At 30.4% G+C, this 70,133-nt stretch overlaps 7 protein-coding genes and 1 pseudogene across 10 annotated transcripts; 3 read left to right on the top strand and 5 right to left on the bottom strand.

Annotated features, from left to right (window-relative positions):
• Positions 1-1,001, top strand: part of LOC129288441 (metal tolerance protein 1-like) — a 4,837-nt pseudogene extending 3,836 nt beyond the window's left edge.
• Positions 1,002-4,519: 3,518 nt separating this feature from the next.
• LOC129288034 (transcription factor bHLH70-like) lies at positions 4,520-7,881 on the top strand. Its single transcript, XM_054924353.1, has 4 exons — positions 4,520-5,174; positions 5,515-6,090; positions 6,200-6,577; positions 7,493-7,881. The coding sequence occupies exons 1-4, from the start codon at positions 5,139-5,141 to the stop codon at positions 7,574-7,576; spliced, it is 1,074 nt and encodes a 357-aa protein (XP_054780328.1). The 5' UTR covers positions 4,520-5,138; the 3' UTR covers positions 7,577-7,881.
• An 8,413-nt stretch (positions 7,882-16,294) lies between these two features.
• On the bottom strand, positions 16,295-17,146 carry LOC129289368 (uncharacterized). Its single transcript, XM_054926127.1, has 2 exons — positions 16,930-17,146; positions 16,295-16,849 (listed from the first exon to the last, which is right to left on the bottom strand). Exons 1-2 carry the CDS (start codon positions 17,113-17,115, stop codon positions 16,295-16,297), a joined length of 741 nt encoding a protein of 246 aa, XP_054782102.1. The 5' UTR covers positions 17,116-17,146.
• Positions 17,147-31,201: 14,055 nt separating this feature from the next.
• LOC129288418 (protein CURVATURE THYLAKOID 1B, chloroplastic-like) lies at positions 31,202-34,484 on the top strand. Its single transcript, XM_054924971.1, has 6 exons — positions 31,202-31,621; positions 32,988-33,130; positions 33,419-33,505; positions 33,623-33,685; positions 34,048-34,085; positions 34,221-34,484. Exons 1-6 carry the CDS (start codon positions 31,453-31,455, stop codon positions 34,282-34,284), a joined length of 564 nt encoding a protein of 187 aa, XP_054780946.1. The 5' UTR covers positions 31,202-31,452; the 3' UTR covers positions 34,285-34,484.
• A 1,067-nt stretch (positions 34,485-35,551) lies between these two features.
• On the bottom strand, positions 35,552-38,374 carry LOC129288417 (cathecol O-methyltransferase 1-like). 4 transcript variants are annotated; one of them, XM_054924969.1, is made up of 4 exons: positions 37,820-38,374; positions 36,317-36,574; positions 36,085-36,166; positions 35,552-35,999 (listed from the first exon to the last, which is right to left on the bottom strand). In XM_054924969.1, exons 1-4 carry the CDS (start codon positions 38,299-38,301, stop codon positions 35,703-35,705), a joined length of 1,119 nt encoding a protein of 372 aa, XP_054780944.1. In that variant the 5' UTR covers positions 38,302-38,374; the 3' UTR covers positions 35,552-35,702. The 4 variants fall into 4 exon arrangements, with proteins under 4 accessions (XP_054780944.1, XP_054780942.1, XP_054780945.1 ...); XM_054924967.1 differs by having other exon boundaries at positions 36,085-36,164; positions 36,264-36,574; positions 37,820-38,372; XM_054924970.1 differs by having other exon boundaries at positions 36,100-36,166; positions 37,820-38,369.
• Positions 38,375-40,844: 2,470 nt separating this feature from the next.
• On the bottom strand, positions 40,845-44,351 carry LOC129289435 (inositol 4-methyltransferase-like). Its single transcript, XM_054926210.1, has 2 exons — positions 43,585-44,351; positions 40,845-42,659 (listed from the first exon to the last, which is right to left on the bottom strand). The coding sequence occupies exons 1-2, from the start codon at positions 43,782-43,784 to the stop codon at positions 42,602-42,604; spliced, it is 258 nt and encodes an 85-aa protein (XP_054782185.1). The 5' UTR covers positions 43,785-44,351; the 3' UTR covers positions 40,845-42,601.
• On the bottom strand, positions 41,125-42,356 carry LOC129289367 (cathecol O-methyltransferase 1-like). The gene is made up of 4 exons (XM_054926125.1): positions 42,235-42,356; positions 41,574-41,690; positions 41,465-41,528; positions 41,125-41,361 (listed from the first exon to the last, which is right to left on the bottom strand). The coding sequence occupies exons 1-4, from the start codon at positions 42,354-42,356 to the stop codon at positions 41,125-41,127; spliced, it is 540 nt and encodes a 179-aa protein (XP_054782100.1).
• A 5,496-nt stretch (positions 44,352-49,847) lies between the features above and the next one.
• On the bottom strand, positions 49,848-54,424 carry LOC129289470 (protein DMR6-LIKE OXYGENASE 2-like). The gene is made up of 4 exons (XM_054926239.1): positions 54,088-54,424; positions 53,754-54,001; positions 51,746-52,067; positions 49,848-50,226 (listed from the first exon to the last, which is right to left on the bottom strand). The coding sequence occupies exons 1-4, from the start codon at positions 54,334-54,336 to the stop codon at positions 49,963-49,965; spliced, it is 1,083 nt and encodes a 360-aa protein (XP_054782214.1). The 5' UTR covers positions 54,337-54,424; the 3' UTR covers positions 49,848-49,962.
• Between the last annotated feature and the right edge of the window lie 15,709 nt (positions 54,425-70,133).

The following is a 70,133-nucleotide window of genomic DNA, read 5'->3' as shown; positions in this document are numbered from 1 at the left end:
ATACGAAGCCATTATAAGAATCATTGATGGTTCTCACGAGGTGAATGGCTTCTTAATGTTTTTAGTTGCAGCATTTGGTCTAGTGGTTAACATCATCATGGCTTTGTTATTGGGCCACGATCATAGCCATGGACATGATGATCATCATCATGGTCTAGGCCATGGCCATGGGTTTACAGTGTCTACCCACCATGATCATGACCATCATCATCATACTGGTGAGGATCACAAGCGCCATCATCATGGTGAAGCAGGTCTGCAAGATGAGCATCATTATCATTCTCATGATGAAGATGAGCACCATCACACTCATGACAGTGCTGCTGAGCCACTTCTCGGTGGATCAAAAGGCAAACCACAAAAGAAGAAGCGATGGAACATAAATGTACAAGGGGCGTATCTCCATGTTCTAGGAGACTCGATCCAGAGCGTTGGAGTGATGATTGGGGGAGCTATCATTTGGTACAAGCCTGAGTGGCAAATAGTTGATCTAATTTGCACTCTTATCTTTTCAATAATTGTTTTGTTAACAACAATCAATATGCTGCGAAACATTCTTGAAGTTCTGATGGAGAGCACACCACGTGAGATTGATGCGACTAAGCTGGAAAGGGGTCTGTTAGACATGGATGAAGTGGTGGCTGTTCATGAGCTACATATATGGGCAATTACAGTGGGGAAGATTTTGTTGGCTTGTCATGTTAAAATCAGACCTGAAGCAGATGCAGATATGGTGCTGGACAAGGTTGTAGACTATATTAGAAGGGTTTATAACATCAGCCATGTAACTATCCAGATAGAGCGCTAGATTATTTGTTTGGGTTGGGTTAGTGATGAATTTCAAAGGTAAAGATCTAGTTAGACTTTCACATTGGGTCTTTGGAATTGAACTCAAATTTCTCTCTTGTGATGGTGAAAGATTTAAGCAGTATCTTGTATTGTTTCTCTTATCATGCAGTTCTAAAATTAATATTAAAAATTCATATATTTGTGACGTTTTAGTTGGAGAATTTGATATGAAAGGTCTAAAGAACTGCACTGAACTCTAGTACGTTAATTCTTCATATACGATTCTAGTGATACGGTAACTGCATGTGCTGGTGGTTGAAGTTTCTTCGGGTTGTGGAAAGTTTCTTCTCAAATCCTACAAATTGAATAAATGTAAAAATTCAAGGGAGCGGGACTCTAAGATTTTGGAGGGTGTCAACTTTTTTTTCTCTGTGGCGGTTTTTTTTTTTTTTTTTTTGGCAATCACTCCCAAACGATGGAAAGCAAACAATGAAATTCTCTTTCAAGAAGGTTTCCTTTCATTTTCTATTTTTCCTTCTTTTCTGTGTCGATCATTTAATTCTCATGCACATCCAAGCCCAAAACTCCTCTCACATATCCTTCAAAAAGTTACTTGAAATCTCAATCAAGACTTTTAAGTCTTAACCATGCCAGGAGCAGAGGGTCCTACCATGCAGTACAGTATGTTTTAGAAAAGAAATAGTGACAAAGTTGAAGGCATCACCACCACATGAGAATGTCTAGCTTCTGAGTTGTTCTCCTGATAGCTACCTTACCAATTCAAAGCGTTTGGTGCAGAATTACAGAACTGGCTTACCTCTTTCAACATTACATGTTCAGCGCATACAAATTTTCTGGCATCAATTAGTTAATCTTCATACTTCGTGGATAAGGTTTCCTGTCGTTTGGTCTTTTATGTGAAGATTCCCCAGTCTATGCTCATAGACATTTATGCACTTCGTGGTATAGATTTGTTTTAAATTGATTGAATATCTTATGAACCATGTAAATTTTATTATTTTACTTTTTTATTTTGAAACAGTTACGTTATTTTCTCCTAACCTGCAGAGGATCTGCATTCTGCACTAGATAAGTATTTATGGGTTAAACAAATTTATAAAGAAATGTATGAATATATCAAATATATTTTTGGTGGGGTTCATCGCTGTCATGGTTGTAATAAAACACAGTGAAGTTACTTCATTATCTTCGGTGAAAAATTTACCTTGGATCGTGTATGCAAAATTTGACCATCTTGTGAACGCTAGAGGACAAACATCATGTTTCGGAGAGAAGAATTTATCTGATTGTGTGGCTGAAGCCACAGCCCCAAGCCCAAAAGATAAGATTCCCAGGAATTCAAATGATTTTGGAGTTTCCAAATGAGGGCCTATCTATTCGGTGGAATCTATCTTCATCTCTATTAAATAAAATAGGGACCTAATCTCAGCTTGCTAGTTTATTTCCACAAACCTAGAAGTGATTCCCAAAAAGAGAGAGACTTTCACAGGCATAATGGATAGGGAATATACTCTATATTCAATTACTTCCTAGTTCCTACGACGTAGAAAGGTGATGGGTTTGGACACTGTCAAGATGATTACCGAAAGAAAAGGAAACTTGAGACGATATGAATCGCCTTATACGACAGAACAACCATGCTTGTGTGGCAGTGAACAGAGCGATAACATAAAATAGATTGGACCTTCAGTAGGTCGTCTTTATTAGGCTTTTTTTATGCAAAATTAGAATGTGAGGAAGATTTTAATGATTTTGTGTCATGTATTGTTTCTGGCTTTGACAAAAGAGATGAATGGATAGACAAGGCAGGTCTTTTGAGAGGCCAGAGATTAGGTTTCCATTTTCTTTGGTTCATCATACGAAGACGTGGCTCATTCTATACTAGATTATCCAAATCTGCTAAGTTTGCTAAGTCAACTAGGGTCCACCCTGTATTCACCTTATCAAGAGTGTCAAGTCTCATGTATATTGTTTAACCCAAAATATGACAAAATGCTTTCTACATTTTTGTCACCCCCTTTAAGGGTCCTGATCTGCAGCTTTATGCCTTCCATTTGTCCAAATTCCAAGTTTTATTCTTTTTCATTTCAGTCATGATGAAATCACAGCTTTAGATTAATAACAGTACTGTATAGTTCTCGTTAGCTCGCTGATTTTCCAATTATGAATGCTGTCTAGTTCTCATTAGCTTGCTTAAAACACTCATCTCTAACGTCACTTCACTAGGGAGAATCTGATCACTAACATAATCCTCCAAGAATCAAAGATCAACTAAGAATAAGGCATTACATTTGGGAAACGAAACCATCAGCAAAAGAGACCTAAAAGATAGAATAGAAGAGTTTTAAACTCAGGAGGAGTATGATATCCCGACACAATCAATACTCGAGTGGTAATGTAGCTGATGGCATCAGGCATCCCTCCAAAAACAATCAATTATTAGCAACAAGGCACACAGAAGCAGGCAATGCCTGACATGTCCATGCAACAACGATGACGCTCCTCTGTAGGCACCAACATTTGTGCTAATTCTGAAATCAATTTTTTTTTCCACTCAGCACTGGTTTGTGCAGTTTCTGTTTATTGTAATCATAATGATGGATTCTTCAAGCTTGAACAGATAGAAATTGAAGTCGTGGGTTTTTGTTTTTCTGTGTTAGTAATAGTATGCAACATCTCAGAGTATCCAAAGAGGTGAGCACGTACCTACTCAGTGAGGCTGAACATCAAGAATTTTATTCACAGAACACATTGACTACAGTGGTAGAGAAGATGCATTGAAAAAGAGCCATGGATGGGACCCACAAAGTGTTTTTTCTTGACATCAAATTCATCTGCAGCCGTGCATGCAAAGAAATACACATCTTAGTGTTTTGAGAGCAAGATGACAGTGAGGATTATCTTTCATATGGTCCATGTGGAAACAGAGTTTCAGAGAGGGAGAAGAATTAGATGTCAAAAACTGCTGATAATATAAAAAGGATTGAAACTGCGGGGCCTGATGATGACTATTGACTGGCCTAAGTTAACCAAACTGGGGTTGGCACTTGGCAAATGGTAATCACGTACTTTTAGCTGAATGAGGATAGTAAAAGCAGAGGGTAGATTATGACACATCGTGAAGCTCTAGGGAAGGTCCCTGATAATCTACTTGTTCTTCTTCAAAAAAAATTTTTTTTTTAAAAGATCAACAGATTCTATCTTCCTCCTACTCATGCTATACAAAGGAGGCTTAGCTAGTTTGCCCTGTACTTCCACACCCCATGTGCTGCGTAAATTGACGGGTGGGGTCTCAAGGCAGGGTTGAAAAAAAATGAGCCATCAAGAGAGAGGGAGAGAGGGAGGGAGAGTATGGGGAAACTGGGAAGTGACTCTTCATTAGACGAGCCAGTGACACAATCCATGGAAGCCCTTTCCAATGCTTTTTCCCCGCTTTGCTTCGCTATGCCCTGCCCCACTCTTACACGAGAGAGAGAGAGAGAGAGAGATCAATTAATTTGTCACGCCGAATTTATAGAGATTAGAGTCGCATTAAAAAAGAAAGAAAGAAAAGAACAGATGTGGATAAGAGACTGAGGCGAGAGTTAATACAATGCGCTCCCCTCCTTCATCTACGTCTACATATTTTTAAATCGACTATCTTATCCAACAAGACCCTGTTACCATTTTATCAATGTTTTGTATAATATACGCACAACTTACCTAGAAAAAATATCGTTGTGGGTATGATATGTGCGTGAGAGAGAGAGAGAGAGGAGATTTGTGTGTGTGTGTGTGTGTCCCACAACTGTTCGTGCCCTCTGCTGGGCAAAACTGCCACCCCCAATAATGCTTGGGACCTTGCAAACCAGACAACTCTCTCTCTCTCTCTCTCTCTCTCTCTCTCTCTCTCTCAAGTTCCCACCATCTCTTCACCGTTCTCAGATACATCATCAGCTACCGCTATGTCTCTTGTGAAGCAGTAACCCAGTTTGAGAGTTGAATATCCCACCTTTCATTTTTCACCAAAAAGCTCTCCATTTTCCCCCCTTTAATCACCAAAGATTTGACACAAATTACCAATTTTCTAATTATACCTGCCTGTGCCGTGAGTGGTGGCTGTTTCACTTCACGCATCGGCATTTATTATATTCTATATACGAGAGTCTCGTTAGCATCAGAAAACAAAAGAATATATTTGCGGTGCGGAAGAATAAAGCGTTTCCTTCTTCTGCCTCTTTAGGGATATCATTTATTACTATTGTTTCGTGAGTATCACTATACGGAATGTTGGTCACCAGCTACAGTGAGACCGAAATAAATTAAGATCTCTCTCACACTCAGTTCTGATGATGGAGAGGATTCAAGGACCCATCAATTCCTATGTATGTTACTTTCCTAGTTTCTTCTCTCTTCTTCACCTTTCATTTGCCTCCAACCCCATTTCTAGAATCACCCAAGTACTGCATTTACTCCCCTCAAAATGCTTGCATTAAATACTTTGTTATTTTCCAGCAAATACATGCATCTGCACTGGTTTATTGGTTTCCCTGTTGTGGCATTCTATTTCTGTTCAGATTTTCATTGCCCCACCTCTCTTTGGAGATCCTCAACCCCGAGCCTATTATTGGAAGCATTTACTACATTCTTTGCTTTTTTTGGGCCGGTCTGAAAATGAAATAAACAACTCTTATCTTTGCTTGTTCTCTATAACTTCTCTTGCAGTTCTTTGGTGAGCATTTGGAAGTAAATTGTTTCCAGCAAGGTTTCATCAGCACAGAGGATGAGGAACAACTTTATATATCGAGCTTAGAGGATGAAAAGATGCCATTCTTGCAGATGTTGCAGAGTGTGGGATCTTCACAACAGTTTTTCCCATTCGCAGAGGCAAATTTTCAAACCTTCCTAAGGCTACAGAACCTGAAGAAACAACAACAACCATGGGAAGACAAAGTTCACTTGCCCGGATTGGAGACCCCAATCCAAGCTAAGGAACTTGAAAGCTGCGTCACACACGACGTTGTCGAGATACACTCGCCAATGAAATCCCAAACCAACGAAGAATCTCATCTTCCTCCTCGTTCAGCCACAACGGTTCAGAAACAACAGACCAATCAAGCTGAAAATTCCAGCAGAGGCCCCAAACGGAGAAAGCGAAAGAGAACGAGGCCAGTCAAGAACAAGGAAGAAGTGGAGAACCAGAGGATGACCCACATTGCCGTCGAACGAAACCGGCGACGCCAGATGAACGACCATCTCAGTGTTCTTAGGACCCTCATGCCCCCTTCCTATATTCAGAGGGTAAATAACGACAAAATATTTAACCAAACCCAATTCTTCAAATTATCGTTTTCTTTCGCCTAATTCATATTAAAAATCCAATCTTTGGTCCTGACTCGAAATTTCTCAGGGTGACCAAGCGTCTATCATCGGAGGTGCAATTGATTTCGTGAAGGAATTGGAACAACTACTTCAAACCCTCGAGGCACAGAAGAGGATTAGAAAGAACGAAGAAGCTAGGTCTCCTTACGGAGAGACTGTGAAATCATCATCACTGAACAACGAAGAAAGAGAAGTAGAGCATGGTGGGGAAGAAGAAGAACTGAAGGAAGCAGAGATCATAGAGGTGACGGTGATTCAGACGCATGTGAACTTGAAGATTCGATGCAGCAAAAGACAGGGACAACTGGTGAGAGCCATTGTTGGGTTGGAAGATCTTCGGCTTAGCGTTCTTCATCTTAACATCACCTCCTCGCCGGGATCGGTGCTATTCTGTTTCAATCTCAAGGTATTAGTATTACGTCTCTCGCTCTCCCTCTCACTCCCTTCTTTTCCTTTCATATGCCTTTGCATTTTGTTGTTTTTTGAAAAGGAAAAAAATTGGTCAACTCATCAAAAGGGAATCGAGTCAGTGTACCGTTCTTCTTCGCTGTTCTGACTTGCAGCCTAAGCAAAACCTGGCTTCCCCATTTCCAACGATGTCAAAGATTTAAAAAATCAATTTTTTATTTATTCTTTTAATCTTTTCATCTCCTTGTCGGCTAGGTTGTACTTTTGAGGAGGTTAAGATTCTTTTATTTTTTAATATTTTAAATGTGCAAAGTAATAATAATAATAATAATAATAAAATTATATCATTTACAACTCATTTTCAAATTCCATTCCGTGCATAGGAGCTGTGTCCAATTTATCCAAGTTTAGCCTGCATAAATAAATATGATCTTAGATATCATGAAATTTTTATTAAAAAGAAAACAACTTAATACTTAATGTAAAATATAAAATTTCTAAGATATTGTCATGAATTCCGTATTCAAAGACTCAGAGTAAAATTTATAAATTTAAAAGATTTTTTATTTAATAGGTTAGTTTTTTAGAATTAAAATCTTTCTTTAGACTTGTAAAGGTTAAAGTCAAAAGGGTTACCAGGTACTAACCAATAAGAAGCCAAGTGAAATGTTATAAAAAGGAGGGAAGCAGTTGGAGATGTGGTTTTTTAATAGGGTGGTATTGTCATTATTGAATTGGAGGATCCCTCATTCACTAGCAGGGTTTTTAAATTTAAGGGCTCTTCAATGATTATTTTTTTAGAAAACATGCCACTGAATGAGAAGAGTTTTTTCAGAAAAATAGTTGGAGAAATAAAACATGCATGTAGTTGGTATAAAAGCATTGTGATGAAGGATCATTATTGATGGTGCAGATTGAAGATGAGTGTAAGCTAGGATCGGCAAACGAGATAGCAGAAGCAGTTCGTGATATATTCGGTACGATATATAACTATTAGGAGGATATATATATATATATATATATATATATATAAAAGCCGTGAGGTTGAAGAATAAAAGGACGAGGAGGAGGAAGAAGCAAATGGCATGCTTTGGAAGAGAAACGGGGAACACAGGGCACTCAAAATCTTGTCTGCTTTATCCACGTGAGTTGTATCTGTATGTACTCTCTTCAGTACAACAACAAGGATGGCGCAATCATATATATGTAATGCCCTTTCTTTCTGTTAATTTCATTGTTGTTATCAGAATTAACCATGCGTAATGTTAAGTTTCATATAAATATCATGTTTAGTTATTGTTTTGTTTGGTTGTGTCCTTTTTGGGGGACGGATAAGATCGATTAACTAGTGTGGTTAAGAAGGCTGCTCTGTCTGTTTTAGGATTGCAATATATTTTCAACTACATTATCTTATCTGCCAAATCTTTTAATCATACGTTTGAGCTTATTACTTCTTATCTCTTTCGAGTTTTACATCTTCCTTTGCGAAATTAACTAAGACTCGCAAAAAGAAACGTGTTAACTTTAATTAGGAGCATGTAGGATAGTTTTTCATGAGATAGATCTTCAGATTTAGTGGGAATATATACTCCAAGAATCACTTTTTTTTTAAGGCAACTTTCCCTTGAATATTTTGAAAGGCTTTGATTTCCGTTAAAATGCTTATTTCACTGAAATTACTTTGTTGCTCATTCAACATATTTTTTTGCAAAAACCATCTCCATAAAAAATTGCCAAGAAAATCAGGAAATTTGTTATGAATTTTTGTAGAGAAACAAATAAATGTATTATCTCAAAAATTGTGACGTGGCGGAATTGATTATGGGGATTGGGAAGAGGGCCCAGAGTGAAGGAAGACCCACCCTGAAAAAAGTAATGATTGGTTTCATAAACAGAGAGATGAGGAAGAGAAGGAATGATGCTCCCTTTTCAATTTGACTTTGGGAGATCTCCGTATTCTCTAAAAAGATTGTTTCATCATTCTCTTTAACATTATGCATACATTTTCTGCTTCTGTCCCCAGCTGCCCCCACAAATTACTATGCTTTCCTTTCAATTTTGTGCTCTTAATTTAATAATTCTATAATAATTAGTTTCAATCACTAAATCCCCAAACTTCAAATTAATGGAAGGATCACTACATCAAGAAGAAGCAGAGAAAACACACACCCCCACACACAGAGATGAGAGAGAGGGGAGGGTAAAAAAGTCAAAAAAAGGAATGATGGAGGGAGGGGAAGGCAACAAACGCCACAAGACATGGGCATCATCTGAAGGACGCAATTTAATATTAATTATTAAATGTAAACTTTTATTATTATTATTAATATTAATATAATGTTATGAGGTCGCTCTCGCTCTCCCGCATCGGTCAGAAGCCACGCCCTCCTTCATTACTCTGAGAGCGACCACACGCTAAACCCTCGCCCCACCTCCAAAACATGATCAAACAAAGACCCAAGTTTTTTTATCAATCTACTACTCAGTAATTCCTAATTTTTTTTTCACTACCAAATCCTTTAATTTTGAGATGATGATACTAAAGTTTTAAAGAGATCAATAATTAATAATAATTACATTTTCGATAAAATTTTTAAAATGAGTTGTAAACATTAATTCAAATAGTTATGAACAAAAATCCCAATTTTAAATTGAAAGTTATGTGTTATTCATAATTAAAATTCTTTACTTTATAATTATTTAAATCAATATTTGAAATATTTTTTAAAAAAATTGTGTTCTTAATTTCTTATTTAGGATTTAACTGTCCTTTTCTTTTAATTTTTACAACTCCTCACAACTGAAAATCGCAATTTATTTTTTACAAGAAAATAATTTATTTATAGTTTTTCAATAATTTTCTTGCGGTACGATTGCGGGATGGAAACGGAGCGATCATGAGCAGAGTCCTGTGATGTCATTGCTCAAAGTCTTCCGTCCCATTGTTAATTGGATTCCTATGCTTCTCTTTTTTTCTTATTTCATACTCCTTCCATTAAAAAATTAAATATTAAAAAATATATAATATTTTTAATTTTTTAAAATATAATTATTGTCTCTTTTTAAAAAAATATCCCTATTAATAATAATTTTATATTTATTGTGGGATATTTAATAAAAGTAAATATAAAAATATAGAATTAGTTTAAAAGTAGGTAACAATTTTATTAGCGAGTGAGATTTGATTAAAAATGCCTTATATTTTTTAACAGGAGAAGTACTATTTTATGATCAATCACCTTTATTCTTGTCTCTTGTAATTTACTCCCTTCATTTATATATATAAGAGAAAAAATTACTTTTTTTGTTCAAAAATATAAAATATTTTTTGAGGAGTTGAATGTTAAAAAATGTAAGGTATTTTTAATTTTTTGAGGTGTAATCATTGCCATTTTTTTAAAAGTCTCTCTATTGATAATGACTTTATATTTATTGTATGATGTTTAATAGGGATAAATATAAAAAAATAAAATTAGTTTGAAAGTAGATAATTACTTTATTAGGGGTGAGTTTTAGTTAAAAAAGCTTTATATTTTTGAACGGAGAGAGTATATTACATAGTTTAAAAAATTTAATTAACTATAATAATTATATCTAAAAATAAAAAAAATCAAACTAAAATTTTTTATGTTAGTTAATATAAGCTTGCATTAATTATTTTTTGTTAATGTAAACAATAAGAGGTAATTTAAAAAATATGTAATAAATGCTTATTAAAGTAAGTGATTTTGGGTTTAAAAAATCAAAACTATTTGCAATAAAAAATAGACTGGGTAAGCACTTTTTTTTTTATTGTTCACAATATCTTCTGAATAGAGAAAATTTAATGCACTGATAGTTACTAAATGTAAATAAGGAATTTAAATATTAGTTGATTATGAGGTATTAGTCTTTTCCCATTGACGGCGCTTGCTTTTTCGCCTTCATTTTGGATATTTTTTCCAATTTTTTAATGAAATTATTTGGAGAAGTTGGAACAGAAAATACATTAGCAAATTAAAATATAACTTATAGTCATGTTCCACGCAACTTATAAATTGTTTAAAATTTGTTATAAATAAATGGGACCCACGGCCAATGTAAAAATAAAATAGTGGTAATTAAATCCCAACTGTGCTTTGATATTCACATATCAGTGTTAAGGAAAATTAGTGTGAGATGATCGAAGTTAATCACCGGTTTACATAAAAAGATGAGCCAAGTTTCAGCTTTCCCCCATTAGTCTGCCGTAATTATCATGATTGATCTGTGAGACTGTGACTTACGAGTAATTAATTAAATAAGCTAACCCATCCATTCAGAGCTTTGACCCAGTTTCATAAATTTGACTATTTTCTTTCTTTAGCCAATTCTAAATCCGCTATTCAATAATGTGACAAGGTTTCATCAATATTTAATTTAACAAGAAAAAGAAGAGCACCTCGATAAATTTACGACCATCCTTACATTGGCATACTTAGAGGAATTTAGTTGACTTCATTAATGAAGTGTTTGGCACAATATATACATCAATCTGAAGAAAAAATAAAGAATGCTACAGGGTTTGGCATAATTATAGCATTTACGAGGAAGAGAAGATGATCGAGGTGGACCAGAGAACATAATGATTTAGGTGGTGATACTTCTGTAGCTCATGTCTGGTGTTTTTTAAACCCATATCTGTGTGTGGGTGCGTATCCACGTTTGTGTAACTTTTGAATTCCAAAGTTGACGTGACCATGCCATGCAATCTCTGATCCATACAACTGCGTTAATGCTTTGATGGAGACGCCACATCGCATTTTCTTGCAGTCTTCACTGGACTATTCATTTCTCTGTTTTCCCGCTTCCCTGCAACTACTTTTTCTCTGGACCAGCTAATCTAAGTCTCAGTTAAGGCTAAAAAAGCTCGCTGGTTTCAATTATTCGTTCGCACCTCCCACCTCAATTCTGACTCTCGAACCTCTAGCTTTGGTGACCCTCTATTTTAATCTTAATTAGGCTCCATGTTCATTTAAATTAACTTTTAAATATTTTTAATATTATATTTATTAATATAAAAAATAAAAAAATTTAAAATTTTAATAAATCTATTCATTATCCATTTAGCCCATATAAATTTATTAGAATTCTTATGCTTCTCTTATTTCTTTATTTGGCACTTCAAATATAATTCAAGATGACATAATTTAATATTAAAAAATTTATAAATTTTATAAATTAATCATTTAAATTATAGTTAATAATTTGGGCTAAACTTGACGGTTCGATTCAAACCCATTAGAAAAATTAAGGGCCAAGTTCTAAAAAAATAAAAAAAATTTAATGTTTGGGCCTATTTGGCCCAAGCTTGATTAGATTTAGGATTCGCTCGAACACCTGAATGAAAATATCACACTTTAAAATATATGTATATATATAATATAATAAATATTAATTAATTATTTAAATTTTATATCATTTTATATTAAAATACCATATGTTTGAGTGTATTATTAAATTTATTTTTTAAAAAATAAAAAATATTTATACTTTCATATTTTTATTATTTTTAATCAATAAAATATCTCAAAATAATAATTAAAATATAATTTAATATTTATTTTTATAGTTTAAGACCCACGTATTCTTAAAAAAAAGTTGAGTCCTCTACATTATTTAAGTTTTCAAAAAATATTTTATATTTTTTATGAAATAAAATAATTACTTTTAAAGTAAAAAATAAAAATAATTTTAAAAATAAAATTCAGGCATATATGAATTCTTGACTTTACTATTAGATAAATAAAATAATATCATTAGATAATTATTTAGTGATCACCCACGCTAGACTTGATTAAAAATTAAAAATAAACTATATTAAATATCCCTTGTATATAGTGGTTAAATAATATAAAAAGTTAAAAGAAAAATTAATTTCAAAAAAGGATTATTTTGCTCATGATTAAATGGATTTTATTTTGTATATATAATGATGACTATTTTACTCATATTTTTAAAAATAAAAAATATAGTTTACTCAAAAGTCATCGAACACTCTGAGCCAATTGAGGCAATGATTTTAAGTTAATAGTTTAGCCGTCATTGAATTGAGATCAACTTGATCATGATTAAAATATACAAAATTCTTATATATAGCCATGATAAGAGCAATATTTAAACAATTAAGACATTAATTTATAAGTAAAAAAAATATTCATAAATAAATTATATGTAACACAATAAAATAATAACAGAGTTATTTAAATATAAAGTTGGTAAATTATTATTTTTTATTTTATTCTTTAAAGTCAAAATAATTTTTTATGTTCAACAGAGTTACTTAAAAATTAAAATTAATTCAAAAAATAAAAAAAATATTTTTAAAAAATTTTAGGTATTCAAATTGGTCTAAATAAACCCAAAGATGTTAGGACTGGGCTTAACTATATGAACTTTTAATATAAAATATGATACTTTAAGCTCAATTTGAATAAGCTCGGCTCACCTAAATTATCGGCTCTAATTTAAATGTACTCTAAATAATTCAGATTGAATATTAAAATTTTTTATATTTTTTATATTAATAATTATAATATTCAAAATATTTAAAAACTAATTTAAATGAATGAAAAAGATCAATTTAAATTAAAATAGAGGGCCAGGATTCATGTGCTCATCACCATATGCATAGGCCCCACCTCTATTTTGGATCTCTCCAAGCTCTAAGGCTAATCTATTAGAGTTTTTCTTTTCATAACCACCCCTCATTGAAATTATTAAAAAATTAAATCAAAAATTTTGTTATGAAAACTTGTTGTTATGAAAATCTGAATTATCACTTTTGGTCACATGTTTAAATAAGAAAATAAATGCATTGATTGGCTTCAAATAATAATTTAGATGTTAAGATTTTTAATGGGTGCAAGAAATTCTTTGTATTCTAATATAGCTTGATTTATATCGTTTTGCATTTTTTTTTGGTGACCTTGTATTAAAAAATTATTCTTTTTCTGTTTGGATTTGAGCTTTGTGGGCAACTGTCATTCAAGGCCTAATCTAGATTAGAATGATAATTAAAACAATTTATGGCTAATAATAATTTGAGACTTTTATATCCAAACATATAAATTATATAACAGTAACTAATTTTTAGTTTAATTTAAGTTTGTAAACTGTAGTTCGTGAAAAAAAAAATAATTTTACAAATGCCAATCCAAATACGCATAAAAACCAACTTGACCTACTTATCGATATCCTTACCTGTGCACATATCTCCTAAATCAATCAAATAAGTCTTGCATAATGTTTAAAGAACGAGGAATGATAGGTGCAACCACTGCTTCAATATCAAGCAGTCCCATTCTAAGCATTTGCGGAAAATTTTCCTAAACTAATTATTTTGGGTTTTTTAACAAAAAATTTTAGGTTAGTTGAGTCACGAGGGCTCGCTAAAGTCAGTGCATACCTTTAAACTCAAAAAACACTTACAGATTACTCACTAACAAGGTCTTCACATTGACAATGTAATTTCTTCACATGACCTTGCAGGTTAGGGGATTAAATTCTTATCAATTAGATCAATTTAGATTTTCTACTTATTTTGGTTATGTTTGTAGTACTAGAAATATAAATTTTGAAACTCAAATCCAACCCAAAATAAAAAAGTCTTAAAATAATTAAAAAGATAAAAATTAAAAAGATTTTAGAAGTCATAGCCACCTCGTCAAAGACTAATCAAGGCAACTACATTCATATATTAATGTTCTCTTTTTTTATCACTCACAGAGTTATAGTTATGCTACTATTAAAAGCAATTCTGTTAAAGGTATAATTGAATACTAAGTGTGTGTTTGGTTTTCAGTTTGTCAAAAGTCAGTTTGATGAAAGTTCATTTGATAAAAGTCAGTTTAGCAAAAGTCAGTTGTTGTAATGAAATTTGTGTTTGAATATATTTTTCCAAAAGTCAGTTTGACAAACAGAAAGTTGTTTGGATTAATAAAAGTTTATTCTTTTGAAATATACTTTTTAATGTGTAATGACCAAAAAGGACATTAATAAATGATAATTTATAATTTTAATTATACAAATATAATATATTAGTAATGTTTGAAAAATGTGAAAGAAATTTTAAAATAACATAAAATTTAAAATGTTGAATAATAAGAAAAAATATAAAAATTTAATTTTGGACAAATTTATGTAATAAATAGTTAAACATTGGCTAATATTGAATAGTTACATGATTAATGGTTCGATCTATAATATACAATATGATCTCTAATAGAATCTCGAACCATATTCATCTCTCTATCAGAAGTCACGCTTGAAATTGCACTTGGAATTATTGATAAAAATACATGCTCATCATTATCATCGTTAGTATTAACCATATTTTCATCCTCAAAACACCTAAAGTCAGAATCAGTTGCAGATTTTTTCTAATAAAATTATGTATAGCCATTATTGCACCAACGATACGAACTTGCGTCACAAATGGATAGCTAGGCATGTGTCATAAGATTGCGAATCTGTTCTTCCAAACCTCAAAAGTCCTTTCAATCGTGGTCCTTAAACTTGAATGATAATAATTAAAAACTTCATTATTGTTTGCAAATCCAGATGAATGCCTGAAATCTGGGAGGTGGTACCTATGAGATCTATAAGGACCTAAATATCCACGTGGCGTTGGATAGCCGGCATCTAATAAATAATATTTACCTACCAATAAAAAAAATTATAAGATCCCAAAGAATATTGAGTAAATTATTTTAAATTAAATAAATATAAAATATACCTTGGGGTAGATGTGGAAATTTCATGTTCGGCCTTGTGAGTGCATAGTCAAACAAACAAGCATCGTGGGCAATCCCTTCCCATCCAGCCATGACATAAGTGAAGCACATATCCCAATCACATACGGCCATTATATTTTGTGTTGGAATACCTTTTCTTCCAATATATTTCCCTTGCTCTTCAACACTAACCACGCATGGGATATGTGTTCCATCGATTGCTCCTATGGCATCTTTAAAGAATGGCCAATATCGCGGATCACCTAAAATTTTTGGATGAATATCTTGAAAAGTGCGATCTTTTGGTTAGATATATTTCTTTACTAGCTTCTCACAAGCATGCAATACATTTTTGAAATGTCGGTGAATAGTCTTTGCTGAATGTTGAAATCGTTCTTGTGCCATCCTATTCCCCACCCCATGTCCAACAATATTTAAGAACATACCGACCATTTCATGAATCCCTGTTCTTCTAGTTAGAGACAAACCATGTTGCACCAGTTCATCACAAAGTTGGAAAAAACATCTTTTTCCATGCAAAACATGTCATAACAACGCTGAGGATGCCCTTGCAAAATTTCTTGCACCCATGCATGACCTGATTGTGAACTGGTTCTACAAGGCTCTTTCAATAAAGTTGTTAAGTAATTAGATATTATTGCAGTAATAGCCTCAATCTCATCATCTTCCGCATGTACAAGTAATTGTAATAAGCGAGATTGCGTATTGTCATCCATAAAAACTGCATAGCATAAGTAAACAACCATTACACTATTGTTCATGACTTAACATAAGAAACACATAATACAAAAGTCAAATAACATAGTCAGTTTCAAAACAAAGTTAACAACATAAACGGCACTAGCTAAATTTAAAACATTGAGAAGGCAAGCTAAGATTGATCTAATCTACTTTTTTTCCCCAAGCACCTCAAATAGGCCACTAATGCTCTTCTGTTGTCCCTAAGCCCAATATACATGTCCACTTGCAGTCTTATCTAACAAAGCCATAGCACACTGTCCAAGAAGCGACTCATCATAAGCAATCTCCTCGATTCTATAAAGTTCTTTTGCAACATCCACCACATTTTGATCAACTGGTTTTGTGCCACCCCCTATGGAATTAAGAATTGACTTCAATGTTGAAACCCTATCCTCTTGTGTGGACACCAAGCGACTCACTGAATCAACCATCACAGTTGCAAGACGTTTTCCCTTTTTGTTTTGACCACTTTCACTTATCTTTCTCTTGCTCCTCAAATTAGAACCACCACTGTATGCATTGTTCAAGTTGACCTGCCCAATTTCTGGAAGAGCTCCTCCACTAATATTTCTCACATCATCACTGTCTCCTGATCCTTCAATTAAATCCAGTTGAGGCCTATACACATCTTGTGCATCATTAGCCGCAGGTGTCCACAGGTAAGTACCTCGAGCTGCAACTAGCTGGAACAACTGTGTCAATTCTTGTACATATGGAAGTGGTCTATATCTGAATTTTCTATACTCAGGATTCTCCTACACATTACAAGAATTGAGTTCAATATATTTACAAAATAAAGCATCAAATATATAGCATGCCGTATATAACTATATACCTTAATCTTTTGACTCCACCACTCATCCGGTGCTGAAATAGTATTCTTTTCGCCATCCCATCCCAAGCCGGTCTCTTTGTTCAGCAATTTGTCCCATATATTCCAGTCTTTTCTCAAATTATCCCATTTATTTTTTAACTGCTTCTTATCATAGCTTCTAGAGTTCAAAGCATTGAATTGTTGCATTAACGCTTCCCAACCTTCCTTTGATAAGGTATAGCCCTTTACGCTCATTTTTTTAACTTGTTGAAGAGCTAATTTGAGGAACAGTTCGGTCTCTTCGGTAGTCTACAATGCCTTCTCCTTACTCATATTTACTATCGAAATATTACATTCTCAATAATTAATTAACATAAATTAGACCTATTTGTCAATCCACATTTAACAAGAAACAAAGCAACTAATAATTAATTAAGTAAAATCATCCAATATTCATTTATGAAACCATACCAAAACCCATAATTTAGCATTAGTTTGAACAAAAAAATAACTTGAAAATACACACATAAACATACATAAATTCAGAATAATTCATCAGCAATTGAGTACAAAAAAATTTTAAAACACACACATTCTCAAGAAAAGAAATCAAAACCCAGGAACCAATTATTGATTATAAAAAAATTTACACATTTATACAAAGAGCAAAACTAATTTTGAACTTAAATAATTCAAGATCTAAAAACAAAACCAAGCATTTCCACCATTTCAGTTCCTATTCATTTAGCATAACAAAACTTTGACCCATACACACAGAGCACAACTACGTTCAGATTCACAACATTCCTATTCAATAAGTATGAGAAAAGTTTGAACCTGTCCTTCTTCCTCAAGGTTCAGATTCCCAACATCCAGAAGCTTTCAAGTTTTGGAATGCAAGTAGAAGAAACGATTAAACAGATCAAAAGAACCTTCAACTGGAAAAAAAACAGAGCATAAGCAACTGGAAAATGGTGACTGAAATGGAAGAAACGTCCAGTGTAACATCCTATTTTTTAGATAAAAAAATATGAAATTTAAGTTAATAATATGAATTTATATTATTTGAGATTATTTAGAAATAATAATATGGTTAGAAATTTAATTGTGAATTTAAAACTTAGGTTTAAAAATTATATAAGAAATATTTTATTAAGATATAATTTTAAGATTTAGAAATAAAAAAAATATATGTGTGTGTGTGAGTTAAAAAAAAGAAAAGAAAGTAAAAAAGGGGGGGACTGTAGAAGTCCCACATCGATTAGATGTGGGAAGAGAGAAACGCTCCTCGTGTATAAACGAGCAATGCAGAGGTGCAGGCAGAAGCAAAAGAAAAAAAGAAACTTTTGCAATTTGTAAAAATTGCAACTAATGGCCCAAGATGCAATTTGTGAAAATTGCAAGTAATGGATCAAAGGTTTGAATAATTAAATTCAGACCTATAGTTTTTTTAATATAACTTTGGGACCCACAATCTCATTTTTATATTATTTTTCTCTCTTCCTCTCACATTGCTCAGCGTTTTCTCGCAAGGGGGGATTATTTTCTTTTTCTTCAGGTATGTTCTAACTTTCCTGTTTAGATTGGCATTTAAAAATTTATTTAATTACAAAATTAATTTTATAGTTATTTTCTAAATAATATTAGCTTTCTAGTGATATGATTATTTTGTAGGATAGAGTAAATATTCTAATTAGGATTTTTTTATAGGATAGTTAATCTGATGATATGATGGATTAAAAATATAGGTTAAAGCTCTTAGGGATATAATAAATATTATAGAATATTTTTTTAAGATTGAAACTCATGTTTAAGAATTTTTGAGTTAAACTCTAGATCTATATGGTTGAATTTATGTTGAATCTGAGATGTAGGGATGAACCTCTAATTATTAAATATTTATTTAAGTATGAATAGGTATTTTTGAGGTTATAGAAAAGTGATTTGAGGCTTCAGGATAATTCTAAAATTTTTAATTTATTTTTGGACGAATTTTTAGAATATAGAAGGATGAAATTGTGATACTAGAAGTGATTTGAGACTTAAAAATAGTTTATTAGGGTACGAGAATTTTAGAAAAAAATTTAAAAAGTTAAATGATACATAAATCTTAAATTAGTGTTAATATGGATTATAAATCTAAGACTTTCTAACTCTTTAAATTAGAGTTATTTATTAATTTTAATGTAAAATTAATATATAGTATTGTGAAATAATTATGTAGATTATATTGATAAAGATAGTGGTGAAAAAGGAATTGTGAAAGGGAACTTGTTATTCAAGACACAAGGTAACCATTATTAATGTGTTGTGATGAGTGTGTTTGTGAATGGTTATGTGTTGTTTTATTGTTTGAAAAAATTATGAATTATTAAAAATAAATACTGTATATACTTGTTTGAAATTATTGCCAAGTGGGTTAAAAATTTATTTTTGTTTATCATGATGAAATATTATTGTTCAGATATATTTCTGTTTGGATATTTGAATGATGCATGACTTGTTAGGGTATTTTAATGTATGGTATTAATGAAAATTTTTGTTCAGTTAATTATTACCACGTGGTAAGCCCTCATTAGACCCAATGAGTGGCGTGTCGCTTGGTCCAACTCACCTTTGGCCGAGTGATTTGGCGTCCGAGCATGGTGAAAGGAGGATATAAGGTGCAGTCATGCAAATTAAATACTTGTTCGGTTTGTTTGAAAGTATTGTTCGGTTAAATGTTTTGTGTGCCCACTTAGCAATCGCATGATTAGTTACAACCGCATGCATCATTACATATTAATTTTTAGTTACTGGGACTTTTAAGTCTCATTCCCCGTGGTTAATATTTTTACAGGAGCGAGTCCGGCTGAGAAAGCACCAAAGATGTAACTATGGTGTATGAGACACCATCTTTTACGTTACCTCTTATTTTAGATTATACAATGTATCTTGTGCCAACTTAGGACATATCTTCTTTGTGAAGCATATAAACTCTAATCTTTTTTATTAAAAGTATTTATATGACCAAGAGGATTATGTCTGTCCCTCTTGATTTATGATCTGATTTGAATATCATGCCATGAGGATTATGTCTGTCCCTCATGGTTTTAATTGCCTTTTTGGATATTTTAAGACTTGTGTTATGTCTTGGATGTATCATGGTAAGAAAATTTTCTACCATGATAATGGTTTTAATAATTTGCGAAAAATCGGTTTGTATTTTTGAGGGTGTTACATCCAGAAGCTCTCAAGTTTTGGAATGCAAGTGGAAGAAACGGTTAACAGATCAGAAGAACCTTCAACCGAAAAAAAAACAGAGTATAAGCAACCTTCAACCGGAAAGAAACTCTAACCGTCCGAGTTCAGTTCAAGCCTCAAGTGTTTTTACTTCTATCAGCTTCACAATGCTGTCCCAGACCCAAAAGAAGCTCGATCCGTGAGCTACCACCAAAAAATGGTGACTGAAATGGCGAGGAAGGATGACAGAACCAGACCACAAACTCAGCGAAGGAAGAAAAGTTAGATCTGTGACTAGAGATGGCGGGGGAGAGACGGAGGAGAGAAGGATGAAAGTCACCGGAGATCTGACAGCGAACGAAGAGGACGAACACAGCACAGAGAAGAGAGAATGAAGTTAAATTTGTGACCTGGTGTGGTGGGGGAAGACGAATGTGAGAATGATGAGAAGACTCACGGAATGATGAGACGAACGCAAGAACACGAGAAGACTCACCAGAATATGACAGAGGTGCACTGACGGTGGACGACACGAAGAGGCAGAGGAGAGCAGACCACAGACATGATAGAACTGGAGGAAGCAGGCGAGATCTGAAACATGGAAGAAGACAAGCTCGGTAGGAAAAAAAGGCAGATATGAGCAGGGGTATCATGGTCATTTTAAATAATAAGTATTTTATCTCTCCTCAACTGACTTTTTAAAAGCTCCAAATACCAGCTTTCAGTTTTTTACGTTGCAACCAGGTCTGAAAGTACTTTCAAAAAGTTAATTTTAAACCTTAAATGATCCCCAAACACCATTTAACTTTTCCAAAGTAAAAACCAACTTTTTGGATGTAAAAAGCTGGATTCCCAAACGCACCCTAAACGTGAATATATCTCTCAACAAGAATTTAAATTTTAATTCACCATAACTCTAGAAATTAGCTCCTTTTTACCTTCATGTTCCACCCATAATGTTCAAAATGAGAGAGTGGGAAAAGTGGCTTCAGTAGAGAAGTTGATTTCTAAAATCAAAAGAAGTAGAGAGGTAAAGCAGCAAGTCAAGGATTCATCTTTGATACTCATTAGGAGCTGGTACTCATCACCCTTGATAAGCTCTAGACCATCTAGATTTAAACATTATTATTTTATTTATTTATATTCACTAAAACAAAAATTTATATAAAAAATAATAAATGCTTATTACTAATCTAAATAGTCTATATTTAATTTAGATGGTGAAACTTAATTTTAATTTTTTTATAATTTTTTAAAATTAATTCTTCATATTTATTATGAATAGTCCGTGTTTAAAATCTTTAACTTTTATTTTAAGAAAATATTTTTTTGAAAAGTACCAAGAGATTATCTTTGTTATAAAAAATTATAACAAAAATTTAATATTAAATATGGACTATCTAGATTCTATAATAAGTCTAAATAATTAATCTCTTCATTAAAAATATTAGGCATTTTAACTGAATTTCACCTTCAATAAAGTGGTTACATACTTTTAAACTAATTATATCTTTCCATATTTATTCTTATTAAACACTCTACAATAAATATAAAGTCATTTATTAATAGGGACACTTTTTTAAAAAAAGGCATTGGTTATATCTCAAAAGATTAAAAATGTCTTATATTTTTTAACAATCCAACTCTTAAAAAAATACCTTACATTTTTTTAACTGATGGAGTAGTTTATAAAATTGTAAAAAAATTAATATTAATTGAACAATCCATATTAAATTCTGTCCAAATAAATAACAAACGAGTATATTTAAATTTTTATAATTTTTTACTTTAAAAAAATATAAAAATATAAATATAAATTAAATTTTAAAATCTAGTCTATTTATTTTTAATTTGGACAGTCTATATCTGTTATTTGGAATGAAACGGTGTACATGAGCAATTGAGAACCAGCTATGCATCCAAGAGGACCCGCAAGTCAAGCTTGTCTAGAAATAGAGGAGGCCCCCTCTCTTTAAGATCATCATCATTCATCAATAATGATCATTCATAAAATCATGGGCATTAATTAGCTCGTGCACTCTTTCTATTCAGTGCAAACTCTTATTAACTCATCTTACCATTAGGGGAAATTGCGATAAGAGACCTAGGAGCCCTTTTATTTATGAAAGTTGGGTCAACAACTTTGAGATTGTGCGCCTTTGCATGCTCAGTACCTAGAGCTGATAATTCAAGCTGAGTTTGATGGGCTAATCCAAATCCGTCCAAAAAAAAGTTATGGTCGGGCATTAAAAAAATATAGTTTTTTTAATGTTTGAGCTAACCTAAATAGGTTCGAGAAAATTTGTAACATCCTGATTTTTATATAATAAAGAAATTGTGGAATTTAGGTTTTGAAGAAAAAAAATGATAATAATAGGAATTTATATTATTTGAGGTTATTTAAAATAATATTATGATTAGGTATTTAATTATGAATTTAAAAATTTAAATTTAAAACCACATAAGCAATATTTAGTTAAGATATAATACATAAATAATTTTTTTTATGTGTGTGTTAAAAAAAAGAGAAGGTAGAAGGAACAAAAAAAAGGGGGGTGGAAGGTTGTTGTTTCTAAGTCCCACATTGGTTAGATGAGGGAAGAGAAGAGGTGCCTTCATGTATAAAAAGGAGGGGGTGTGTGCATTAGGAAGCATGAGAGGCTAAGATGCAATTTAGAGGAAATTGCAACTTTCGGCCCAAAGGTTTGAATAATTAAATTCAAACCTATAGTTTTTTTTAATATAATTTTGGGACTCACAATCCCATTTTTATATTATTTTTCTCTCTTCCTCTCACGTTGCTCGGCGTTTTCTCGCAAGGGGGATTATTTTCTTTTCTTCAGGTATGTTCTAACTTTCCTGTTTAGATTAGCATTTAAAAATTTATTTAATTACAAAATTAATTTTATAGTTATTTTCTAAATAATATTAGCTTTCTAGTGATATGATTATTTTGTAGGATAGAGTAAATATTCTGATTAGGATTTTTCTATAGGATAGTTAATCTGATGATATGATGGAGTAAAAATATAGGTTAAAACTCTTAGGGATATAATAAATATTATAGAATATTTTCTTGAGGTTAAAACTCATGTTTAAGAATTTTTGTGTTAAAATCTAGATCTATATGGTTGAATTTATGTGGAATCTGAGATGTAAGGATAAATTTATGATTATTAAATATTTATTTAAGTATGAATAGGTATTTTTGAGGTTATAGAAAGGTGATTTGAGGCTTCAGGATAATTCTAAAATTTTTAATTTATTTTGGATGAATTTTTAGAATATAGAAGGATGAAATTGTGATACTAGAAGTGAATTGAGGATAAAAAAATAGTTTATTAGGGTACGAGAATTTTAGAAAAGAATTTGGGAAGTTAAATGAAGCATAAATCTTAAATTAGTGTTAATATGGATTATAGATCTAAGACTTTCTAACTCTTTAAATTAGAGTTATTTATTTTAATGTAAAATTAATATATAGTATTGTGAAATAATTATGTAGATTATATTGACAAAGATAGTGGTGAAAAAGGAGTTGTGAAGGGAAACTTGTTATTCAAGACTCAAGGTAACCATTATTAATGTGTTGTGATGGGTGTGTTTGTGAATGGTTATGTGTTGTTTTGTTGTTTGGAAAAATTATGAATTATTGAAAATAAATACTGTTATATACTTTCGTGAAATCATTGCCAAGTGGGTTAAAAATTTATTTTTTGTTTATTATGATGAGATATTATTGTTCGGATATATTTCTGTTTGGATATTTGAATGATGCATGACTTGTCAGGGTATTTTAATGTATGGTGTTAATGGAATTTCTGTTCGGTTAATTATTACCACGTGGTAAGCCCTCATTGGACCCAATGAGTGGCATGTCGCTTGGTCCAACTCACCTTTGGCCGGGTGATTTGGCGTCCGAGCATGGCGAAAGGAGGATATAAGGTGCAGTCATGCAAATTAAATACTTGTTCGGTTTGTTTGAAAGTATTGTTCGGTTAAATGTTTTGTGTGCCCACTTAGCAATCGCATGATTAGTTACATCCGCATGCATCATTACATATTAATTTTTGGTTACTGGGACTTTTAAGTCTCATTCCCGTGGTTAATATTTTTACAGGAGCGAGTCCGGCCGAGAAAGCACCAGAGGTGTAATTATGGTGTATGAGACACCATCTTTTACGTTGCCTCTTATTTTAGATTATACAATGTATCTTGTGCCAACTTAGGACATATCTTCTTTGTGGAGCATGTAAACTCTAATCCTTTTTATTAAATGCATTTATATGTCCAAGAGGATTATGTTTGTCCCTTTTGATTCATGATCAGATTTGAATAACATGCTATGAGGATCATATCTGTCCCTCATGGTTCTAATTACTTTTTGAGATATTTTAAGACCTGTGGTATATTGTCTTGGATGTATCATGGTAGAAATTTTTCTACCATGATAAGGGTTCAATGAAAAAAAAAGGAGAAAAAAAAGGATTTGTTGAATTAATAATTTGCGAAAAATCGGTCTGTAGAATTGAGGGTGTTACAAAATTCGGAAAGCCCGATCGGGTTTGGGCTTGGCCCGAATACCCAAATAAAAAAATTGATTTTTACAAAATATATTAAATATGATAAATATTAATTAATTAAACAAGTTTTTAAGTTACTTTATACTAAAATATCATATATTTGAGTCCTATATATCATTTAAGTATCAAAAAAATATAAAATATTTTTTATAAAATAAAATAATTAATTTTAAAGTGAAAAAATTAATTAAAAATGATTTTAAAAATAAACATTTAGGTATTCGGGCGGTCTGAAACCTGGAGGAATTCGGGCCGAGCTTGGCTATTCGACTTCTCAGGAAGTCATGCTTGTTCGGGTCAGACTTATTCAGGCTGAGCCCGAAAAGGCCTGGCCTGTCTAAATTTTCAACTTTACTAGTATCTACTAAATTTTTTTTTTATCAATAGGTTCCAAATGCACGAGCTAACTCGTGAAGTTCATTTAAATATAATATCTTAACCTTTCTTGTCTCCCATATTTTTAAATCTATTCAGACTAGCCCTATTGATTGCATACACATAAAGATAATTTTGAATGTAAATGATTAAAATAAAAGATTAAGTGTAGTTTATGTGATTTTGTTTTAGTCTCAAAAAATTCCTTTTCTTGATATATAACTGACTTGAAAAGTTACTGCTGTAATCATTCCATGGATTTCTTGCTAGCATAATGTAGAAGTGGAAATAGGATAGGTTGAATTAGGCTTTGATCAAATAGGCATGAGCTTGCGTGATAAATTCGAAGCTTGAGCTTGTATAAGATTTTTTTTACGACTCAAGCCTGAGCCTATTTAAAGCCTAACCTAGTCTAAAAATCTATTTAAAAACATGTTTAAAAATAAATCTTTTAAATAAGATCACATTTTATTTTTAAATTTTTCAAATAAACTTTAGGACTATTAATATAAATATATAACATAATTTATCAATTACAATATATAATAATTAAAATACAATACAATAATAAAGTAATAATATTAACATTAATATATAAGTGCAATCTAATTGAAAATATAACTAAAATAAAAAATAGATTGATTAAAAATTAAATGGTGCAACTAATATATGCGTGATATATTACATTATATATATATACTCTCTCTCCATCTCTATATATAAGGTATTTTTTAAAAATTTATTTTGTTTTTAAATATAAGGGGTGACAATGATATTTTTGAGTAATTAAATAATTTTACCCTTGTCTTGAAAAATAAAATAATCATTAATTATATATATATATTTTCATCACTAATATTATATTAATTATGTTATTATTAGGGATAAAACTGAAAAATTATTGTATTTTTATATGAGTTCAACTAAATAATAAATATTTATTGATATGTAAGATTTAATTAAAAATACTTTATATATAAAGATGAGGGGAGCATATATTTATGTAAATACGTCAGTCTATTAGCCTCATGGACTAGACCTTAAGAAATTAAACCTAACTTATTTAATTAAATAAATCTAATTAAATGTTTAAATCTGATTTAAATTTATTTAATAAATAAAATGGATTCAGCTAAAGTAAATCAAGGCGTAGGTCCTGATAGAAGCCTAACTTATTCCCACTTATAGCATAACGTTTTGGTAATCCGTGAGCATGCACACAAACACACACAAGGTGACTAGAAATTCAGATAGAAGGCCGTGAGAGCAGGAGCAGATCTCTGTACAAATGAATCAATCTCCTCAGCCTTTCCTATTTGGCAATAGCTGCTTCTGCTTCAAATTCCAATGACACCTCTCTCTCTCTCTACTCTTCCCTTACGCATCACAGTGAAAAGTTTCATCCATGTGGTTTCTCACTTTCTGTCGTTTCCCGCCTCACAAATTTAATTTCAACTTTTCAGTACATCGAGTTTTCCTGCTGTCACATTAATTTATATATAATATTCACTATTATTATGACAAGCATAATTTTTCCCCGCATCGAATGGACTGAACTTAATTATGGGATTATGTCACCCGAGCAGTTGCATGCATGCAACAAGATAACGCATTATTGTAGGGTCGTCCACGAAAGATGCATCATCTTGGTGACATTACGACGTCGGAGGGATAAGGACATGGATGAGTTTGGGGCTGCTTGTGGGTAATGGAAAATAATGGAATAAAAGTATTATACTGTCTCGACATCAAAGCCATCAAAAAAAAAAAGGAAGAAGAAAAGGATGGGCAGGGGAAAGAGGATGGAGGGTCAGAGATTCGGATCGTGAAGTAGGCAGATCATAGACAGAGAATCAGAGATCTTGTTCAGACTCAGACCCTCTGGTTTTGTTCTGCACGATCAAGAGATCAAAAAAGATGGCAAGCCTGTTTCTGGGAGCATCTTAATCATCATAGCATCACAGGTCCACCTTTATATTATGTACCTGTACCCTGTACTTCCCCTATTCTACCTATCCATGTATCTTTCCTTCCATTATCTTTTTTTTTTTCATATACTTTCACTCATTCCATTTTTATTAGATAGGAAAAAAAAAAAATCATTTGTAATGAAGCATGTTAATAATTTTTTTACCACAAACTTCTAATTTTATCCCTAGTTAAATAGTCGTAACAGAAAATACTTACATTATTAAAATATATATTTAATAAAAAATTAATAAATTTTAAATTTTTTTTGGCTTTTGGTAAAATACAAGGAGAAATATAAAATTTAATTTTTACACTTTACTCGTATTTTGTTATAGATCTCTGCACTTTTTTTAATATTTTGGATTTCTATGTTTTTATTTTTTAGTATTTTACTTTCATCCAAAACCTTATACTTTGTTCATTTAGGAATTTAAAACATTAAAAAGTAAAAGTATAGGGATTCAGAACATCAAAAAAAATATAGAAACTTACATCAAAACAAATGCAAAATGTAGGGATCAAAATGCATGATTTCTTTAAAATATATTGAAAGTAATATATGAATATTTATATGTAGCTTTTAAAAAAAGATAACAAAATTTCTTTAAAATACACAAATGAAAAATGGATACCACAAAATGTGAAATTATTTTCTAGTCCTTTAGGACTTGCCTGTCAATCAATTTCAGTGTGAAAAGTCTATTTCACCCTTCTTAAAAAAAAAATCTCCACATGCTCGATTTCTCCTATCATGTATTCTCTGGTGTTTTGCTCGAATGAATCATCCCATCGCCATTTTATTCACCCAACCACCACAATGAATTCCAAACCCAACCCCTCCCAAACCCCCAACACCCCTATCCTCCACAACCACTGTTGCCTAATCCATGCTTTCTTTAACACATTCACAACAATGGCAAGAATATGCTCTACCACGTCCTCTCATTGACCGAAGACTATGGCAACAAATAGAGCACTGATTGCAGTTCATACTCAAAATATTATCACTTGCAAAAATCAAATCCATCAAGATATTCTAATTCGAAACACATGATCAAATATTGTGAAAAAAAATGTTAATTTACAAAATCCAATAAAAATCTGAGTCATGGACAATATATCAAAGATTCAAAAGAAAAAAAAGATATTACTGAAACAGATTTGTAGATCTACAATGGATGAAGGAAAAGAGATGAGAGTTGATGATGAAGAGACTACGAAAAGAACGGTGATAATAGCCTGTAAACGATGATTCGTGTTTCTCACACTTGCCAAATTCACCTTCTGTGAAGCATATATTCAATCGAGAATTTCCTTGTAACATGTAATACGCAATTGCAGGAACGTACTGCCCAGCATAGTTTTCACTAGTTTATAAATTGGGCGCTAGATTTAGGGATTTGGTGACCCTCCATGGTCCGAGCTCGAAGAAGTTGCCGATAGTGGAGGAACACCCCCTTGGAGCCAGATGAGAAGTAAGGTTTAGGAGAGAGGTGAAGTGAGGTTCTGGGCTTCGTAGAAAGCATAGAAAATGGCAAATTTTGAGGTTTGGTTAACAAGAGGAAACCAGATTTTGCGGGCAAGGCTTGTTTTGGGAAGGAAAGGGTTGAAGTTGATGTTGCAGAGACATTGAAGAAGAAGAGGAAGAGGTAAAGTGTGAAAGAGCATAATGTTGCAATTGACTCCATTTCTGATAAGAGCACAATACTTCTTGAGCACAATGATTCATTCGAACACCAGAGAATGGGTTGGAGATTTTTTTCCAGACGCGTAAGATAGCTTTTTACACTAAAATTTATTGACTGGAAAGTCACAAGGGACTATAAAATAATCTTGACATTTCGCGGTAGCTATTAGTCATTTATATATTTTAAAAAGAATTTTATCGTCATTATCTCTTTCTTTTTTATTTGTGTCTTCATGTTCTTCTTTGCAAATATTTTTTTTCAACCCGTTAAACCTTAACCTTCTATATGATGCAGGCTTAATTACTTTGCTGGCTGCAGAACTCAACCATACCCCACCAATTATAAGAAAATTATTCAAATTTAAATCTTATATTTTTACCCATATTTCATTTGACTTGTTCCGATTACTTGATTTCAATTAGCTATTTTATCATTCTTTGAAGAAAAAATAATAATAAAATTATTGTAAATTATGTAAATGATAATTTACTCTCTCAAAAATGTCATAATATCAATAAAGTCCTTAGGTACCTCTTTATTAGTAACTTTTTTTTAAAAAAATTATTTTACTTTTATTAAAAATAACAAGATTTAATCATAATTTTTGTTTAAAAAATTACAATTTTATTCTGTAAATTACAAAAGTTAAATAACAAATCATAACTTATCAATTGTAAGTTCTGTTATTGAAAAATAAGTCTCAATCACAATTTTTATTTAAGAGATAACTATTTTATTTTGTGAATTATAAAAATTGAACAAAAAAAATTATAATTGTCAAGTGTAACTTCTAGTACTAAAAAATAAGTTTTCAAAATAACAAACTACATTCACAACTTTACTTAAAGAATCTTAACTTTTCTTTACAAAATTATAAAAATTAAATAAGAAATCACAGTTTGTTAATAAAAGTAAAATGGTCTTTTCTTTGAAAAAATTATTGACAAAGAGACCCAAGAACTTTATTGATATTATGGTATTTTAAGGAATTAAATTATTATTTATATGATTGAAGAGATTTTATTATTATTTTTTCATCTTTGAATCTCTTAATTTATTATTTTAGAATGACAATAATAATTGTCAAATATTACATGAAAAGAAGGGGGGGAAAGGGAACAGCACAATATTCACGAAATCAATAAGAAGCTACATTATTGATGGAGTACGAGTGAATGAGTGATGCACGGCACTGCGGCTGTATATCAAATTCAAGTATATAATAATCTTTTTGTATCATTTTTTTTTAATAATAGTATCGTATTCTTTTATAACAAATAATAATACTTACATAATTTATAAACAATCCCATTTATTACTTGGGATGCTTGTTATTTTTTAAGCAACGAACCACCTATCACCTATGCATCTTTTCGCTGCCATCTTATACAATCCTTGGATATGCCTTTGCACTATGCTTACCTTTTCATACCGCTAACAATATTAGGGATTTATGATTGTATATTGAAGAAACTAGAAGAAAAGCAGCTTTCAACGCAAGGTTATACATATATTATATATTTTCAATAGCAGGAAAGAAAAAAGGGAAACAAACGAACAAACTAATATAGAGCAGGAACCTCTGAATGAGCACGATCAACCACTAAAGGATTATTTTAACATAATAAATAGTTTTGAGTTTGAGTTCTAAAAACGCAACAGCGTTAAAACTCAGTGGTAGAATCCACTGACATCTAAACATCTAACTTTCATGATATATTCTTTTCAATTCTTATTATAACACACTTTCAACTATTTTATTAAAGAATTAAAGAATATCAATTAGTTTATTACATATACTTTAAAATAAAAAAAATTAAAAAAAATATTATTTTTGGTCTCTGCACTCTATTTAAGTTTTGATATAAATTCTTGTACTTTTTTTTTTTAATATTTCAAGTCTTTACACCTTTTTCTATCCATAACATTGGTTCTTACATTTGCAGAGAGACATTGACGTGGAAAAAATAATATTAATACTGCTGACATGTTAATTAGCATTGTTAATGTTTTACTGACGTGTCAAAACTGATACTGAGATTGGTTTTTTAATGAGCAAACATGAAAAAAAAAAGCTTATATTGGATGAAATAAAAATGTTGATATCTGGACTCTTTAAATAAACAGGCAAAGGATCTGGAATCAACAATTATAAGAGAAACTGGATTGAAAAACTGAGATTTGGAAATAGCAATTGTTACTGGGCTGGGCCCAACGGTGAGACTCTTGGGCCATCATTTATAATTTAATTATATATATATATATATATATATTTTCTCTTGAGTAAAGGACAATTTATTAAAAACCATAAAAATTAATCCTTACAAACATGAGGTCATAAATTTGGTAGAGCAAAGATAATAGGATAGTTTTTTAAGGTGGGGAAAAAAAAAAAGATACAGGAATGGTTAGGCTTGGGCGCTTGGCATTGTATTGTGGGAGGTTCAGAGGAAAGCCCCAAGGAAGCAGGGTGGTCAGTCTGGCAAGCGAAATGCCATAGAATCGAAGCCCTATCTATCTTGTTGCAGCCAGGTCAGCAGCACACTATCCACACCATCGCAAACGAGTGGCTCTGCATCTTCTTCCTGTGCCATTAGCTGCCAGAGCTTCTCCTCCACATTATCGAACCCTTTTCTGCCCATTAACCATCCCATCACGTTAATCATCCTCTCAGTTATCTCACTATCTTCCTCCTCAGCATAACAATGGCGTCCACCTCCTCCTCCACTCTCACTATTTCCTCTTCTTCCTCTCTCGTTGATGCCAAGGCTCCCAGACAATCAGCTTCTGTTTCCTCTCAATGCGTCAGCCTTCCCTCTCTTACTCCTCCCCCGGTTCAGTCCCAGAACCGGCCCTGGAAGGCCTCTGCTTATTGTAAGTCTATTCCATAAACACCCCCATCCATGCTATTCCTGCGCTGCCACATTCTTAATATTTAACTTCACTCACGATGTGCTCATATCACACGCTTGAATCAAATATTTTCATAACTATCTTCCATCTTTTGCTCCTCTGCACTGTGTTGTGTCTTTTATTTGTATCAGTTTTGATACATCACGCCTGCATGGATAGTTAATCACCAATCACCAAAAAAGAATGAGTTGTGTCTGTTACTCTTATTGGATGCTACTTCCCCCTCTACTTATTCCTTATTTATGACCCTTTATTTAAGCATTGATTTTACCCTAATGATCCTTCGCTTTGACATGTCTTAATTGTCTAAACTAACTCCTAATTAGTTAGTGAACTTTATCAAGGGTAATTTTAAAATTTTAAAAACTTCAACTAATTTTAATTGAATTCCTTAATTTACGCAAAGTTGTTATTGGGTCCTTGTATAAAGGACTGAATGGATGGAATATTAAGTACTTTGAAGACCGATTGTTTTAGGATGTAAAACTTTGCAGTGGAAACTTGAAAAGAAAAGAAAAGAAACTAGCCGTATTTGAAGTACAAGCAGGTTCTAAATATTTATCCAGCACACACAGGGGGTCACACACACTCTCATGTTTTATCATGCTGCAGTGTGTTGTGTCATGTATCCATATCAGTTTTGACATATCAGACCTGCTTGGAGTCTTGGACAGACTATCTGTCACCTATCACCGAAACAAAAGACACTCTAACGTTGTTAAAGCACAGACATTTGAAGAATGAGTTGTGTCTATGTTAGGTACTCTTATTAGATGCTATCAAATAATTCATAGACGGATTGTTTCAGGATGTAAAATTTTGCAATGGATACTTATAGAAGAAAAGAGGAGTTCTGAATTTGTGGGACACTCTAAGACATCGTGCAATGTTTCAAGCTAGTATATATCAACAGTTGGTGTTTTATTGCCCATGCTCTCTGTCAGTCTGTGTAACTGTGTATTATTAACCTGTCTTTTGTGTACATGTTTATACTTCTTGCCTTGGCTACCAGTTCCTTTATGGTGTGGAATTATTTGTAGAATGGCTTTTTCATGTCTCAAAATTTCTTGAATGTTCTGCCAACGACCACAACATTGCCATATAAACATAAAACTCATTTAATCTATAAAGGATGGACGCTTCAAAAACTAGATGTATCTGTGTCCAATTGTTGTATCAGAGATGGTGTGGTCCTCCAAATTTCATTTCAGACACTGAATGTTTTCCTGTGTTTGCTCCATTTTTGTTTGTGTTAGTTTCTGTGTGTTTAGCTGCTAATGCTTTTAACATATTCAGGAAGTAGTAATTCGTTAAGTGATTGCTTCAGGTCGCAAAATTGCTCGCAATGTGATGGCAATGGCAAGCTCCGCAACAGGGGAAGCCCCTCCAGCAATTGTTACAGGAGGAAACATTTCATCAGAAGTTACCACAGCTGAGCCCCCAGAGTTTGTTAAGACGCTTCTAAAAGCTGTAAGCAATTCAGAGCCTCTGCAGTCACTTGTATATATAATGTGTTCAGAGAGATGTTAGTGAAAATAATATCTATATATATATAAATATATATAAAAGGAATGCATTGATGGGATTAGATTCCAGATGCAGTTTCACTTTTTTATTACTGAGTCTCTCTCCTTGAATGAAAGGCTATATGACTATAGAAGATCTGCCATAAGCTATAAATTTGTTCTACAAATTTTTTGAATTAATTTATCCCTGATGGTAAAAGTGATTGACTTAAACATTATGTTGGGTGCATAGTGGGACAAAGTTGAAGATAAATATGCAGTGAGCACTGTAGCGGCCGCTGGTGTAGTTGCATTGTGGGGCACAGCTGGGATGATGTCGGTAGGCCATTCAAATGCTTAGATTGTATTCTTTGATCATCATTTCCTACTATTTACTGTCAGTTCCAATTTTTGTTTAATACGGTTGGTAACTATTTATGGCTATCTCCAAAAACAGGCAATTGACAGGCTTCCTTTGATTCCTGGGATGCTTGAGGTTGTGGGCATTGGCTACACTGGGGTAAGTTTAATATGCTTCGCTTCTGGGATCACCGTATATCATTCACCCATCTCAATTCATGCTTATAACAGTTTGTTCAGAACCTGGAGACCTGAGTTTGCTTCTTTTGAAAAGTACTAGAATAGTGAAGTTTTAAATGCGCCATGCCAATTAATCCGGGAAAGTTATCTTGTAAGATTCAAGTAAAATCCAAGATACTTTATCTATATAAAATCAAAAGTGAGGGAAAAAGAGTTTGTCAAGAACTTTAAGAGCCGCTTCATAATCCTTTTGTTTTGCCTTTTCTTATTGTTTCTTCTTGGGTACCACATATTACTGGTTTATCTGTTGACTCATCATTCATAATCTGTTCCTTTCTATAGTGGTTCGCTTACAAGAACCTAGTTTTCAAGCCAGACAGGTGAGCCTCATACTCAGATTTGAAATTATCAATACAATGAATTCATCAAGTTCTGGATATATTTTTTTCAAAATTCTAAGTGCTTTTCCTGTAGTCATATCATGTCATTAATAAGCATATTTAATGGAATTACAGGGAAGCTTTGGTGCGAAAAGTAAAAGAAACAATCTATGAAATAACTGGGAGCAGCAGCTATTGACACAAGAGCAAGCATTGTGGTTGAAGGTGGAACCATTGCTGATAAATGCTTCTGACCATACTATATTATCCAATGTAATGTTACGTAATTATCTGTACTAAAAAGAATGTAACTACATATATTATTTCCACCATTATCTCGTACAGTTTTTAAGGGTGGGAAAAACAATAAATTTATGGTACTTAATTCGCGTAGTACAAGATTATTCTCTCCCCTTGTACTCAACAAAAAAAGAAAAAAAGAAAGAAAGAATACTCTCTCCCTTGTATTTGTTATCTGCAGGCACCTTATGGCGGATTCAACTCATTCAGAATTACATTTACCTATATACCTAAAAAAATGTCTAGTCAGACTAGGTATTGATTTGACGACGTTCAAAACTTCAAGTATTAAAACTGAATGATCCAAATTAGTGTTTAAATCTCACCCCAATGATATTTTTTTTTAATTATAAACAAAGGCAAGAATACATATTGTTAAAGGAAGTAGAAGATAATTAACTGACGTGGGCAGGTTTGCATCTAAGGTCATAGTCCACGTCTCCATGATATTCAACCACTCTAAAGGTGGTGGTTCCATAATTATGCTTTGATGTTGATTTCAAAAGAGCGTGTACACCAGCCATTTGGTGCAGGTATTTGCTTTTTTTTAAATATGTTATTACAAGACACCAACCAATTTTGTATGAGCATTTTTCTAATATCTTATTAGACTTTAAAACCGGGTGTGACCTATCTTGAATTTTTTAGATGTTCTCAATGACTTTTAATAAATTCGAAAACAAATTAACTTTTCTAAAATCAAACATTCCAGCAGAGTTTTAACCTTTCTCTTAAGTTCATCATTTGTGTCGCAATGCAAGGAAAGTAACATGTTTTTGTCACAAACCTGCCTCTTCTTTACCATATGCGCATGGAATAAGTTCATTGCATGAAGTTTTGTCCTCATGATTGACAGCCCCGTCAACATCAAGTGTAAAACAACCTGGATCTGGCAATCTTTGCCTCATTTTATCTATAGCTCAATGTAGCTGAAGTCTATCTGAGACCTTCAAGTTTAACACCTTTACTTACGACTCGAGTGACCGTTCTACCAGGGATTCAGTGCAAGTGGAGCCACTTTAGCAGTCTACTGTGGATTCAGATCCCTTGTGCCCCAATTAGTCTCTAAGAGACTCGATCATAAAACAGCTAATTAATATACAACTTCTGTCACCGTCAAAAGAAACACGTCCAGATGGAACATTGTTTCGACGAGAGGGGGAGAATTATAGGGAAATCATACATACCATACGAGTATATTATTCTTCCACTTCTTCCTGATAATAACACAATTGGATTACAGAATGCAGACCAAGTTCTCTTATTTACTTGGATTGTTATAAAATGCTTTGATACCCCTAAAACGAAAGGGATTATCTATTTGTAGAATTCCATAATCCAGAAGTTACGAACAAAACACTCATATCTAACGCCTCTAAACCCTGCTGACCTGGCCAATTCCATGAACTCTTCCTCACTTCTCTCTCTACCACCTGGGTTTTGAGTCATCATAATCATGTCAAGCTGGGAAGTGCTCTTGGCAGAAGCAGAAATTTCTGGTACGGCATGCAGAATTGCATCCACCACAATCACTTTTCCATCTTCAGGAATGGCGTTATGGCAATTCTTCAATAACTTCAAGCACCACTCGTCACTCCAATCATGAAGTATCCACTACAAATTAAAGTTTGTCCCAATAAACTCACGATTAATTAACGTCTCATTAATTATCATTGGTCACAACATGTAAAAACATTACCGAGTGCTGACACACCTTCATGAAAACAGCATCTCCTTTAGGCACACTTTCAAACATATCCCCTCCCACGTGTTCCACTCCTGCAACATCACAATCCTTGATTTAAATATCACACCAAATTCACCAATCACTGTTTAATTATTTTGTTCGGGAAAAAAAAAAGGGGATATGTTTGATACCAGGATAAGGAGGAGCGTGTTGGATGACATGAGGTAAGTCGAAATTGATTCCTTGAATATTTGGATATTTGGAAGTGATCAAGCTGAGAGTAATCCCAAGACCTCCACCAACGTCGACGAGTCTAGTGATGTTCCCAAAACCTTTGTAGTATTCAAGAATCTTAGTCACCACCAAGGTGGTCTGATTTACCATTGCCTTGTTAAACACATCGTTAAACCTTGAATCCAATTTTGGATACTCAAAAGCATGTGATCCGTGCACCTTATTGAACGCGATGCCTCCATCCGATATTGCATCCTTCAGTTTCCTCCTAATATTTTCATATAAATGTAAAATTTTAGTAAGATGGGAATTGACAAATTAAAAAAAAGAAGAAGAAAAAGACTTGGTCATGAGCTCCACATGAAAAAACCTTACAAGTCAAGTGTGGTTTACAAGTCATGTGAAGGGCTCTCTTATTTAACATATTAGTTTTTTTGAAATAAATTGTCCTTTTAAATTTGTGCTCATAATACTTTTTGTAAGAAATTGAGAAAACTTAATTTGTTTTTATTTGTTTTTATTTTAAATATAATTTGTAGATAAAAAATAAAAAGAAAATACAATCATTAATCTCTATAGTTTTATCGAATTTTGTTTTTAGTTCCTGTGGTTTTTTTTTCAGTGTTTTCATTTTTTATAGTTTTCAACAAAATTAGATGATGTTTGTTAATTAGATCCCTTTAGTTTCAACATTTTTAGTCTCTATAAAAAATAAAAATATTGAAAAAAAATTATATGAATTAAAAGCAAAACTCCATAAAACTATAAGGTCCAATCATTTTGTTTTCTCACAAACAAATAATATGATAACTTCAAATAAAGCACCAACAATAGATCAGACAATATGGAAATAAATTCAATTGATCTTTAGTTTAATATTTTTATATTGAATGATTTTGTTTGGCGAACAACATTCTTCAGAATAGCTTAAAATTTAAACTCTAATAATTAATGAAACTCCAATAATATTCAATTACAAGATATTTTCGTTTTGTGATTTTAAAAATTTTAAACAACTACACATATTTTTTAACTATCAGATGGAAAAACAGGACAAAAGGAGTACAGAAGTCTCACATATTGTAACTCGCGAACTACAGTAATCATGTGACCTCTGTTTTTTTTTTTTTTTCAATTTTTTACAGTAATTTTTAAAATTATTATAAGTTTTTACTGTAAGATAGGTATGGGACCCAGGAAAAAAAAGAGTGATAAATATACCATCAATATTAAAAAATATTTTTTTTTTCAGATTACAATACAGGATATCTTCTAATAACTTACTTGATTTAAAATTCTATATTAAAAAATTTAATCTTTTACTTATTTTTAGAATTGAACTCATTAAAATCTTCTCTCCTCTCTAATTACAATTGAAAGTTAATATCCCGTACATAAAATCTAGTTTATAATACAAATTCTAAAATAAAAAGTATGCTAAAATTGATTATTTTAAACAAATTTTCCCATAATAAAATAGTATAGTAAATGTTAAGAGAACAGGCTCACAAACCAGCTCTCAATGAAGACCTTATCTTGAATCAAAGCAATAAAAGGGCCCAGCGACACTCCTTCCGCATTTCGCGCAAAGAATTTGGCCACCGGAGAGAGGCCGTACAATCGTCGGAAACATCGCTGCCCCTGATCCTCGTCGGCCACGACGGAACAGGTAAGAACAGAGTGAGACGCTAGAAGCCAGAGGAGGCGATCGAGCGCGGAAGGCGCTTCGGAGTTCTTGCAAGAAAGCTCCGTCGCGATCTCGGCGGCTGACATCCTGGCGTCGTGACCAACTCTGTGAATGACGTCGAAGATGCCGAGCTCCACCGCCGTTTGCATGGCCATGGAAATAGCGGTAGAAGTCGCGAGCTGCATGGCGTAGGAGAAGCTCTCTTCTTCGACGTCATCTATTTCTGGTGAATGTTGCTTCAGTGGATGATTGTTCCCTGCGTCGTGAAGAGGCTTGGGCTGAGAATGAGATTGTTGTGATTGAGCCATTTTGAGTTGATGAGTTGAGGGGAGAAATGAATGGCGAGTGATATGTATATGTTATATCAATTGGCAGATTTATGCCCTGTTTGTCTGAAAAGAAAACATGGAGAGAAAATAAGAAAGAAAATAATTTTTTTTTATTTGGATAAGAAAAAAAATGTGAGAGAAAAGAAAAAGTAAGAGAAAAATAGGATATAAGACTCATTATTTTTTTCTTTCAGCTTTTCTTTTTAAAAGTAGAGAGATTTTGAGTGTAAAATTTTTTTTTCACCATCTACCCTCTCTTTCTCTCTTTTATTTATTTTGCATTTCGATTTTAGAAGACTACTTAATTATATTAATTTAATTTTAATTCAACAATTTTGTTTATAATTTTTAACTTTTATAATTATAAATCATATTAATTTAACTATTTAATTAAATAATTTAGTCATGGGCTAGATCAAGTGTCCAGAATTACACTAATTTAATTTTAATTATTTTCTTTTAAAATATAATATAAAAATATATTTTTAACAAATAATTTGATTTTAAATTAATTTAATTATGTTAATTTTAATATAATTTTTTATTTTAATTTATTTTTATAAATATAGTTACATGAAATATGATATATTTTGATATAAAAGCATTATAGTTACGATGATATTTGTTCATTTTTTTTTGTTTTCTCCTATTCATTCAAATAAAAGAAGTGGTAATATTGTTTTATTTTTTTTCTTTATTTTTATTTTTTATTTTTTAACTTTTCTTTTCATTCGAACAGCGGGTTAATGTTTAGCAAGAGAAAATGAATACACGAGTGACCTGAAAAGTCGGCACTTCATTTTGTTAATTAAATGAAATGAAGGGGCATGTGAGGTTCTCCCACTGTCCTTCTTTCTTTTCATTCTATCTTATCTCTTATACATCTGCATCTAATAATTTAAGATATTTATTGAAGTGTGCGTCACTATGTTCAAAAAGTAGATGCAACAAATAAAGTTAACTTTATTTATGAAGATATATATATATATATGAAGCTTTTTGTTGTGGCATTTGGAATTTTGGATCTGCTGGCGCAGAACCTCATCTAGACCCCACCAAGTATTTCATGATTTCCCTCTCCTCCCTTCCTTAATTTTCTCTTCTTTAATTTTTTTGGAGAGATTAATTAATCCTAGTGAAAGAAAACAAATGGGTTAAGAGATAATATAAGAATATTCTGTGATGATGCTTTGTACAATTCTAAATGGTGGAGGCTCCTTCTCAGAAAAATAAAGGTTCCAAAAATGCAGTATAAATTAATTCGGAGTAAAAAAAAAAAGGAAGCATTTTGAAGTAAGAAAAAATTTTATTGCCGACTCAAACTGCAATTGTCTCAAAATTTTCTCTGACTTTTCAACCCCACTTCAACACCCTCTCAAAACCTCACGTATTTGTTTTTGGCACGTCCGGATCGGGTGAGTGGACGATAAAAAGTGTAGCTTCATATTTCCCTAGTACAAACAAAAGGCGGTCGTTTTGCGTCATCTCATTCGATTAATAAGAATTTAACTCGTGATTTATAAAATTATAGGATAAGATTTTATTACTGATATATTGATAGACAACAGGCAAATATCTTTATAAGAATTCTTTAAACCTAAATCTTACAATTTAAATTCAGTATATTGGTTATTTGATTTTTGTGTGTGTTAATGTTTGGATTTCTGAAGAGTATGTCTCAAAATTTAAAGGAAACTAGTACACATGAAACTAGTACTTGCAGAATATTATTGATCAATGAGTCATCATGTCACCAATAATTTAAATTACTCATATCTTTTTAAGCTATAACTCACCTCCTTAATAACTACACTAATTTGTATTCGCTAGTTATTCAATTTTTAAATGCATAATTCAATAATTCATGTAGAAAAACCAACATGCACGCTTTTTCAAAATCCATCTCTAATATTTATTCATCATTTTTAATATTAAATCTATATAATTCATTTAAAATTTTATTATCCATCTCTATGTGCTAATCTGTCTCTAAAATGTATCTTTAAATCAGTATTTTTTTTATAGTGACAAATCATAACTTATCATCAAGTGTGAATGGGAGATGTCGAATTATCCACACTTTACAGATTGAGCCCAAATATATAAGCCCATAGGGATTTATTAAAATAAGGAGAAGCTTGGGTCAATTAGAGTAATAAAACCAGGTCCGTTAAGGCAATATTCCCCTTGTTCAAAATTGAACTTTGGTGGGAGCAACTTTGTAACTTCCCCGTGCACGTGGATATATGGGAAGTGGAGTACATGTAATCTCTGCCTGTTTTTTTCCCCAAAAAAGCTCTCTACATCTTTTCTTCCCTTAGACTCTTTCTCTTTGTGCTACTCCTAAACCAAATCCATGTTGTGATTTTGCTCCTGCATATGTCCCTATGTCGATGTGACTCAACTCATTCAGTATGCTTTCCTCCTCCAAATGCTTATACAGCTAATTAATATACAACTACAGTCATTGTCAAAAAACACATCCTGATGGACATTATAATATTGCGATGAGAGATGGAGAATGATAGGGAAATCATACCATACGAGTATATTATTCTCCCATTTCTTCCTGATTACACAATTGGATTACAGAATGATAGGGAAATCATACCATACGAGTATATTATTCTCCCATTTCTTCCTGATTACACAATTGGATTACAGAATGCAGACCAAGTTTTCTTATTAACTTGGATTGTTATAAAATGCTTGATACCCCTAAAACGAAAGGGATTATCTATTCGCAGAATTCCATAATCCAAAAGTTACGAACAAAACACTCATATCTAACGCCTCTAAACCCTACTGACCTGGCCAATTCCATGACCTCTTCCTCACTTCTCTCTCTGCCACCTGGGCTCTGAGAGTCTGAGTCATCATAATCATGTCACGTTGGGAGGTGCTCTTGGCAGAAGTAGAAATTTCTGGTACGATGGGCAAAACTGCGTCCACCACAATCACTTTTCCAACTTCAAGAATGGCATTATGGCAATTCTTCAATAACTTCAAGCACCGCTCGTCACTCCAATCATGAAGTATCTACTACAAATTAAAGTTTTCCCTAATAAACTCATGATTAATTAATGTCTTATTAATTATCATTGGTCACTACATGTAAAAACATTATAGAATACTGTCACACCTTTATGAAAATAGCATCTCCTTTAGGCACACTTTCAAACATACCCCTTCCCACGTTTCCACTCCTGCAACGTCACCATCTTTGATTTAAATATCACCTCACCAATCACTGTTCAAAGGAAGCAGAAGTGGAGGGAGCACACAATCTAGAAGAAGTGACCTCCATGTAAGGAATTGAGCTCAAACATTCAACCAACCTTACACTCAGTCCTGATAACCTGTCCTGTCTGAGAATTAGAAACAACATGACTAAGTTTATCAAATAAACATCATAGCTCATATCAACTAATTGTCCAATAGATAGGAGATTAAAACTAATGTTAGGTACCAATAAGTATCATGAATGGACAGAGAGAGCAAGGAAACAATACCAATATAACTAACAAGCATTTAAAGTTATTAGCAGCATATATAAGGTGAGTAGTAGTATTAGGTGACATAGAGGAGAAGAAGTATTTTGACTAGTCATATGATTACAATAGGCAGAATCAAAATACCAAGAAGGTGTACCTGAAGGTGTGGCTAAGGCAGCAAGTAACTGGAAGAACTAAAGATAAGCTTATGAAGTAAAGACTCAAGTTCAATAGTAGAGGATCTCAAAGTGAAGTAGCAACAATTAGTGGCTCATCAAACAAATAGAGCAGGCTTGGATGATGAGGAACTAGACTTGAATGACCTCCCTTGATCAGGTTTGGGAGGTCGAGTGGGGCACTGATCAATGAGATGCCCAGGCTTCTTACAATAATGATAAGTCAAAGAAGGACAATTCACAGCAACATGTCCCTTCTTCTAGCAAGTTCTACATTCAATATATCGATACTGATCATAAGTGTGAGTAGATTGAGGGCAGCGACGACAAAGCTTAGAATTCCTTCCAAGGCAGCGAAAGTCATGTTAGGGGATCATTGGAGAAGACTCAAACAGTTTCCTCAGAACGGAGATAAGGAAGAGCATCCTCAAGAGTCAAAAGTGGCTTTGGTGGAGCAGAGAGGCGCGAACAGGCTTAAAATCATCAGTAAGAGCCATCAAGAATTGTATAAGATGAATTTGATCTTGCCACTTGAAGAAAACTTTAGCATCCTCATCATTTTTAAAAGTAAGTTCAAAATAGGCTAGTTGGTCCTAAATAACCTCCATCTTAAAAGAAACTTGAGCAGCAGTTCACCTTTCTCCATTTTGAGAACAGCAAAGTCCTTCTGCAATTAGTATTAATTGGACAAATCAAAGAGGTATATTGCTAGCAAGATGATCCCATACCTCCTTAGCAATTTCAAAGTGGTAGAAGTATTCCGAAACTATGTTATAATTTGATTATTTTTACTATCTGAATCATCCAACCAATCAATAAATTTTTGATCATATTTAAAAGAGGATCTAATAGAAAATGAGACATTTTCAATAATATATCACTAAAGTTTCTTGCCTTTCAAAAAACCACGCATACTTTCTATCCATAAGCAAAAGTTAGGATCCAGTCAACAAAACAAAAATAGGTTGAGCAACTTTGAATTTTTCTATTGAAAAATAAGGGGTAAAAAAATAAAAAGACCAAGAGGAGACAGTGATTAAGCGAGAATTTCACAGTGAAGCAAGAATCTCAAATAAAAGAGTTTGCATGGATTGGCTTAATTAGAGAGAGAAGTTTCAAAAATTCAATGAGGAAGAAGACAAAATAGATGCTACTTTAAGGGGAAGAAAAGAAAAAAAAATAGAGAAAGAAAGGAACAGAATGTGAAGGCAAGAGAAAAGCTAAAGAGAAAAAGATATGTGGGTCTTACCAGAAATGTGAAAGCTGAAGGAAGAATTCCAAAGGCAAGAGAAAAAAAAGAGCAACCAAGGACAGTGTCAAGATGAAATGACTAGATGAGATATAGTATTGGAAGAAGAGCGAAAAAAAATAGCTCTGTACCATGAAAGGAGCAAGAGAAATATAGAGAAATATCTTATCTATTATTAAGTTGAAAGGTACAATATATACATTAAGAAAAGGATAACCTAATAATAATTAATAATTATTTAATAATATAAAATAATATCTCCTAATAATGACTGGGAGATATATATACAATAATGATAGAATATTTGGAGAATATTTTAAATAACCTTTGAAAACATCCCTACCCCCGATCCTCGTCGGCCATAACGGAACAGGTAAGAACAGAGTGAGACACTAGAAGCCGGAGGAGGCGATCCAGCGCAGAAGCTTTGGAGTTCTTGCAAGAAAGCTCTGTTGCAATCTCGACGGTGGACATCTTGGCGTCATGACCAACTTTGTGGATGACGTCGAAGACGTCGAGCTCCACCGCCATTTGCATGGCCATGGAAATCGCGGTAGAAGTCACGAGCTACATGACGTAGGAGAAGCTCTCTTCTTCGACATCATCTATTTCTGGTGAATGCTGCTTCAGTGGATGATTGTTCCCTGCATCGTGAAGGGCTTGGACTTGAATGAGATTGTTGTGAATTTGCCATTATGAGTTGATGAGTTGAAGGGAGAAATGAATGACGAGTGAGTATGTTCATAAATTGGCACATTTATAGAGCTTAGTTGAAAAGAACGAATATTGATGTGCTTAGGAGGAGAAAATGATACCAATGGTTGGTGTGTGATCCTGTAACCTGAAAAGAAGCCACTTCACTTTGTCAACAGAAATACAGGGGTGTACACTAGACAATGAATAAATTGAGTGACTCAGGAAAAAATGGAGAGTGGACCAATGTTGTCTTGGCCGTCTTCAGACACTTTGTCAGATCCCAGCTAATTAATTAACCCATAGTAGATGTATATTAGCAGTTAGCAATACATGGTCCTTTTCTTGATGTGAAACACGTTCCACCTTAGCCTCTCACTGTCGTACCTCCTCTTCATCTTCATCTCCTTCCATGTATCTTTTTCCGGCCCATTCTCTCATGCCCTTCCAACGAATCTCTCTACTCACGTGATTTATCAACTATATTTAACCTCGCTTTATTGATAGAACAACGATTTAGTATATTCTTATGAAGTTGTCATGGATGTCATCAACATGGCATTACTACTGTGTGTGATACATATATTCACATGATTGATGATTCAGCTTTTGCTCCTCACGTTGAGTGAGCATAATTCAGTCATAAAACTTTCTGCGAGTAATGAGAATTTATTTTAGCTGGATATCAATCATTGAATTGTACTTTTCTTATCAAGATGTTTGGGGGGTTAAGCACTTGAACTTGTTTTCCTGTCCGTCAATCTCTTTTCGCCGTCGTTTGGAAAAATGAAAGAGCAGCGACAATGAAAAGATAGTGAAGGGATAATAAGATAAAAATGTGAAGATTGCGGTTGGACTAGGAGAACAACTAAACACAAAGACAAATAAACCAAAGAGATCGGATCCAAGTGGCGCTCGTGATTGAGGGGTGACAAGTTTTTTATCGCGATCACGTTGTCAAGGCTGATAATTGAAGAGAGGAGATTCTAAAGGATCAAGTGGGCCTCATGGATAATGAAGATGTGAATATAGTTGAACACCTCCGTGACGACCCAAAGGTCACAAATAAAAGCAATATTTTAAAAACCGAAACTGAATGTCAAATGGACAAGGTCGCCGAACAAAAGAATCAAAATGAATAACCAATAAACGGCCACGCTCATGAGCTCCTGTTCATTTGTCTCCCTCACTCCTGGGTTTTTGGGTCATCCAATGATTATCACCTTGGCACGTCACATTATTGGAAGAAATGCTTCCGCAAATATCACTTTCCCATCTTCTGGTTAGTTCCAGTTTATATTCAGTATATTGGTTATTCAGTCATTGGATTCATAACTGATGTCAAAGTCTAAATTAAAGAAAGAGTAAATACGCATGTTTTCTTAATATAATATCATTTTAATTGGTTTTTTTATTATTTCTTGTAATAATTTACTAGCTTAGTATATGTCCCTGAATTGATTTATTAATTAGTTAATTAAAATGTTTTTATTACATGTATTGAAAACTATAATAACAATAATGCCAATAAATTAAAAACGAAATTCTTACTTTGAACTATCACGATTAACGTCGCTTTAGAAGGGGGGGGGGATATAACACTGTTGTAGAAATTTCGGTTTCAGTCGCATGATTTAGTCGAGAGAAAATGATAGCAAATGATCAATTACTTCCCTTAATGATATAATAAAGAGTTCGAATACTAGAATTATCTATTCTCAAAAGTCATATAATAATTTTAAGGTTTTTTTTTCTTAAATTTACCACTCATTCCCTAAAATTATAATTTGATATTTTATAACTCGCTGATTCACTTTTGAATAATAGACAGTTTCAGGTGATAGGATCGGTGTGTGTGAATATACATATATCATGTGCAAAATAATGCAGAAAGTGAAAAGGCGCCTCCCAGAAAATGACATTTCCTTTGAGAACACTTGCACTCAGGGGCGTACCTATGTATATTTGAGGGGGCAATTCAATTTTAATTATGAGGCTTAATATAAATATGGATTAGGGTTTTAATTTGTCTCCACTGATGTGCTAGTTTTGAATTCACTGATTGAAAAAAGAACAAGGAAAGAGGAAGACAGAAAAATAGATGATAGTAGAGATGAAAAACAGGCAAGCCTAATTCATATGGGCTCTATCCCTATAGGTTTGAACTTATATAAGGGTCAAGCCTTCAAGTTCAATTTTTAAAAATTGTCTAATTTATGAAGCCTCGCCCTTGTTCAAAAGGCTCAAAGTTGGGCCCATAAGCCTTTTATTATTATTATTATTTAGATTTTTTTAAAAATTAAAAATTTCAATTATAATATTTCATAATTTTTAAAATATAAATTATAATATTAAAAATAAATAATAGAAAATCAAATTTTAAAGTTTTAATTCAATTTAAAATTAAATTTTTTTTATTTTTTTAGAATTAAAATAAAAAAAAACCGCTCGAGCTCAAACCCATTTTTCCAGGGCCTATTAAGGTTGGATTTCAAAGCTCAAACTTTTATAAAAATGACTTTGTGGGTGGCTCAACCTTTATTCCCTACCTTAGATGATAGTCACCTAGGTACATGAGTGGGGTTGGGGTGCAAAGTAAGTCAAAGGAAATAGAAGTATAGTTTTAGATTTAAAATATTGAGAGAAGTTAACTCCATTTGACAAAATTTTGAATAATGGGTGGTGATGAGAGAGGATTAAGATTTTAGAATAATTTAAGTATTATAAATGATTATTTTTTATTGAAACTTTTATTTCAAATAGTACCAGAATATAGGCATTTTCTGAAAGCTCTGTTTGATCTAAAATATAAGACATTAGATCATTTTTTATAATTATTTTTTTAACCATCCCCTACTTTATTTATTACTTGTTATAAAAAATAATAAATTTTAATTTTAATTGTTACTATTAAAACATTTATATAGGGAATTTAAGAAGGTATAATTAAAAAAATTCATTTTTTAGAGTCGTGAAGTAATTATTAATATATTATATTGTAATTCAAAAGGAGTACTTCTTTTGTTTTTATTTGTTAGAGAACTGTTATTTTTTATTTATATTTTTTTATAAGTAAAATCATATATTTTAACAAGGATTTATTACAAAATTTTTAAATTACTTTTCATAATTTACATTAACAAAAAACAATCAATGCATGCATATATTGATTAACACAAGGTATTTTAATCTAATTTTTTATTTTCAAACATAATTATTATAATTAAATAATTTTTTTAAATTGTATGATATGATCTTTTTTTCTCTTATATATAGCAACAGAGAAAGTATATTTTTAGTGGATTCATTTATTTTATTATTTTATTATTTTCTAAATTTTTACTAAAATCATTTGTATAATGTAGTAATGGATGTCTCATTATTATTTACACAAGTCGTTGACATTCAAATATCAACTCTTGCACCTGTGAAAAAAAGCCTAATTCATATAGTTCTATCCGCTACATATAATACATAGGGCAAATTAAATTTTGTTACCAGTGGAGTATATTATTTGTGCCTCACCAAAAAAACATTCTACTCCTGGCAGGCCGGCCGGCTCAGCCACTGCTTGGTGCTTGCAGTGACACAATATATTCCTTTAACATATAGTATTTATGCATGTAAGCATATATTAGGCGAAAAAAATATGTGCAGGTATATATAGCACGGGAAAAAAAAAAAAGAACAAATTAAAATGATATTCCAGACCAAGTAAGAGATACATGTGTGAGTAATGAACATAAGTGAAGATGATGATGACATATAATACCAGGATAAGGAGGAGCAAGGAAGCAAATTGTAATAATGAGGAACAAGGCTGCACAAAATACTGGATAAAAATGAACTTTAATTTAACTTGAAATTTGATATCTTTCATAAAAATGATTCGGTTAGCCAACCTATAATTCGGTCTAATTCAATTATAACTTAAAGATTAATAGGATCGAATTTGACCCATAAAATTAGGAGACTAGTCTCAGTATTCTAGTACTCATTTAGCCTTTTTTTTTTCATTTTTTCTTATATAAAAGGTAACAATTCATTTCATCTTAATAAACTCAATTAAAATAATAAAAATATTTATAATCATTAAAAAAATCATAACAATTTATAACAACAACAAATATTTCTATTACAATCCAAATGATTCAAATTCATAATTTCAGCAACAACAACATTCAATAAATTTCAACAACATGTCTAATGTACATTACAATAATAATTTATATTAAAATATATTAAAACAATTTCATAAGGCTAAACTAGACCAAGTAGTTTAAAAGTTTGATCTCATGTTTAGTCCAACTTAAAATGTTAGTCTGATCTTTTTGATTTCTTTAATTCTTTAGACCAATTTTTTTATAAGACCAAACAAGACCAAACTTATTTGGGTTAGGTTAGATTAGACAGGATAGCCAGACTTTTGTACAGCCCTGTTGAAACTCACGAAAGTTGTTACTCTTTTCTTCCCCTGATAATTGAACAAGAAAATTGAAGATAGGACGGCTTTAATTTTGCAGGGATTTTGCAGCGTATTGATCAATGAAAATTTTGCCCATTCATTGACAATTATTTAACGTTATCTCGTTATCTTTCCCTTTGAATTTCCAAACATTATGCCACACAACATATTAAAGCAGGATCAACTCTTACTATTTTATATTTCTAGCGATAGATGCCTAGCTTGATGGCAAAAATTAATTTTCAAAATGTTAAATTATGAATTTTTCATGAGATCGAGAAAAAGATAGCATCTCCAACTTAAGATAAATTTTCTTTGCATTGGGCCTTCAGTCTCAGACTTCGTTTTCGACAGATGACCCATAAATAAGAAGCTCCCAATTTCATTATCCGTTTCTGTTCGCCATAGTTTTGGGCCTAGTAACTGCATCGGCCCATAAAGTGCAATGCTAATCGCTTTTTTAACAAAAACCAATTTGCAAGCAAAAAGTATTCTTATGGAAAGATCGCTGCTTCCTATTCAAAGAAGTATTTTTTTTCTGCTGTGGAAAAGAATCGTTAACAATACTTTATTTTATAAAGGTATTAAAAACAATATAAAACTACACTTTATTTTATTTTACAGTGACCATATAAATCTCGCAGTCATGTGAAGATCTTATAGATAAATAATCTGTAAATATCTTTATAAATTCTATTTAAGTATAGAGGCATGCTGATTCACAGAATTTAACTTATCTAAATTTTTTATTATATAACAAAAAAATAGAGACAAAATAACCCAGGTACATCCAGGAGTTGTTGCTAAAGCCAAAATAAAGCAAATTGCCATTACACCAACAAATTTAGTCTTCATGATAAATGCATGAGGATTTATTCGGAGTTCCCAAGTTCTTCTTTTTTAAAAAAAAAAAAAAAAGAAGCAAATTGCCATTACACATTACGCAGTGAAAACTGAAAAGTTAAAGCCCCTTTGATTTCTGTTTTCGAAAACATTTTTTCGGTTTAAAAAAATTGAAAAATTTATTTGAATAAATGTTTTGAATCTAATTATTTTTAAAACTGTTTTTATTTTTATTCTTAAGAACAAAAACAAACATTTTAAAGCTATTTTCATTTGATTTTTCTTATTTTCAAAATACATTACATTTGATTATTAAAAACTACAGCTATTTTGACTAATAATTATTATAAATCACTATCATTAACAGCAGGTGACTATTATTATGGGCCAATTTTTTAATTTTAAAAATTCTTTTAAATTAACACAATTGAATATATTTTTTAAATACTTTTAAAAATTGTATTGGAAACCAGTTTTTTTAAAATTAAAAATGAGAATAGAAATCAAACAGGCCCTCCTTCATCTGTTTTGTTATTTATGTATCATACTACTCACGTCTCTAATCTCGTAAGTCAATAGAGATCTTCTCGAAATTAAAGACTCCGTTCAACAAGAAATTAAATTCATTAAGCATGCATGAAGAACAAGCACATAAATACATATATGGATTAAAGGGACCTACAAGTCGGGAATTAATTAAAAATTAGGAACATATACAGTTCAACCATGGTGATGGGGTGAATCGGCCTTAAACAAGTCGAGACAGGTTTCTTTGGAGAGGCCTCTGTTCCAGAATTTGAGGTAGTACTCGCTGTAGGTGAAGTTCCTGTAGAGCGCAGGATGATGAGGGTCTATGAGGTCGGGGGCTGGACCAATCACAGCGTCCTGTGATGGGCAGTAGAAAGTTGGGATGGACATCCTCTCCTTCTCGCTGTTCACAACTGCTCGATGCAACACACTCTTGTACCTGCCGTTGCTTATCACCTTCACCGCACATGTTACACGGTACCAAATTAACCTTTGTATCAGCTAAATGGTCAATTTTTTTAAATATATGCTCAAACAGTATTTAATAAGCTTGGGCTAGAATAAAAAATATGTGGTGCGTATAATTATTTTTGTTTTGGTCTGACATTTTCCAAACAACATGGAAAACGTTCGATGAAAGGACAGAGGAGTGTCCGACAAATAATGTGAAAGACTGAAAGTTGCTCTCACGTTCTTTTCCAGTTCTTGTCCTAAACTATAGGAGCCTATCCATCCTAAGCCACAAAAGCAAAAACACTACAAACGCGCAAAAACCATGCGTCCAGCGTCCTCTCACCCTAAAATTAATTAAGTTGTAATTTTCACTTTTCTTTTATCTTTAAATATAAATAGACGTATACTCTTCCCCATAGGAAGAAAAAAATAACATTTACATATAATAATCCATGGACTTTGGCATCTCCTTGATTTGTGTATTTTTTAAATATTAGCCTGTTAGGTATGCTCTCGCCATGTGTAAAGTATTCGTATCCAAATCTCAGATACTAATAAAAATTTATTATTTAGTTAAGAGTACATAAAATCACAACAATTATCTAGTTATGTTCCTAATAATTTCACAATTGATGTATTTTAAGATAATAAGAGCAAAATTATACAAGCACTCAAAATTATCATGGCATCCTTTATGTTTAAGGACAAAATAAATTAATTTTAAAAAACATCTTTTACATTGGAATAGAGGGAGTATGCTCAAAGACACAGGAAATATACCCCTTGTTTTGAAGTTTGAGTAAAATTTTCACATACTTTCTTTTTACATAAGCCAAACAACAATTTTTATAAGCATTTATGATATCTTTTTTTTAACTGCCCTTTGTTAAATGATTGCATCATTAAATTATAAAAAAATGAAAGATTAATGAAAAGGACATTTTAGTCCACCTTTTTTAATTTTAGATGATTAACTATTTTCTTAGACGCCGTATAAGTTGTTTAAAATTTTATGAAAATGGAGGGAGAAGGTTTGACAAATAAAATAAAATTTAATCATATAAAAAGAATAAGAAATAATCTTTGTCACTGCACTTGTGCAAAACTGACACCTTAAATTTTTATGAGAAAATTACATCCTGGCATCTCCCAAGGGAATTAATTATAGATAAAGACTAATAATAAATTTCATTTAAAAAAAATTATATCCTCATTTTAACAATAACTCGTTCTACATTAGTTTTTGTATGTGATTAATTTTTTTGAGGGGCTGGATGTGATTTTTTTTAAATTTTTATCTGCCAAGGAGCGGTGGGCCCTTATTTTTTATTTTTTGGACACTTAAGATTAGTGAAAAGGGAAAAAAGAATAAGTAGCTTTCTTATTACCTAAAATTACATCAAAAGGTAACAACTTTCATCCCTTCCATCTTCTTAGTACTGAGTTATCGCAAGGTTGGGAAAGAAAAAAAAAGGAAAAAGAAAAGAAATGAAAAATTGAAATGGCGAGGGCAGTTACTTACCTGAATTTGGTCGCCGATATTGACGGTGAAGGTGTTGGGAATAGGATTAACGGCGAGCCACTTGCCGTCCTTGAGGACCTGTAATCCCGGGACGTCGTCTTGCAGAAGAAGTGTAATGACGTTTGGATCAGCATGGCTGGGCAGCCCATACGTCAGCTCCGGCTCTGGACAAGGCGGATAATAGTTTAGTGCCATGTGCTGCCCGTGCTGCCCCAACGCCTTGTTTATGTAATCCTTCTCTATCCCCAAGCTCTCTGATATCGCCTCCAGCAATCTCAGCGATAACTCCCCCATTTTTCTGCAGTACCCACCCGCATCTTCTCTGCTTCCCCAAACAACACCCCCCCGGCAAAAAAAAAAAAAAATCAGTGAGATCTTCGATCGGCCGCATGGGACTCAATTCCTTTTTCTAGAATTTACCTGCTTCGTTTGCCAGGACCATAGATTTCCTGAATATCTGCTAATCACACTATAAAATATTTTTTTGGAAGTTCTATTTGGTATAAAATATAAGGTATTGAATAAATTTTATAATTATTTTTTAGTTATACTCCTACTTTATTTATTATTTTTTTAAAAAAAATAATGTATTCAAATTTTAATTACTATTATTCATATTATTATATAGAGTATTTAATGAGGATATAATTAAAAATATATAAATTTTTTTAAAAAATTAAAATTTCAACTAATATTTTTTAAAAAACTATGAATTAATTAACAATGTTCTATATTCCTTTATTTCAATTTATAAATCACTTTTAACATATTTTAATAATACTAAAAAATTTTAAATTTTATTAATTTTACCTAAAAATTTAATAAGTTTTTAATTTTGTCGTTATTAAAGGCCTATATTATTTTATTTTATTTCATAAAAAAATAATTTATTTTTTAAAAAAATTTATTTTTGTGAGTTTTTATTATATTTGTTTAAAATTTTAAAAATAGTCAAAATCTCAAAAAAAGTAAATTTCTTATCATTTTAAGAAGTTGTTTTGGGTAACTTCTGACAATAATATAATATGGTAAATAAAATGGTGTATTTTAAAGGAGTGGGATACATAAAGATATTATAAAATTTTAAAATAATATAATAATAAATTATTTTAATAAAACAAAAATCAAGGAATATATTATAAAATTAAAAAATAACTAACTAATAATCACTTTTTTATTATTATAACCAAATATAAAATAATTCCTACAAAATATAAAATAATATCTATTTTTTATAAAATCTTTACAAAAAAATCTCCTTTTATAAAATCTGTAAATTATCTAAAAATTATTTATATTTTAATATTGAACAAATGAATTTTAAATATGTATATTTTAATAACATATTTTTTCTTTTTAACATTTAATAAAGCATAAGCCTTGGTTAGTTGAGGGAAGGGGAGGCCCTCCACCTTATCAAACAAGGGCCCCTCCCTTGTTTGGCTCCTCTCCCCTGCAAAACCTCCCCCTAATTTGGAGGATCCCATCCTCCCCTCCTCTCCCCTTCTCTTTTTTTTTGAACTAAACAAGACTTAAAAAAAAATTATAATAAAAATTTAATTATGTATCTAAAATCAAAAACATTTCTCTCTCCTATAAAGGGAGTATTTTGATCTAGAGAGAATAATGCATGAATTTTTAAGGATTTGAATTCAATAATTATACTTAATACAGATATTGAGTGTCTATGTCATTTAAGATATTAAAATTTAAATTAACAGTTTAGATAAATTTATTCATTCATTAATTTCAAGTAGAATATGATTTTATAACCATTAATTTAAATTTTAATAATTTAGATTTTAATGATCAGGATTTCAAGTACAGTCACAAAATTTAAATTTAATTTTTAAGTGTTCTGCAACAATGAAGTGGTTGAAATCGTGAAACTGATCGAGTAACTGATTTTGAGTGGTGGTCCCACGCACACATCTGTTTTCTCTCTTCTGGAATTCCCTGGACCATCATGCATTCGGAGCCTGTTTCTTGATTCTCAATTATAGCATACCTGAAATAGGAAGGGTTGGTCGGCCACTCATTGATGTAATCCTCAAGAGGATAACAGTGAAGCCTCAAGAAGTCTCTCCAGTTTGAAACTTTCTCCGTCTTCACGTTGAAACTGGTGGACAGCCTCGTCGTCTTCGTAGGATCGTCGGAGTAGTTCTTCATTCTCTCGCTCTCTGGTAAACGGAAGAATTCCCTTGACACACTCACCATCTTCTCAACCACTTCCGCGGGAACTCCGTGGTTCATGACCTTCACCAAAATGAAAGAAATCATATAACCGAAGATATATAATATTTTCTGAATTATATAATATATGGCTTGTTCTGCTGGTATACCTGAAAGAAGCCGTAGTTCAGGCAAGCGTCGCCGATCTTGCGGATGGTGAGAGAGCGGTTGGGACCATCGAGATCTCGGAGGTCGATGAGAGGAATTGAGTAACCGTCGGAGGATTCAACGTCTTGAAAATTTGGACGGTCGCTGTCGGGCCTGATGAAATTGGAGGGTACGTGGCTCAAGGATGCCGCCAGGTCGGTTAAGAGCTTGGGCTTCGCGGCGGCGATGGCGTTGGTGGTTGCGGCGGCCATTGAGAGCTTAGTTAATGGCGAATCAAGGAGCACCTGAATGTAAGGCTTCGATGCTTGCTAGTGCACAGGACGGTGCATGAAACGCTTCCGTTAATATTAGTGCCGAAGGACCGTATTGATGGCATCTTACCGACTCAAGCTTACGTTTGCTGTGTGACGTAATTAAGAGATAACGTTACACTTCCGTGTGATTTATTGGGAGGATATAAAACAAAATAATCGGACCATGCTCGCCCCTATCCTAAATATAAAATATCTTCTAGATTTGGTCCTTGAGAGACTGCCTTGTAAAACTTAATGAAGTATTGATAAATTATTTTTAAAAATGCCCACATCATGTATAATTAGTTTATTTGGATAGCATGTTTGACTTTAAAATTTACAATTTTAAATTAATAAAAGTTAAGGGGTCTTACCTAATACATTATGTAGCATTAAGACATAAGGATCATCAATTCCTTGACACTTTAACTCATGAATCTCTAAGCATAGTAACATGAAGTCACACACATCGATCATTAGTCAAATTTTTAAGGATGTACACCCAACTTATCCTGTTGAGATAAATCATAGCAAAGTATTTAGAATGAATTATTCTATCATCAGAAAAGCTTAGAAACAACTAGCCCAAAAATAAAAAATACCTATATTATATACTCTCTCCATTTAAAAATATAAGATATTTTTTGAGAAGTTGGATGTTAAAAATGTAAGGCATTTTTAATCTTTCGAGGTGTAATTATTGCCTTTTTTTAAAAATATCCCTATTAATAATAATTTTATATTTATTGTAAGATATTTTATAAGGATAAATATAAAAGATAAGGTTAGTTGAAAAGTATGTAATTACTTTATTAGAGGTAAGATTTGGTTAAAAATGCCTTATATTTTTAAACGGAGGGAGTACAAATAATCCCACCCTTCTCCAAAAACCCCCAAGATGTATGAGCCTTAATTTAATAATTTTAATTTCAATTAAGAGTATGTCGTGCCCGGATCATGCATTTCGCTTAAAGGGAAGGCCAATAAGTGTAGAAAAGTGATAATGGCCATCAAAATTTTTAAAAACCTTAAAAAATTATATAATAAAAAAGGATGGTTTATGACAAGGGTTCACGAATCCATTATATGTGGAGAAGGTATTAGACATTCCACAATACTCGTTTATAAGAACAGTTATCCTAAATTGATTGCATCAATTAATTAGCCTTTTAATAATATCTTAATTATCCTTTAATCACATGCAAAAATGAAAATAAATTATTTATTTATATGAGAGGACTTGACCTAGAATCAAAATTTAGTGCCTATGTATTCTGTGATAGGAATCAAAGTTAATGTAGTTTGGAGTATTATTATTTAGGTTTTCTTTTAACTTTTTTAATTAATTTATTTTATGAAGAGAATGTTATTTTGAGTTGTATTTTTTTATATTTTAAATAAAATTTTTTTATAAGGAAGTACTTTTGGGTAAAAAAAACCAATGCTAAAATTTGTAGTGATTTTGTATTACTCATAGTCCATTAATTGACACTCTAAGTGCATACAATGATTTAATATCACTCATAACAAACCTTGAAAGAATTTTCAAAGTGAATAATTTAATTGTGAAATTTTAATGTAAAAATTTAATACTTGCGGGATGACTTGGTGTCATTCAAGGCATCAAGTTTGATATTTTAAAGGCTACACGGTGATTTAATATCACTCATGATATAACCTAAAATATATAAAATTCTATTATTTTTATTATTTTAATAAAGTACAAGAGAAAAAATAATTAAGATTAAAACTTATAGTGATTTAGTATTATTCACAATTCACTAATTGACCCTCTAAGTATATGAAGTGATTTAATATTACATATGGCAAATCTTTAAAAAAATTTTAAAGTAAATAAATTAATTATAAAATTTTAATGCAAAAATTTGATACCTATAATAATTTAATATCATTTATAATATTTTATTTAATATTTTTAAGACTCCACGGTCATTCATGAACTTAAGAGCCAACTTGTCAAACTGGAATGACAACTCACGGCTAACTTCATAGTACGTAAAGTGTGAGAGAGGCACACAATGATAATATATTACTATATCTCATTGTTCTAATTAAGTTGATTGCATCAATTAATTAACTTTTTAATAATATTTTAATTACTCTTTAATTACATACAAAAATAAAAATAAATTATTTATTTACATAAAAAAAAATTAACTTAAAATCAAAGCCTAGAACCTATATATTTTATGATAGGGATCAAAATTAATGTAGTTTGGAGTATTATTATTTAGGTTTTATTTTAATTTTTTTAATTAATTTATTTTATGAAGAGAATGTTATCTTGAGTTGTATTTTTTTATATTTTTAAATGAAAATTTGTTATAAGGAAGTACCTTTGGGTAAGAAAAACCAATACTGAAACTTACAGTGATTTTGTATCACTCACAATTCACTAGTTGACACTTTAAGTGCATGCGGTGATTTAGTATCACTCATGACAAACTTTAAAAGAATTTTTAAAGTGAATAATTTAATTGTAAAATTTTAATGTAAAAATTTTATACTTGCAATGACTTGGTATCATTCAAGGCATCAAGTTTGATATTTTAAAGGCTACACGGTGATTTAATATTACTCATGATATAACCCAAAATATACTAAAATTATATTATTTTTTTATTTTAATAAAGTACAAGAGAAAAAAAATAATTAGGATTGAAACCTATGATGATTTAGTATTATTCGTAATTTACTAGTTGACCCTTTAAGTATATATAGTAATTTAGTATTACACATGACAAACTTCTACAAAATTTTCAAAGTAAATAACTTAATTATAAAATTTTAATGCAAAAATTTGATACCTATAATAATTTAATATCATTTATAATATTTTATTTAATATTTTTAAGACTTCACGATCATTCATGAACTTAAGAGCCAACTTGTCAAACTGGAATGACAACTCATGGCTAACTTCATGGTACGTAAAGTGTAAGAGAGGTACACAATGATAATATATTACTATATCTCATTGTTCTCACAGTCCCTAGAGGTACGCAATAATAATATATTACTATATCTCATTGTTCTAACAGTCCCCAGAAGTCAGAATAAAAATAAAAGATATGAAAACAAACGTTTGTTCCTTTGCTGGTTCATCATTCAATCCTCCTCTCCTCCAATTTTCTCTTTCCCTTTTTTTTTTTTCACTTTTTCTGTCCCCTCTGTCCTTTCTTGCTATTTTTTTAATAAAAACTCAACTAGAGTATTTCTCCCAATAATAACTCAATCAATTATAATCATATTAAATTATTAATAATTTTTATTTGATTTTTGCCTTAATCATTTGAATTGATTATAACATTTAATTTGATAGGATTATAATTGTGAAGATTCAGAGGCCATGAAAAAGGAAAATATTTTTTTTTGTTTACGAAAATATTTTTTATTTTTTTATTATAAAAGCTCATTTTATTCATTTTGTTGTATTTTTTATATTCAATTTGCATCTAGAAACTCAAATAAAATACAGTGTTCACAAGATAATTTGGATTTCAAAATATGTTAAAAAATAATACTTTTAATTAATTTTAACTAATTTTTTAATTTAAGTATCTTATAAATAAGATTAGAGCTCAAATATAAAAATCATTTAAATGCAGAACCAATGGGCAGAAATAAATTATCATACCATGATACAGAGTAAAAAATAAAATAAATTATTATTCACGGTAGGTTGTTTTTGCCAACAAAAATACATATCTATTTAAACGCCAAAAAGTCCAACCAAACCAAGACAAGGAAAAAATAACAAAATAAAAATAAAAGAAAATCAGCCACAATGTTGAAACTTCTCCCAATCAGCATCTAATAAACATCTGAAAGGAATTGTAGGTCAGGAAATCCAATTCGAAGGATACAATTCCTTTAACGACCCAGTCAATAATTGAGTTACCTTCTTTGAAAATTCAAGAAAAAAATATTTCTCTCCTCATTTTTAAATTAAATTTTACCCTCAATAAAGTAATTACTTATTTTTAAATTAATTCTATCTTTTTATATTTATTTATGTTAAACACCTTATAATAAATATGAAATCATTTATCAATAATGACACTTTAAAAAAAAAGACAATAATTATACTTTAAAAGATTAAAAATGCCTTACATTTTTTAACATTCAACTCTTTAAAAAATATTTTATATTTTTAAATGAAGGGAGTATTCGTAACAAATTCCTCATAAAAACCTGTTTGTCTAATAAAAAGTTTATAAATCAAAGAGAGGTAAAAACTAAAAAGCCAAAAGAATGCATTGTGCTTCAAGAAATGGATAGCGTGAGTGCGTGTGTAGTGCTCGCTTTGTTTTAAATTATAAAATATTTTTAAATAAAATTTTACATGTTAATAAACTTTATTAAATACACTTAACAATATTATTTTTTAAAAAATAAAAATAAAAAATTTTAAAAATATTTTTCATTTAATAACCTTAATTCTATACTTAATTAGTATTAAATAGAGGAGGTATTATTAAAATAAGTCTATTTAATGAAATATTAATCTTCTCAAAGTGTTATATATTCTAAGATGGCAAATCTCCCTTAAAAGTATCTTATAATTTAAGATAAGGGGAGTACTATATACATGTAACTATTTTTTTAAAATCAAAAGTAGGTAATTTATATTTTATTAAACTGTAATTTTTATTTTGAAAACATAAATAGTCAAAATTAAATTAAAACTTGTTCTAAATAAAATTAAAACTTGCAAGTTGAAGTGTTAACTTTGTACATATTTAAATATATGCAGAAGATTTAAATCTAGGTTGCATCTGGCCAAAAAAAAAAAATCTAGGTTGCATGAAAAGGAGTACCTGAATGTTATACCCCCTTTTATTTTTCATGTGAATGTTTTCTTACTTTAATTCAAAACATTTTAACTTTAAATTACGCAGTTTCAATACGACAACTACCATGTAATTTTTATTGTGTGATCAAATTATATGTGAGAGTGGTGTGTAAATTTACTCGTTACAAAACCTCCATCGCATAAATAATGGCGGTATCATCATCATCACCATCATCACCATCAGAAAAGAAAGTAGTTGTCAGATTTAGTCTTGTAATTGAACTCTATTTTATAAAATAGGAAGTAGATAGCATAAGTGGTGTTTATGTGGGTTATAAATTATTAAAAATAAAAATAAAAATGAGTATAAATAAAAGGCATCACTTATAGTCTTAAATAAAATTATAGTATAATATGTAATACTGGCATAATGAATATTAAATATATTTTTATATATAACAAAAAATTTTATTGTGAATATATTTAAAAGAATACTCTGTTATTAACTAAAACCTATAATGCAACCCTATAGCACACAAAAATGACAAGTAAACAAAATTTATTTTTTGAGTGGGAGAGCACCCAAATAATTTACATAAATGATATGATTATAATTGTCAAACTTTCGAGTTAATTCTACGAGTTTAATATTTTTATATTTTTAACTTACAAAATTATATTAACTCACTTATAAACTTAGACTAAATATAAACTTGGTCAAACTCGAGAGTTTACCTCCGAATTTACTATTTTTATATTTTTAACTTATAAAATTATATTCACTAATTCATAAACTCGAACTAGATACACGTTTGATGAAACTTATTAAGTTCATTATTTTTTTTTTTTTGAGTTGAGTGAGTTAGGTATATACTATGAAGAATTTAGTTTATAAAAGTTATAAAACCTAGTTCAAAAAAAAATTTGAAATGTAAAAACTAATATTAATAAAAAAAATAAAACAAAAATATTAAATATAGTTTTCCTATTTTAAAATTTTTATGTCTTGTGTATGATAATTTTATCAATGTAGATAGTTTTAATTTCAGTGATTTATATTTTTACTATATTTAAACTAAATTACAATCATATTTTAATATGTATCTGTTAATGAAAGTAAACTCTTATGAGTTTATAATTAAAGTTTATGATACAAGTTTATATTTTTGTTATGATTTTATTTAAACTTGTGAGTTTAACAACCATACTCTAAAGCCTGTATTAAAGCCTATATGTCTTATATGTAGAGAATACATTGTAAGGTTTTTTTTCTTGGACAAAATAAATTGTAAGGTTATGGTGTAAAATTATTCAAAAAGAATTTTAAGTAATTTTTGGTATTTTCAAATCAATAATAATGTATACCTATTAGCTTTATAAAAGATGTTAAATTTTTACAATCCATTAGAATAGTTTGACATTGACTATTAAATTTTAAAGATAGAATTTAACGTAAGAAGATTGATCTCTTTTTATAAAATTAATGTATATTTATGTACTATTATTAACTTAAAATATTAAAAGCTCTTGGATAAAAAGCATTTGAGTATTTTTATACCTTAACCTTAAATTATATTTCCTCCATTTTAATTTATAAAACATTTTTACATAAAATCAAGCATGTCAAAAAAATTCATTAAATATACTTTGCAATTTTATTTTTTTAAAACATAAATATAAATATTTAAAAATATCCTTAATTTAAATAAATACTCTAATTAGACAATTTAAAATACACTTCACATTGTAAAGAAATTTTTAAAAATTATTGTGGTTTTCCATACACATAGTATGTGAAAATAGATCAAATTGAAAGAGTAAAAATAAATTAAACTAATGAAAATAAGGTGTTGATATATATATATATATATATATATTTATTTATTTATTTATTTATTTATTTGGTACTGATAAGCACCATGCTCATCACACCCTATAGGGTAATCTGGATTCTGCACCCTTCAATTTATTTCAAATTTTTTATATTATATTTATCAAAATAAAAATTATAATATTAAACATGGACTGTCCATAATATATTGGATGGTCAATTAGTCAAAATTATAAAATTTTTAATATTAAATTGAATCTTCTAATTATATCTATATTATTCAAAGTATATCTGAATAGTTAATTTGTAAAAAATTTTAAAAAATAATATTAAATTAGATTATTCAGATTAAATTTTTATAGGTTAGATTGACGATAAACAAATTTATTAAATATTTTTATATAGTTTACATATTTTAATTTTAATAAATATAAAATAAAAGTAAAAAGCTTAAATTTGGACTATTTAGATCTTATTTAAATTAGGAAATAAACTTATCAATTTGACAGTTCAAATTTAATATGAATAGTTAAAATTTAATATTAAAATATTTTAATAAGTTTACTGCTTTGTTCAGAATATACCTGCACTGTCCAAAATATAGCTAAAAATTTAATTTAAATTTTTAACATTAAATTTGAATCATTCTTATTAAGTCTAGACTCTTATATTGGTAAGTATATTTATTAAAATTTTTTACAATATATATATATATATATATTATTTTAAAAATTCAAATTAAAAATATTAAATTTAAATTATTTAAATTAAAATTAAAAAGTTTAAATTTGCTTCTGCCTTAGTGAAAAGGTAAAGGAGGCTTCTTTTAATGAAGGAAAGCTGAGTTCATAACTTCTCAACCATCAACTAGGAATTTTTTGTTGAATCTGTTGAACACTTCCCTTTAATAAAACGACGAAGATTCAATTGGCTTATATCCATTTCATTAATCTATAAAATTTAAAATTCAGGCAAGATTGCTTAATAGTTTTTTTTTTAATTTTAAATAATTAGAGTTTCTGGGTCTGGCACTGGCAGAATAAAGGAATATGTAGGACTAGGAGAATAATGTTGTACAAAATATTAAGGTCACAAGCTGGAAAACACAGATTTCGTATGAGTAAATCCTAGTTGCAGAATATCATTCATACTCTACAGATACGTATTAAAAATATATCAATAAATATTGATACTAAACATGATATCAATATAAATATGTAAAATAATTTGAGGTATCGATATTTTATAATAAATAATTGTTGATGAAGGCGGCACTACCAAAAAAAAAACAAAACTTATAAAAACACCTATATCAAAGCATTTATGGTGAAAAAAAAAAAAAAAGACACAGAATATAATGAAACACTTTCAAAACAAAGTGCTCCGAAAAACTTCACAAAAATATAATAAATTAAAAAAGAGCTTTTCAAAGTGCTTCCACGTGGAAGCACTCCGGAAAGAGTAAGAATACTAAAATAAAATATAATAATTAATTAATGATAAATAATTATAAATATTTAATATCATATTATTATGTTAATTAAATAATTATGTTAATGATAAAAAGATTAATATATTGAAAAATAATTATAAATTAAATTTATAATAAATTAAATTATGAAATAACATTTTATATTAAATTAAATATAAAATATTTAAATTTATAATTAAGTAAAAATGCATGACTATATACGAAATATAAAATAATATTTTAAAAATATGTAGAATATTATGAATTTAAATTTTTTTATATTTAATATAATACAAGATATTATTTTATATTTCAATTGATTATAATTTAATTATTTTGATTTTTAAAATTTTATTTGAATGTTTTACCCATACACGCTGTCATAGATACAGGCGTGGAACGCTTTAAAAAAGCTGGCTATTAGAATGCTTCAAAGCCAAAAAAAATTGTTCTAGAAAGCATTTTGGATTGTGGGTATTACAATTAATGTTATGACAAGAGGCTCGATTAAATTGAAAGGAAAATTTCTGGAGGGAATTTGATTTGAGGATCTATAATATTAAAAAAAAATAAAAATTTATAACAAAACTCGATTAAAATATAAGAATTAAAATTTAAATTTTTTCTATTATTAAAATATATATATTTAAAAGAGATAAGATAAAAAATTCATTTAATTTTTAAATAAAAATAATAAATTTTAATTTTTTTTTATTTTGATGAAATATGTTTAAAGTGATTTATAAATATTAAAACATATACATTAAATATTCAACTAACCTCATCAGCGAAAAAGACCACTTAATTAACTTACACATTAATTATTTGTAATTCAATAGTATAATATTCTTTTAATCTCAAATTATAATACACTCTTAGATAAAATTACACATATCAATAAAATTTATTAAATACATTTTATAACTTTTATATTTTTTAAAAAAATTAAACTTTAAAAATATCATTCATTTAATACTATATTTGTTAAAAAATATTTAAAAAAATATATATAGAAAGAAAAATATTAAAAATATTATTAATAAAATTTTATTTTTATTAAAATATTTTATATTTTGAACCTCCTCAAAAGATATTTTATAATTGATGTGAAGGCAGTACTCTACATGCGTTGAAGGTTTTTTCTACCCCGGGCGAGGAATATTAATGTTGAGTCTAATAGGGGATTAAAAAATAAAATAAAGGTGTGACATAATGCAGCTTTGGTCAGCAGGTTTGGTCGACTGTTGCGTCAGCCCGTGTCCCTCCGTCTTTCCATGTGCTTCTCAGCTCGCATCTCAATGCCAATGCTAATGTCATGTCTCATGTCAGAACTCAGGCATACGTGTTTGATAGTAACACTGACTGTGAAAATGGCATGGTTCAAGGCAGATGAGTTGCATCTCCGTTTGTTGTTATTATTATTATTATTTACTTTCATTACAAGTCATTTATAATTAACATGAAAAATTAATTATATCACTAAAATTGTATTAAAAAATTGTTTTAATTTTCATTTCAACTCCCAATAAATATAATAAATTTTAAACATAACTGTTTTATCCCCTAAAAAAAATGTTGGCCAAAGTGCGGACTTCATTCGATAAAAGCATAGATCCAATTATCCAAAGCAACAAATATCAAAGTACGGTAATCAAGCACAGAAAAAACATAACACTAGCAGTGAAACGAAACCACAGACAAAATAATAGGAAATATTCCATAAGACAAAAGTCAATTCCCAACCGATCATCTATTGAAAGAGATTCCGCAGTAGATGGCCTAAAATCAAGAGCATTCAAAGCTAGCATATCAAATAAAGGAAGTGTTGGTGAATTCGTCCGTCCAAAATGGAACCATATTCCCTTAAAATTGAGGATAAGCACATATTTGAAATGAATCTATCAAGACTACACAAATTTTTATAAAGTGATTTGTAATAAAAACTAGATAATTGTTTTAGAAAATGGTAATAGAGGCTAGAGAGCATACACACACACTCATAACTGTACACACCTGATGTCTTTTCACAATCCTACGATGAAATTTATGAAAAAAAATATTATTTAAGGATTATTAAAAGTATTTATCATCAATCAAGGATCCAAATATTATAAAATACCATTAGGACTGATTTAAAAATAATTTTAAATAAAAAACTATAATATCCCTACCTCTTTCTGTTTTAGTTGATAGGCAGTTATTAATGAATTAACAAATAATTATTCACTTTTAACAATAAATTATTTATTAATTGATAAATTAAAAAATCTGAAAGAACTTGTTTGTTGAAAAGAATGAGTATAGATCATATTCTAACAAGTTATCATTCGTCAATTAATAAGTATATATTCACATTTAATAAAAAGTTATTCGTTAATTGATAAGTTCAATAATTTTAAAAAACTTAATTGTAGTAAGAGACAAGTTTAGATTATATTTTAACAAATAATTGTATTTATTAATTAGCAAATATATATTCATATTTAACAAAAAAAAATTATTCACTGATTGACAAATTCAATAATATGAAAAAATTTGGTTGTAAAAAGAAATAAATATAGATTATATTTTAACAAATAGTCATTTATTAATTAACAAATACACATTCATATTTAACAAAAAACTATTAACCAGTTGAAAAGTTTTTTTTCATAAAAAAGAAAAATAGGGCATTATAATATTTTTTATTTAAAATTATTTTCAAGCCAGTAATTTTGTCTTGTAGTGTTATTTCAAAATATTTTAGTTTTTATTTGATATTAATTACTTTCATGGTCCTTAAACGATACTTTCCCAAAATTTATTAATTGGATTGAAAATTAAAATGTTTAGCCATTAAAAATATTACATCACACCTTATATTGTAAAAAAAAAATAATAATCTAAAACACCTCTTATAGTAAAAATTAGAATGAATATATATTGGAAGAATTTGAAATTACCATTACTATTTAAGCTATCTTCATGGCGGTTTGTTACATTTTTATCACAAAACATATCTATGTAGCTTATACAAAAAAAAAAAAAAAAACTCAAGTGTTTCTAATATCTGGCTCTTTTAATAATGAATAAGCCAAATTAACCAGGGCACGGAACCTCTCCTTTTTTTAATATTATTTTTCATCCACTTTTCTAATCACAATCGTTAATAATAACAACAACAACAATAATAAAATAGATGTCTTCATATTTTTTTTCCGCAGGAGCAGGCGACTTTGGTGAAAGAAGATAGAGGGGAAGAGGAAAAGATTTTTGCTCAGCTCATTGGGTAAAACGGGAATGAAGAGAGATTTTCTATATATCATGGCTTGAGCACTTAATAATTTGTAGGAGAGTTGTCTGGAGTGAGTATGTGTTTGATTTTTAATTTATATTTAATAAAAATATATTTAAAATATTTAATTATTAATTACATTTGATAAAAGCATACTGTAAACGTTGTTTGAGTATATTTTTGAGAGTTCTAAAATACTTCTTTCATTAAAAAATATAAGATATTTTTTGAGGAGGTGAATGTGAAAAAATATAAGGTATTTTTAATCTTTTAAGATATAATCATTATCTTTTTTTTAAAGTGTTTCTATTAATAATAATTTTATATTTATTATAATATATTTAATAAGAATAAATATAAAAAAATAAAATTAATTTAAAAATATATAATTATTTTATTGGATGGAAGATTTGATTAAAAACAATAGACTTTAAATAATTTGGATAGAACATGAATGAGAGTAGTTAGCAAAGCTAAGGGGGCATGGAGGCGCTAAAAATTAAAATAAAAAACAGGAGAAGACTACTTCAATTTCAATTTCAATTCTCACAAGTCATAACACGTGACAGCGGACAAAGTTTTTGTCTGCCCATAGAAATTTAAGATGCATCGATTTCAAGGCGGTACGTTGGCATCAATTCATTCCTGCTATCACTTCTTTAGCTTGCCAGAGTTGAACTTTAATTAAAATTTTGTCAAAAAATACTTTAATTAGATGCGGATTCTCTTCCATCTTTTATTTCGAGAAAAACATTATTTTTATTCTTATAATTTTATTAAATTTTACTTTCAAATTTTTATAATTTTTTTAATATTTTTACTCCCTATAAAAACTAAAATTATTAAAAAAATAAAAATTATAGGATTTAAAAAATAAAGGTTACATAATCTTTCTAAAACTATATAGATTGAAAATATTAAAAAAATTACAATAATAAAAAAACTCAATAAAACTTGTTCGTTTGCAAACAACAAAATACTAGATGTATCAAAGATACTGAGTCTTAATTTATAATAAAAGGGTCCTGGACTCCCTTACCACAATTCACCCAGATGTAAAAAGTATGCAAGATTTGATAGAATAAGTGTTTTGGTTATTACTAAAATGTGAAAAGATTACAAGTCTAAATTGAAGATAAAACTAATTGATAAACCTAAAAGCTGTGGGTGCAGAATGTGATTTTTTTTTAGTATTGACTGTCTTTCTTGTGTGCTTTGTTATTCTATTTATAGTGTCAAATTGATGGTAGTTTCTTTCTTTGGACCTATAACGTTCTGTCGAAGAATCAGGGATCCCGCAAAACTCATGGCACGGTCTTTACTTAGTATCTTATATTTTGGGCAACCAACTCATCTCACCGAGATACTTAGGCAAGATGATACTGCTCCTGCAAATTTCAATATCATTTGGGATCGCGTCTTTATGTGCCAATAGTCCAAGATTTGGATTCTGTCGTGGCTTTTCATTGAGCTCGAAGCCAGCTCCTCTGTTTAGATTATTGATTGAGCCTGATTCTTCAGTCATTCGGCCCAAATAACTTTATGACCTGTCCAATATTTTGATTAGTGACGTTTCATATTTTAATCCAAATAAAATTATAAAGATCAAAATTATATTTTTTTCTCACTGTTTTTTTTTAAATGACAAGACCACAGACAAAATGGCAGGGTCAAATCGTAACATAGGGGATTCTCACACCTCATCAGATTGCACTGGACTTTATTTATAATCTTGTTGCTAGAGGGGACTGAATGCACTTATCCTATTTTCAACCTATATACTTGTTTAAAAAATAAAATAAATATATTGACAATATTTGATATATGAAAAAATATTTTGGAAAAAATATTTTTAGAAATAAAATAAGTGCATTTCTTATTTCATTGAGAAAATTGCTAATAAGTCTCTCGCTGAAGTTGAAATTATGCTGAAGGACCAAAACAGCACAATGCAAGTAAAAAGATTTGGAATTTGATGACTATCTGCTTGCATTATAATCCTTTGGTTTTCCAACACAATTCCAATCCCAAGAAGGAACTTACTATCATTTTTTTCTATTTTCTTTCTAAAAAAAATTCTTCTTGCAGATATTACATAAATAATTTTCATAGTATTTCTTAATATTCCAAACTTCCCAATATTAATTCTAAAATATCTAGTCTATTCACATTTCACACGTAACTATTTTACAGTTCAATTTTATTTTGAGCTTCGTCAATTTTTTTTTTTAACTGGCATGTAACACCAGTAATAATCTATAAGTGAGTGTTTCGATTGAATGATTTGAATTTAAATTTTAAATTTAAAAAAAAATTAAAATCTCAAAATTACATGTATTTAAAATTGTTTATTTGGATCACGTAGAAAATTTAAAAGTCAAAAAGAAACGACCAAGATTCAAAGCATAAATAAAAAATTAAAAGTAAAAAGTTTATCTCTATTATTCAATCAGTAAAAAACAAAAACAAGAGATGAGAGGAATGGCAATAATAACACAGGCATTGATGATGAAAACATGAAGAAAACTAGAGAGTTGAAGTAGCTAAAATTTCAAATGATTAATTAGGATTGATGTGTAGTTTGAAATTACCAAAAAAAATTATAATAACATATGAATTTAAATTTAAATCTAAAAATTTGTATATATCCAATTAGAAGATTAGGTTCAAATCTAAGTTCTCTTGCATTTAAAGGCATCATGAACTCGTGCGTCGTGAAAGAGTGGCCATTAGAATTAGGACGAGGATTGTAAAATTTGCAAAATTCAATCTGTGGTATTTCCTAATGAGTTCATCTTAATACTAAATAAAATTATTTAATGTACAACCACTTGAATTTAAGGAAAAACATCATTCAATGAAGCAATTTAATATTAAATAATGATCAACAGATTATGAAATATCATTATAGGATCACGAGATTGACTTTAAAATAATTTTTGATAGAAAAATATCATAATACCTTGCCATGCTTTTCTTTTTCTTTTTTCTTTTTTAAAAAAACTTGTCTGTTAACAACTAATTTCTTATTAAATTTGAATTAGTACTTGCAAATTAATTAATGATTACTTGTTAAAATATGATCTGCACATATAGTGGCAAAGTCAAAATCTTGAATTAGGGGGTGAAACTAAGACTCCGGTACAAGAAAAACCTTTCTATCTTTTTCAAATAGACTATTTCTCTTTCTTTCTTTCTTTTTTATCTTTGTTTTTTAATTCAACTTTCAATTACAGGCTTGCAAGTGTAACAAGCTAGTGAAATGTATTCAATAAGTTTACTCTTGAGTCTTCAAGCTTCATTCTCTGTTCTCTTTTTCCTAACTAGTCCTTGACTAATACTCTTGAGACAAAAATGATGTGGGTCTAATTTAATCAAATTATTTTTTATTCTATTTTTTAAATGATTAATAAATAATATTGATATTTTGATATAATAAAATCATGGACTGATATTCATTAGATTTTGAGTGAAAAAAATTGAACTTTAAATCTGGGCTAAATGTAAAATTAAAATGGGACTAAAATTTAAAATATTAAAATAATAAGGGGTGCAAAGTATAAAAAGAGAGGGAGCACACTACAAAATATAAAAATACATACCCCATTTATGTTGTTTTCCCCAAGTGATGCCCCCTTCAACTTCATGTGGCTTCACAAAGAAGCCACTGTACACGTAGTTTGTCCCTTCCTGCAATCACACTCTTATATTGTTAAATTTGTCAATTAACGAATGACTTTTTATTAAATGTAAATGAACATTGTTGCAAAATATAAAAATACATACCCCATTTATGTTATTTTCCCCAGGTGATGCCCCCCAATTTCACGTGGCTCCGCCACTGTACATGTAGTTTGTCTGTTCCCACAATCACTCTTTTATATTTTTAAATTTGTCAATTAATGAATGGCTTCTTATAAAATGTAAATGAACATTTGGTAATTAATGAATTCCTAACTATTAAAACATGATTTATATTTGTTCCTTCTTATAGCCAAGTTCTTTCATATTTTTTAACTTATCAATTAGTGAAGAATGATTTATTATTAAATGTGAATTGATACTTATTAATTAATGAATGACTACTTATTGAAACATAATCTATACTTTTTCATTCATGCAACTAAGCTTTTTCAAATTCTTCAACTTGTTAATTAGTAAATAATTTATTGTTAAATGTAAATGAGTACTTATTAATTAATAAATTGCTACTTATCAATTAAAAAAGAGTAGAGGTATTGTGGTTCCATTTAAAATTATATTTAAATTAGTCCCTTAGTCTTTTGGTGATATTTTAGAATTTTTTGATTCTTATTCAGGATTAAATTGTCTCAATAGTGCTTGAATGATATTTTCTTAAATT

The sequence above is a fragment of the Prosopis cineraria genome, unplaced genomic scaffold (assembly GCF_029017545.1).
Source record: "Prosopis cineraria cultivar Desert tree isolate PC_DT_omini unplaced genomic scaffold, ASM2901754v1 PC12, whole genome shotgun sequence".
Lineage (NCBI taxonomy): Eukaryota > Viridiplantae > Streptophyta > Magnoliopsida > Fabales > Fabaceae > Prosopis > Prosopis cineraria.
This window is presented reverse-complemented; position numbering and strand designations above follow the sequence as displayed.

What these genes read in the sequence shown, in the direction of transcription:
- LOC129289368 (XM_054926127.1), bottom strand. Translation starts at nt 17,115, where the DNA reads ATGCAACAATTCAATGCTTTGAACTCTAGAAGCTATGATAAGAAGCAG. An exon ending in GGTGGAGTCAAAAGATTAAG is followed by an intron (nt 16,850 to 16,929) that starts GTATATAGTTAT and finishes TGTAATGTGTAG; the next exon opens with GAGAATCCTGAGTATAGAAA.
- LOC129289435 (XM_054926210.1), bottom strand. Translation starts at nt 43,784, where the DNA reads ATGGCCATGCAAATGGCGGTGGAGCTCGACGTCTTCGACGTCATCCAC. An exon ending in ATGGCCGACGAGGATCGGGG is followed by an intron (nt 42,660 to 43,584) that starts GTAGGGATGTTT and finishes TACTAATTGCAG; the next exon opens with AAGGACTTTGCTGTTCTCAA.
- LOC129289470 (XM_054926239.1), bottom strand. Translation starts at nt 54,336, where the DNA reads ATGGCCGCCGCAACCACCAACGCCATCGCCGCCGCGAAGCCCAAGCTC. An exon ending in ACCAACCCTTCCTATTTCAG is followed by an intron (nt 52,068 to 53,753) that starts GTATGCTATAAT and finishes TTGGGGAAGCAG; the next exon opens with AGAAGATGCGGGTGGGTACT. An exon ending in ATATCGGCGACCAAATTCAG is followed by an intron (nt 50,227 to 51,745) that starts GTAAGTAACTGC and finishes TGTGCGGTGAAG; the next exon opens with GTGATAAGCAACGGCAGGTA.
- LOC129288418 (XM_054924971.1), top strand. Translation starts at nt 31,453, where the DNA reads ATGGCGTCCACCTCCTCCTCCACTCTCACTATTTCCTCTTCTTCCTCT. An exon ending in CTGGAAGGCCTCTGCTTATT is followed by an intron (nt 31,622 to 32,987) that starts GTAAGTCTATTC and finishes TGATTGCTTCAG; the next exon opens with GTCGCAAAATTGCTCGCAAT. An exon ending in GCACAGCTGGGATGATGTCG is followed by an intron (nt 33,506 to 33,622) that starts GTAGGCCATTCA and finishes CTCCAAAAACAG; the next exon opens with GCAATTGACAGGCTTCCTTT.
- LOC129289367 (XM_054926125.1), bottom strand. Translation starts at nt 42,356, where the DNA reads ATGACTTTCGCTGCCTTGGAAGGAATTCTAAGCTTTGTCGTCGCTGCC. An exon ending in ACTTCTGCTTCCTTTGAACA is followed by an intron (nt 41,529 to 41,573) that starts GTGATTGGTGAG and finishes GTGACGTTGCAG; the next exon opens with GAGTGGAAACGTGGGAAGGG. An exon ending in GAGATGCTATTTTCATAAAG is followed by an intron (nt 41,362 to 41,464) that starts GTGTGACAGTAT and finishes AATTTGTAGTAG; the next exon opens with ATACTTCATGATTGGAGTGA.
- LOC129288034 (XM_054924353.1), top strand. Translation starts at nt 5,139, where the DNA reads ATGATGGAGAGGATTCAAGGACCCATCAATTCCTAT. An exon ending in AAGGACCCATCAATTCCTAT is followed by an intron (nt 5,175 to 5,514) that starts GTATGTTACTTT and finishes CTTCTCTTGCAG; the next exon opens with TTCTTTGGTGAGCATTTGGA. An exon ending in TATTCTGTTTCAATCTCAAG is followed by an intron (nt 6,578 to 7,492) that starts GTATTAGTATTA and finishes TTGATGGTGCAG; the next exon opens with ATTGAAGATGAGTGTAAGCT.
- LOC129288417 (XM_054924967.1), bottom strand. Translation starts at nt 38,301, where the DNA reads ATGGCTCAATCACAACAATCTCATTCTCAGCCCAAGCCTCTTCACGAC. An exon ending in AAGGTCTTCATTGAGAGCTG is followed by an intron (nt 36,575 to 37,819) that starts GTTTGTGAGCCT and finishes TGAAAATATTAG; the next exon opens with GAGGAAACTGAAGGATGCAA. An exon ending in TGAAGGTGTGTCAGCACTCG is followed by an intron (nt 36,000 to 36,084) that starts GTAATGTTTTTA and finishes TTTAATTTGTAG; the next exon opens with TGGATACTTCATGATTGGAG.